Consider the following 72,089-nt stretch of genomic DNA (forward strand, 5'->3'; position numbering starts at 1 on the left):
AGGTAAACATAGAGTGAATTCAGGAGCAACAGAAGTCAGATTATGCAGCTGGCTGCAAACATTGCATGCAACAAAGAGAAGATAACATTAGGATGGTTCAGCCACTTTCTCATCTATTGGACATCCACACAGAAAATGGGTAACTGCTGTTCATGATTTTCCAGTGGCAGTGCAAAGAAACAAAAATTACCTTTGTGATGATAAAAGGTATAGTCTGTGACATCAACCACCAAATATCAATTTTATCTACATAACAGTCGCTCCCCTTAAAATGACCCAAACAATATACAATCTAACATCTGTGCTGTACAGAACACTTCACTGGAATATTTTAATCCAAATATCACACTGAGACACATGAGATATTAGGTCAAATGGCCAAAAGACTAGAAGTTGGAAACAGACAGTTTGAATTAACGGCTAGAGAGGGGGATGGAACCAGTAGCTGAGTAATAGAGTTTGGAGCTGGGACTGAAAACAGTCCCTTCAGTCTTTGCAAAGTTCAGTTGGAGGAAATTTCTGCTCATCCAGTACTAGGTGTCAGATTGGCAGTCTGAAATTTTATAACAGTGAAGAAGTGGCAAGAATTGTTTATGGAATTGAGCTAGCTGTCATCAACAGACACATGAAAACCAGCATGTGCAATGTCACTGACGGCAATATATAAATGTTAAATAAGAGAGCCTCTAGGATAGATCATTGAGGATGCCAGAGGTAGTGGCACAAGATCAGGAAGTGAACCCATTGCAAGTGATTTTTTTTTAGTTATGATTAAATTGATAAGAGTAGAACCAGGTTTCAGTAGTCGCACTGGGCTCAATGGCAGTAGGGAAGATTTGGAAGAAAGCTTGGTATGATCAACTATATCAAAGACTGTAGACGGATTATAAAGGGGAAGGGAGAAAAATTCAACTCTGACACAGTGACATCAGTGGTGTGAGATTTTTTCTTGAGAAAAACAAGGCATTCCATCAATGCTTAGTCCTGTTTTAATTTGTTGTGTTACTTGTACGTTCTAAGTCTGTGTATCAGTTTATAACGTGATAATTTTCAACCTTTCATTAAATATTTCCCAAAACAGGAGATGGTGAGTAGACATTGCTAAACAAAGTGTTTTTTTTTTAAATTTAGTATTGCATGGATTAGATTTGTTGCTAAGAAGGATAGCTTTTGATGTTGCATGTAGGTCAGATCAGGTAATGGTGACAAATTTCCTTCTTCAAAGGACTGTAATGAACCAAATTCTTTTTATGATAATCAATGATAATTCTATATTTATGAAACAAACTTTAATTTCTAGATTTTTTTATTAATTGGGTTTAAATTCTACTATAGTGTGTGATTTGAACTGTGCTACCTCAGAATTATCCTGGGCCTCTGGATTTAAGGTTCAGTGACACCATGGTTACACCAAAATCTCCCTCTTGAACTTGTCCAAAAGTAAACAAAATAAAAGTTTAGAGTTGTTGAATGCCACAATTTTGAAACTGTCATCCTGCTTTACAAATCATTTTAGTGTCTTCCCTCCCGATAACTGTAATCTCCTCCAGTGCAACAGTACTCCCCAACTCTTGATTCAGATTTTTTCTCCTGAGTGTCAGTAACACTGCACTCAGCTTCCAAGACTAAAAGCTCAAGAATTACCAATTTATATCTTTCTGCCTCTCTATTTCTCTCTCCTCATTAAACATGCGCTTTTCAATTTGGTGATATTTGTCTGATAATCAGTGAATTCAGGAGCAACAGAAGTTAGATTATGCAGCTGGTTGCAAACATTGCATGCAACAAAGAGAAGATAACGTTACTCCAAAATCTCCCCCATGAACTTGTCCAAAAGTAAACAAAATAAAAGTTTAGAGTTGTTGAATGCCACAATTTTGAAACTGTCATCCTGCTTTACAAATCATTTCAGTGTCTTCCCTCCCAATAACTGTAATCTCCTCCAGTGCAACAGCACTCCCCAACTCTTGATTCAGATTTTTTCTCCCGAGTGTCAGTATGATAATCAATGATAATTCTATATTTATGAAGCAAACTTTAAGTTCTTTGCTTTCAACCTAATTCTTCAGCCAAGCTTTCAGTCACGTCTTGACATCTTGTGTAGCTCTGCATCAAATCCTGTTTGACAATCAATCCCAAAAAATCCCTTGGGAATTGTAGATCATTGAAGTCATTGAATAAAATCATGGTATTATAACTTATTCACGCGGGGTTTATACAAAATGAGGGGCTTCACAAATAATCTTTCCTCGGATCCATTGAATTTTACAACACTGAAGGAATCCTTTGGGTTCCTCACACTAATTGCAATCTTTTAAAGACTATTCTTTCAGTTCCATCTATTTATGGATTTGTACATCTGAAACATAACAGCAGGATGTTCATTCCCATAGTGTTGTGTCTACATGAGAAATTAACGGGCGGTAAATAATAAGGAAGATAGTCTTAGATTACAGGAAGGTATAGACAGGCATGTCGGGTTGGCTAATAAGTGGAAAACAGAATTCAATCCAGATAAGGGTGAGGTGATGCACTTTGACAGGACAAACAAGGCAAGAGATTACAAAATAGGCAGTAGGACTCTGGGGTGAACCTAGATTCAGTGGGACCTTGGCACCTGTCCACTGGTCCCTTAATGTAGCAGGACAGGTAGAACAATTGGTTAAGAAGGCATATGGGATACTTTATTAGCCAAGGCATAGAAGTGAAGAGCAGGAAGGTGATCCTGGAACTATACAAAAAGTTGGCTAGGCTACAGATAAAGTATTGTATACAGTTCGGAAATGCACACTTTAGGAGGGTTATGATTGCACTGGAGATGGTGCAGAGGAGATTTACCAGGATGGTGCCTGGCTAGACAGATTTTCTTATGATCAAAAACTGGACTGAATTAGAGATAATAGGAACTGCAGATGCTGGAGAATCCAAGATAATAAAATGTGAGGCTGGATGAACACAGCAGGCCAAGCAGCATCTCAGGAGCACAAAAGCTGACGTTTCGGGCCTAGACCCGAATTAGGTTGTTTTTGTTGGAGCAGGGGAGACTGAGGGGGAACAAGTTTGAGATGTATAAAATTATGAAGGGGATAGACAGTGTAGATAGAAAGGAACATAACCCTAGCGCTGTGATGCATACTTACATCAAAACCTTAGAAGTAGACAACAATATAAGCTATTAGCTGTGCAGCCTACATGTCATTGTGCATGCAGATGCATGTGCCAATGACGTGGAAAAGGCAATACCCTGAGGTTAGGCAGCTTACCAAGCTATCTGTTGGGATATCAATGCAGGAGCTGGTCAAGCCTGCATTGTCTACTCTTGCAGAAAAATGGGCCACACAGAAGGATTATTTATAGGGTTCAGGTACCTTGATTACAGCTATAAAATTTATAGAAAATGCTTCCACTAGAAAGTGTCAGGAGCACTTTAGGAAGTGTTTTGACATGTTTGGCCAGGAGTACTACTGCAACCTTACAGACTTAGCAGAGGAGCAGGGAGCGAACTTGTGCCTAGAAAGGCCTAACAGACACAGTGACACAATGATAGCATCAATGTTAGCATCTTTGCCGTTAATATCCACTGTGTCCAGCTCTCCCTCTGACTATCCGCCATATGGCTTAATTACTAACTTCCTTCCTGTTGGTGCTGCTTCCATATCAAGGGGCATCAAATAACACTAATAAATAATATTAGTCAATAAAAACATAACTAAGGCCCCTAGAACTGACACAAACCATTAGAAGACAGCTAAAACATCCTTTAAAATAATTACAGATCGATCAACCTTTTAAAGGAATAATTAATTATGCATCACAGAATGAAGCTGCCAATCATTTCTCAGTGGGAGGGTAGGCTTTTTCTCTTTCATAAATATAATTGATATCTCAAAGTTACTGCTACTGCAATTCCTGCTTCTTGCCTCCCAAACACAGAGAGGACCTACCCAGTTCATTTCCTCCCATATTTCAGTTGTTAAGGGTGATGTGATCCAAATGTTAATTTTTAAATTATTACAAGAAGTCACATAAATAAACCTTGTACACAAAGGATACTTTGCTAAAACAAATGGCACTGGCACAGCAGCTAAAATGTTGCACCCACTAGGGGCAGGGAGTGTGGACACAGTCACACAGTCTGGAGAATTTTCAGAGAGGTCACAAAGTCTAGTTTATGATACAGCCATTGTCCTTTTTAATTCTGAGAGCAAATTTATTTGGCCTGTGTGAGCTGAAAAGACATTTTTGCTCTTGGGAAGAGTTCTTGAACAATATTTTTGTGAAATAAAACTCAGCCCCTCAAGCAAAATTAATTTATAGATTCATTAAAAAAAAACAGGAGGTGGCTATTCAGCACTTTGACTATGTGCCATCATTCAATATGATCGTGACTGATCATCCAACTCAGTAAAGTGCCTACTTTCTCCCTATACTCTTATATTTCTTTAGTCCTAAGAATGATATCTAAATCTTTCTCAAAAACATTTAATGTTTTGGCTGCAACTACTTTCTGCAAAGAATTCCACAGGTAATGCAGCCAACTACAAATGTTCCAGGAAGACACTCCAATGCCAACATCATGTGTGTGTGGGAATAACTTCAGAATTAGGACATCATTGGGACAATCCGTGACTTATCTCTTACTTAAACAAACTGAATTATTATTTGGCCAAAATATTTAAAGATAACTCACTGAAGAGTTTGTTTTTTGTTTCTCCTCAGACTTGTGCGGTAATACTTTTTTTTTAGAAAAACGTAGATGTATACAACCTCATATACATAAACAAAACTGTGTCAATAATCTCTGTTTGATCAAGTTTGTTTTTGGTAATAAACCAGTTATTTGTTGACTGAAGACATCTGGCTAACTTGTTCTTAATAGTTAACCTGACACAGTCTGAAATATGTATAATTGGCCACTTCACGAACTTGGTTAAAATTGAAATTTGTTGTGCTCAAAACAAATGCAATTATATCAACAATTTGACCAATTTGATTCATTTGCAGTGGTTCCACTATGCTTTCTTGTTTAAGTAATGCCAACAAATCATCAAGAATAATTACTAACACAATACAACAGTACCAATTAGGAATGAAGATGGCAAAGTGGAAAAGCAGCAGTTTTTGTAAACGCCCAATTTCAACATGATCATTAATTTCAGTGTGAGGTTTAATGTACCACCTGACAAAAAAAACTGGAGTCAACGATTCACAACCAAAATTGTAACAGAACAACATGATGCCTTTAAAGATATGATGATTCTGGTAGAGTCCAGTTACATTTGCAGAAGAGAGGAAAGTAGGGCAACCAAAGCCAGAGATCCTTAGATGATGTCAAAGTGAGAAATATGATTAAGCAGAAAATGGAGCAAATGACAAATATCAGGTCTTAATGCAAGTGCAAACCAGATGGAACACGGAATGCACAGAACTGAAAAATGAAGTAAGAGAAGCAAAGACAAATATGAGTAGACACTAGAAATTACCATAAAAAGAACCTAATAAACTTTTATAGGCATATGACTAGCATACAGATTGTAATGGGAGGAGTGGTATGATTAGGGAAGAAGGACGGATTTACACATGTATGGAGAAGACATGATGGAGATAATAAATAAGTACTTTATGTTTGTCCTCATTAAGGGGGAAAATGCTCCCAAAATCATAGCAAATGAGTAAGTAATTGAGTACTGGATGGACCAGAAATCAATACAAGGAAATATTAGGGAGGCAGAAATATTAGGAAGGTATGTAACCAAGATGTGATTACACGAATCAGAGAATCTAAGGGAATAGATTTGAAAATTGCAGAAGCACTGGCCACAATCTTCCAATTCTCTTTACATACAAGTAGTCTTGGCTGAAGGCTGGGGAACTGCAAATGCTGCACCTTTGTTCAAAAAGTGGGCAAAGATTAAGCTAAAACAACCAGTTTAACATCAGTGGTGGGAAAGCTTTCACAAGTAATAATCCAGGAGAAAATGAAGAGATATTTTCACAAGTGTAGATTAACTAAGGAAACCAAAACAATGTTAAAAGCAAATAGTTGTTAATTATTTTTATTGGATTTTTTGATGAGATAACAGGGAAAGCTGATGAGGATAATATGGATGATAGAGTATACATGAACTTAGTTGAATGACAGGACAAAGACTACTGATGAAGATTTGACGTTCAGACTGAAGGAGGTACACTGCACAGTTTCCCAATTGTCAGTACAAGTTCCATGAGGATAGTGATAAACTTCAACAACATGTTAGAAACAGTCAAGGGTATTGGCCAGACAAGCAGTAGATGGAAATTAACGTAGACAAATGTAAGGTAATACATTTTAGAAGAAAGAATCCAGATGCAGAAAAGATTTACAAGAATGATTCAAGAATGAGGGATGTGAGTTACCCAGACAGATTGTTAAGGTGAGGCTGTTACCTTTAATGACATTTGATTTATTGCTGTCATGTGTTCCTAAGTACAATGAAAACTTATGTTTTGCAAGCAGTACAGGTAGATCGTAGCAAACAAGAACATACAGATCAGAGGATGCTTAGAGAGAGGGGGGCAAACAAATTTACAACTGCCTTTGCCAGAAGGTTAACAAGTGATTTAATACAGCTGAGCAATCAAGACAGATTAGATAGACAGAAGCTGTCACATGGGTTTGAGAATATCTGGCAAAAGAATGGGACATGAGGAAAAATCTTATTTTTAAACGGAGTGAGTGGTTTGAATGAATGCCTGAACAGTCTTTGAGGGTGGTGCATGCATTTTACTGTTAGCTTTCAAAGGAAATTGGATAAGCACCCAAACACAAAATATTTTAAGTGTTATGGGAAAAGGGTTGATGTATGATACACACTAATTTACGGGATGCAGAGTCAGACCAAACAGCCTTACCATTGCCATCACTGCAGTTCTTGGCTTGGTTTGTCCTTAATGGATTTTTTCACTGTCCATTGCCAAGCTACTTTTTTTACAAGGTAACTACACTGCTTTATTTACTCTGTAAGATTTGTGCCTAGGTACTTGTACATAAGATGGTGCCATTTAAGGTAGCCACTGTAGAAACATTTCACTATACTCCAATACTAGAGTACATGTGAAAATAAAGAATATTATATTCTATTCTAAGTAATTTGTCTCTTTTCCTGAGGCTGTGACCCAAGCTTTGCTTCTGCTGCTGGCAGAGCAACCTCTTGGTGTCTGCTTGATCAAACCCCTCAAAACTTTTGCATATTTCAGAATTTGAAAGAACATAGGCCAATTTAATTAGACTGTCATTGTAAAGGAATCCTTAATTTCCAGTGATCAATCTAGTGAATTTCAGGGGTTAAACTACAAGAGGTTAGCCAAATTAGGTCTTTATTCTCTAGAATTAGAAGGTTAAGGGTAGCATAATCAAGGTCTTCAGGACATTAACGAGGTAAGTCAGGATTGATAAATATAAACTATTTCCACTAGTTGAAGATTCTAGAACTGGGTGCATAGTTTAAGAATTAGGGGCAGACCATTCAGAATAGATATTAGAAAGCACATCTACATACAAAATGTAGTGGAGGTTTAGAACTGTTTCCTCGAATGGTGGCCTATGCTCATTCACCTGTTACATTTAAATCTGAGGTAGATAAATTTTTATTAAGCAAAGGTATGTAGGGCTATGCACCCAAGGCAGGCATATGGAGTTTGCCTGATCAGCCGTGATCTTATTGAGTGGTAGAGCAGGCTTGAGAGGCTGAATGGCCTACTCCCATTCCTATGTTATAATTTGCCTATGTTCCTCATGAACCTTCCTTTTAAATTGGGCTATACATGCTACAAAGGTTCAAAGATTGGGATTTGTGGCTAAAATCATAGAATGATTAAACACAGAATGGGATCACTCAGCCCGACTCTTTAACAGCAATTCAGGTAGGTCCACACCTCCATATTTTCTCCTTGTCCTGCAATTTGTTTTCTCTTCAAATCGTTATCCATTAAGCTTTTGAAAGGCACAGTTGAATCCACCTCTGCCACACTCTCAGGCCACATATTCAACGTTCTAACTATTCATAGTGTAGAAACCTTTTTCTTCATTCTGCCTTTGGCTCTCTTGTTATTTATCTCAAATGTTTATCTTCTGAATCTCAATTCTTCCACTAATGAAAAGAAGCATGAGCATGTAGAAAACATTGGCAAGAATGATTCCTTCTCCGTCTGCACTATCTAAGCCTGTCAACATTTTGAGAACCTCAATCAAAGTCCCCTCAATCTATTCATCTCCAAGGGGAATAACACAATTTATCTTACATAAATGAGGTCCTTCATCGTTGCAATGATCTTTGTAATTCAGTTCTGCACTTGCTAAAGCTTATCGTATCTTCCTAAACGGTGGTGCCCAGAGCAAAAGACAAATTTCAATCAAAGTCAATGGGGTACAGTATAAAGATTCAGCTTAACTTTCTTACTTTTAAATTTTATCTGTTAAGTTGAGATCCCAAATGCTTTAACCACATTCACCTCCTCACAGTTTAAAATACTTCCAGGTTTTGTATTATTACAAATTTTATAATGGTGCCCTGCAAATCCAGGTCCAGATCATTAATATAGGGAAAGCAGTGTCTCCAATAGTTACACCTATGAAGCCCCATTATATACTCCCTCCAGTTCAAAGTGCAACCATTCACGACTACTCTTTGTTCCCAGTCAATTAATGAACTTTGTATCCACATTTCACCTCTCCCTTTTATTCCACCAGCTGTAACCTTGCCAGAAAGCTCATTACCTGACACCGAATCATATGCCTTTCAGAAGTCTATTTACACCACATCAATCATCTGTTACATCATTAAAAATTAAATTAAATTAATTGCCTTTACCTACTCCATGTTGGTTTTCCTTTATCTTTCCACATTTGTCCACATGACTGTTAATTATGCCCCAAATCATCAATTCTAAAAACTCTTCCATCACTGTAATACTGGGCTAGTCTTTACACACACTCATGAACAAGAGTGTAACATTGTAGTTCTCCAGTTCTGTGAAATGTACCCTGTACCTAAGGAAGATTGTAAAATTATGGCAATTGCATCAACATGTGCCTCACTTATCTCAGTATCCTGAGATCAGGGAGAGGATGGGGATGAACAGAGGGAAAAAGTGGGTACAGGGAGGCAGGTTTGTGAAGAGGGGAGTTGGTAAAGGGAGAGAGAGATGGAGGAAAGGTCTGCTGAAGGAGGAACGGAGGGAGGCTGGTGAAGGGAGGGGAAACACTTACAATAGTATTACCAACAACATTTTTCACTGCATCTGATTCAATCCTAGTGATCATGAAAAAGTAGTCTTCCTGAAATTGATCAGTAAGTGTTTTACAATTTACTTTAGCAACCCTAAACAAGGATTGGGTGAGGCGTGAGGTTCAGTAGGTGAAATTTCCAAAGCAACTTCAGCCAGTGCCAGAACTGACTCCACGCTGTTGGAGTCACTGTGCATCACAAACCAGTCGCCTAGCCATTAAGCTTCTTGATCTTCCCTATTTCTGAATTAGTGATGATAACACAGTCAGACTCATTAAGACCTCCCCACAGTAAAGAAGGGTTTTCCAAATGGTGGGTCACAACAAACAAGAATATAGGATGCTGAGGTCCAAAGCAGTAACAGTCACTGTGGAGCTCGGACTGATCCCTGACTATTTTGTGGCCCTTTTAAAATAATTATTTTTTTCTCTATTGGAATATGTGGCCGACTTGACTATTCATATTCACTAAGGCCAGATGCCTGTTATGTGAGAGCCTGTGTGCAGAGGTCCATGTTAATCTTCACTGCCTTTACATCTACTGCCCCACAGGAGAAATGGGAGGAATTTGGGAGAAGGTGTGAGATAGGAGGAGTGAAAATATGGGGATAAGGGGACGAGTTGGGAAGGAGTGTTGATGAAGTGAGAGGGAGATTTGTGAAGAAGGTTTGATGCAGGGGAGGAAGAAACAGGGAGTAAGATTGTTGAAGGAAAGGGGAAACACTTGAACAATAGTATTATAACAATCTCTCTTAGAGCATTGGCTTACCAAGAATAAACAACATATCATTTATGTTAAGAATGGTGTTCCAACACCTTTTTGAACTAGGACCTTATGATTTTTAATGAAAAACTATTCTGCCAAATACCGTGTAGCTAAAGCAAAATTTAAATGACAAAACCAAATTCTAAACTAAGTTTACTGATCCCATCTTCTTGCAAGTGGGCCTTTGAACAGTTGAAAGATTTACAATGTAATGAGGTCTAATCAGATATGTTATGGCACATTTCCAAGGCAAGTGACACTTGAACCTAGACCTCTGGCCCAGGTGTGCAATCACAACCACTGTGCCACAAAAATCTAACTAGCATGTTATCAACAGTCAGATGCCAACAGGACCTCTAATATCTTTAAATCTTCCAGAAAGATCTTGGGAGACACTGGCAAATATTTATTCCTCAAAGGGAAGACTCGCTTAGTCCTTGGAGACTAATTAGGATGGATTGAAGTTTCAAGACTTGATAGCTTTTGCAACATGGTTTCCTAGAATAAATGATTTTGGTAAATGGACCTCAATTTGTGAATGAGGAATTCAGAAAGTTTACTTCGGAGACCAGTGTCAACTGGAAGACAAGTTCTCCACTTCATCCTAAGTCAAATGGAGAAGCAGAAATTGTGGGCAAAACCACACAGCTGGTCATGTCCAATAATACAGAATGAGAACCAGCATTCCCCCGCGGCAGATCAGCACCTGTAAACAATAGATATTTTCATGGGAAGAAGATTAAAAACAGAAACACTGTCATTGAGGTAAAATCCAAGGCTGAACAAAACATCTCTGGACCATGAAAGTCAAGGAGATAGAAAATCACCACAGAAGAAAGCAAGTGGCATAATTCAAGACACAGGGCAAAAACACTGTCAATTTTATCACCCGATCTGAAAATAGAAAATGAAGCAAGTCATTCAGCCCCTCGAACCTGTTCTGCCATTTAATGAGATCATGATTGTCCATTTACATGCTTTTGACCCATATCCTTTAATACATTTGCTGACAAAAACAAATCTCAGATTTAAAATTGACAACTTTTAATTGATAAAGAACAGATAAATAGAGGCAACAATCCTTAGGGGTACAGATTCACCAAATCATTTACAGTCAGTACAGCTGAAGGAACATTCAGGAGAAACAGGAAGGCACAAATCTTACTCAAGACAAGAACTGAGACCAAGTACCACAAGATGTAGGACACAGACAACCAGAGAATATCAAATACCCTACAGAATATTAGAGCAATCCCTAAACTGGTGGAGAAGCACAAACCTTGTGTGGGAAACAAGCAAACCAGATTGGGACATCCAGTCTGAATTCCAAATTATCTCAAACTGATTGATTTAGACTTTGGGGGCAGGGAGCAAGAGATGGTGATAATGATACTCATGGCAATAGTGTGTCAAGGCCATACTTTTTCATTTTAGACCATAGATCAAAAATAGAAAATTGAGCCTCCTTTTAAAAATAAATGCAAGGGGTGGTAGATGTAAGACAACATAATGTTTTTGGAACAGTGAGTCAACATGAGTCGAGACAAGCTGGCACTACCTGTTATTTGTTCAGGGGAACTCAGCCCAGAAACAGTCTTTTGATTGACTTTTCAATTGGCAAACTGCACAGACATCTGAGGCTATGAACAGAGACCTCCAAAAGCTTGCAGAGGAAACATCTGAGTCTCCTACTTTCTGTCAAAAAAGCTGAAAAAGAGATACTGAAAGAAAAAATTTGAAATCAAAGCAAAAGGAATGACTCTGGATCCAATCAATTAACCAATGAATAAAAGATATAATTAAAATAGGAATCAGGAGAATTGTGAAAGCAATCCACTCTGCCTTTATAGTCAAGATTTGTGATAAAGAACTGTGCTTGGTCATGCGAGTTGATAGAAGTGACAAATAAATACAGGTGGAATGGTCATGTCAGAGCTAAGAAGGCAGAGATAATTAAAATATTGGCTAAGCATCTGCAAATAGTGGGAATGCAGAGTATAAAGTCACTTAAGTTAGCAAGGATTCAAATACAGTTTAAGCAGCTTGAGTTGGAGATGAAATTTAAAAAGCAAGAGATAGGAGTGAAAAGGCTTGAATTTGAGGGAAAAGTGAGAAGTATAGTATTTAAGGGCTGGAACTAGAGATTCAGGAGAGAGAATGGGATAAAGAAAGAGAAAAATAGGAGAAAGTCAGAGAATACTAGCTCAAAATGATACAGCAAAAGAAAGAAATTTCAGATGCAGAGGAAGCAATTCATGGTGATGCAGGAGCAGGAGAAGTAGTGAGGTGTCCTCAGTGCAACAGTAGAAAAAGCAGGGGCCAGAAAAATTCAATCGTGAACAGTAATCCTTGAGCCTTGGTGGTAGGTATATGCAGTGACAGAGTTAGGGTGAGTGGTGGTCCTATAAACATGAGGTAGCAGACAGAAGATGGTAGCACCTTGCACAGCGTATAAAATCATTTACCTTCGTCCTGCTGGGTGCCTGGTTTCACCTGATCTGTTCTGTAAGGGCCTGTAAGGGTCCGAAGGGCCTGTTCTGCGCTGTATTGTTCTATGTTCTATGGGGGAGGGGCTTAGATTAGTTCACTGGTCGGCGCAACATCGAGGGCCAAAGGGCCTGTTCTGCACTGTATTGTTCTATGTTCTATGTAATTTGGATACGGGCTGGTGTGATTTGGTGGTATGGCCTCCTGTGGCAGTCTGCAGGAAAAAGCACTGCCCTGTTCTACACAGCCATGCTCACCAGGACCCCTAAGGCCTTATCCATAAAGTGAGGAGAATAGTACATAGAACACTACAGCACAATACAGGCCCTTCGGCCTACTACGTTGTGCCGATCTATTATCCTACCAAGATCAATCTACACTGCATACTCTACATTTTACTATCCTCCATGTGCCTATCCAAGAGTTGCTTAAAAGTCTCTAAAGTAACTGACTCAACTACCACTGCCAGCAGTGCATTCCACATGCCCATCACTCTCTGTGTAAAGAACATACCTCTGACATCTCCCCTATACCTTCCTCCAATCACCTTAAAATTATGCCTCCTCGTCATAGTCATTTCTGCACTGGGAAAAACATCTCTGACTATCAACTCTATTGATGCCTCTCATCATCTTGTACACCTCTATCAAGTCACCTCTCATCCTTCTTCCTACAAGAAAAAAGCCCTAGCTCCCTCAACTTTTCCCCAGAAGACCTGCCACCAGTCCAGGCAGCATTCTGGTAAATCTCCACTGCACCCTCTCTAAAAGCTTCTACATTTCCTATAATGAGGTGACCAGAACTGAACACAATATTGTTAGACCAAAGTGTGGTCTAACCAGGGTTTTACAGAGCTGCAGCATAACCTCACGGCTCTTAAACTCAATTTCCCCTCCAATGAAAGCCAACACACCATACACCTCCTTTACAACCCTATCAGCTTGGGTAGCAACTTTGAGGGATCTATCAATGTGGACCCCAAGATCCCTCTGTTCCTCCACACTGCCAAGAATCTTGCCATTAACCCTGTATTGTTATGTTATGGGTTTTGGGGATAAGGCAGGAACAGGATACTGATTGTGGATGATCAGCCATGATCATAATCAATGGTGGTGCTGGCTCGAAGGGCCGAATGGCCTACTCCAGCACCTATTGTCTATTGTCTATTCTGCATTCAAATTCAACCTTCCAAAAATGAATCACTTCATATTTTTCTGGGTTGAATTCCATCTGCCACTTCTTTGCCCAGTTCTGCATCCTGTCAATGTCTCTACAACAGCCCTCCACACTGTTCACAACTCCACCAACATTCATCTCATCAGTAAATTTACTAACCCACCCTTCCACTTCCTTATCCAAGTCATTTATAAAGATCACAAAGAGCAGAAATCCCAGAACAGATCCCTGCGGACCACTGGTCCCTCAGCTCCAGGCCGAATACTTTCTATCTACTACCATCCTGTCTTCTATTGAACAGCCAGTTTGTATCCAGACAGCCAAATTTCCCTGAATCCCAAGCCTCCTTACTTTCTGAATGAGCCAACAATGTGAAACCTTATGAAATGCTTTGCTAAAATCCATATACACCACATCCACTGCTCTACCTTCATCGAGGATGTAACAAAACACATCAGAGAATAAGGCTTGTGAGGCATGACCTGCCCCTCACAAAACCACACTATTTCTAATCAAGCTATGCTTTTCCAAATAATCATAAATACTCTCTCTCAGTATCCTCTCCAATAATTTGTCCACCACAAAAGTAAGGCTGATCAGTCTGTAATTTCCAGGATTATCCCTATTCCCTTTCTTGAACAAGGGAATGATATTTGCCACCCTCCAATCTTCTGGTATTATTCCAGTGGATAATGAGGATGCAAAGATCATCCCGAAATGGACAGCAATCTCTTCGCTTGCTTCCTGTAGGAACCTTGGGTATATCCTGACTGGCCCAGGGGACTTATCTATCCTCATGCTTTTTGAAATGTCTAGCACATCCTCCTTCTTAACATCAACCTGTTTGAGCATATCTGCTTGTTTCATGTTGTCCTCACAAACGTCAAGGTCCCTCTCACTGGTGAATACTGAAACAAAGTATACATTAAGGACCTCCCCGACCTCCTCTGACTCCATGCACAGGAGTGAGCTTTCATTTCCTATGGACCATGTCCATACTGATAACAGGTGAGTACAACAATTTGAGGGCCAGTTCCTGACTTGCAGCTTTTGAAGTTGGAGTGCAGTTAGGCTTTAAGTATATGTCAATGGCACGAACACCAGAAGGTCCCAGCAGTAGCGAACACATCTGCCTCTCCTTCTGTGATTTCCTAAGAAAGACGTCCACGAGTCCAACTGCATAAACAATCAGGTGAAGAGTGGAAGATTGAATGAGAAAATTGCTCCATGCCATGGTGAGCCAGGCATCATGAATGTCAGTGACAAAACACTTCAACTGAAAATTCCACCCAATGTTGCATGCTTTTATCTGTATTTATCAAATGTCCATATTGGTGGCCATTACTGTAGTCTTCCACTCTGTGTGGCATAATTAAACTTACAGGCTCTAGTGGTCTCTTCTTCAATAGGAGCTGTCTGAGATCAGGCTCAGTCACAATAATTAAAATGTTGTAAGTGACCACAAAACCATCTAACTGGATCAATTTAAGATATCTGGTCAGCGTGGATGAGTTGGACCAAATGGTCTATTTCTGTGATGTACTAATCTATGACTAAGCACCCACCAAGACACACCATGAGATGGGCATACATCCAAACAGATCCCAAGCTTTGAGCCCTTCATTTCCTTACATTGACTCTTCCATTCTCATCACACACAGGGCCCTTTTCCAACTCATTCCTCCTTGCCCTGGTCTAACCCTCTATCCACCACTAAATTCATATTCGCTCAACCATGCCCCTAAGTGCATTCCATATTCTCCTCCTTACACTGACTCACCCTTTCCAATGCCAGCATCCGTGCAAGCTACCATTCTCCTGTTCCTGTCCCTTGTGCTATTTGGTATAACAAGGAAAATGCCTCAATCAGGTCAGCAGGGACACGATGCCGTAATGGTATTATCGCTGGACTGTTAAATTCAGAGATCCAGATAGCATTCTGGGGACCCGTATTTGAATCCCGACACAGCAGATGGTGGAATGTGAATTCAATAAATATTTGGAATTAAGAATCTAATGATGATCATGAATCCATGATGTCGACTGTGGAAGAAACCAATCTAGTTCACGAATGTCCTTTAGGAAGGAAACTGCTATGCTTACCTGGTCTGGCCTATATGTGACTCCAAATCCACAGCAACGTTGCTGACTCTGAACTGCCCTGTGGGCAATTAGGGATGGGCAATAAATGCTGCTTAGCCAGCAACACCCCTCATCCCATGAATGAATAAAGAAAAAAAGAACAAAGTTGTCTGTAAACAAACATACATCGTGAGATTTTCATTGGCCATTGATTATCTTGAAAACAAGACTTTATTGCAACAATTAATTTACAGTAACAAGCATTCATGGCATGCAAATATATTCCAAGTGCAACCTGCCACAGGCCAGCATGAGGCCCATTTAGCTGTTGGCTTTATTTCTGCATCTCAGTCTGACATGTGGAAATCGAAACTTCACACTCCAACCAATTCAGGAGTTCTACATCACATTTCCTGCACTTGCAGATCCATAAAATGCACCAATGATTCAGTGGTCTTTGGAGTTTTGTAGAGTAACAGGTGATCACTTTGAAACATTTCAGATTCTACAGGGATTTAGCATTGTCCATTCTGACAGGATTGGTAAAGTTTTGTTGAGGCAGTAGGGATGTAGATGTTTCTGGAGAACCAGCAAGATCCTTCAGTCATCTCTCTCTAAGTCCTGCTGCATCAGGGAATCTATAACTAGGATGCACAATTTAAAAATAAGGCATCTGGGTGTACGATGGAGATAAGGAGGAACTTCTCTCAACTGATTGTAAATCTTTGAAATTTGCAAATTCAGGGAGCAGTGGAAGCTGGGTCATCTAAAGATATTCGAGGCTTTGGTTCATTTGATTTTTGATCTACATGGGAGACAAAGGTTATTGGGGAAAGCAAGAAAGTGGAGTTAAGACCACAGTCTAATCAATCATGATTGTATTTAATGGTGAAACAGGTCTGGGAGTAAGTGGTCTACTCCTGCTACTCTAACCTCTACTCTTATGCCTAATGTCCCAATATTCAATTTCACAAACTTACCAATGTTTCCAGCCTTACACCCACCTCTCCTTATCACCCAATTACTGTGGTGCACAACCACTGATAATCTGTTTCCCCCCCTTCCTTCTAGAAAAAGATGATACAGTGATGAAGGATGCCGAGTGAAACCAGTAGGGGACAAAGATCTCTATACTCCCTATGCCCCACGGAAGAGATTATATTCTCCCTCACAGTAACATCTGCAACAGAGCCCACTGTCTCCAAAATCAATCGGAATATTGAGGATCTGCAATAACAAGGTATGGAGCTGGATGAACACATCAGGCCAAGCAGCATCTTAGCAGCAGGAAAGCTGATGTTTCGGGCCTAGACACTTCCGAAACATCAGCTTTCCTGATCCTAAGATGCTGCTTGGCCTGCTGTGTTCATCCAGCTCCACACCTTGTTATCCGGATTCGCCAGCATCTGCAGTTCCCATTATCTCTGAGAATATTGAGGATGATGGTTCTTGCTTATTCCCCTACTGAACTTGTAGCTTAGCAGATAATTCTATTATCTCACGTAAGCCACTGATGTTTTAACAATGGATCTCTTTTTTTTTGAAACTCTTCCTTCAAACCTATCCTCTCCTGATTTCAGCCACTAAAAACTACCATGTAACTACCACAGGACTCAAGAAAGAGTAAAAATAGCAATTGCCAGCTCAGTCACTGAGACTGCACTTACCTTGGAGGCCAGTTTGAGTCAGGATCATCACAAGTAGGCTTGAATGGGGTGCAAACAGGCCGGGATAAAGATGGTTCTTTTGCCAACATACTGTACAGCAAGATGCAGAAAAAATTTACACGTATGTTGTCTGGACTGGAGGGTTTGAGCTACAGAGAGGAGCTGAATAGGTTAGGGCTTTTTTCCCTGAAGCATTGGAGACTGAGGGACGACCTTATAAAAGTTTATAAAATCATGAGGGGCATGGAGGTCTTTTTCCTAGGGTAGGGGAGTCCAAAACTAGAGGACATAGGTTTGAGGTGAGAGGGAAAAGATTGAAAAAGGACCAGAGAGGTAACTTTTTCACAGGGAGGATTGTGCCGGAGGATGTGGTAGAGGAGCATACAATTACAACATTTCAAAGGTATATGAATAGGAAGGGTTTAGAGGGCCAAATGCTGGAAAATGGGATTAGGACAGTTTGGGATGTCTAGTCAGCATGGATGAGTTGGACCGAAGGGTCTGTTTCTGTGCTGTATGACTCTATGTTACTGCTGCAAAGGACTGACATAAGGTTCTCTATTCAGAGAGTGGTAAATGGTCATGTACCACAAGCTGGCAAGTACATTAGCTGGTCTGCCAGACAAGCTACAGACACTCTCAAGGCTCTGGCTTTGCAGTGATTATGGAGTGTTTGCCCATTCACCAGACTCTGGTCCATCTTTTGTCCTCCTGTCGACAGGGCATTGTTTTCACTGCCAGCTAATGAACCCTGCCAACAGGTTCAAATACAAGTCACAAAACTGACTCCAGGAAATCAGTAATTTATCTGAATAATCTGTGATTTTCCCTAGGGTGGATAATCCATGGCTAATGATGGGCTCATTGTCCAATGAAAGAGACAAGCATGTTCTCAAAGCTGAATGTTAATGGGAGGGACCCAGATTGAAGGCTGCAAAGAAGGTCAGTACGGGAGAATGCTTAAAATGGAGACATCCTCTTTCTAACTTCTTAAAATTTAAACTAAAAATTTATCATCGTCATGAGGTGGGGAAACTCAACAGAGGGCAACACATGGCTTTTGCAGAACCAGTGCTGGCTCTAGAAGCTGGCTGGAGTGCTAACACTGTTCTCCCTCCGGGGTCAAAATTCAGCTTTCAGAGACACAATCACTGCTACCTCTTGATCTGCTGCAATCTGTGGACACAAGTCAGCTGCTGCTCTGTCATCCCTGATAAAATACAGCAACTGATCAAGGTAACTCCAAAAATACACCACAGTAATATCGGACTCCAGTGGAAAGTTCTAAAAGTTTAACTTGTTTGTAATCAGCATTCATCCAATTACAACATGTTTATTTTGCTTAAATGGGGTAATTACACAGGTATTGACAAATATGACTAAATTTGGGATCTTTGCATCATATCAGCTATTGGGCGATGTGATGTCAGGTTGGTATTGAATCAAAGTATTTCAGCACATGTAGGGAATGCCCCTGCCTGCCCCCACATCCTTGTGGAATCACCACAGGGGACCAGGTGGTGTTAGTGATGGTGCAGTTACAGGGAATGGAGTGAGATCTGTTGCATCAGTTACCTCACTGGTTTCTTTCCTCCCAGGTACAGATCACTCCTCCCAACAATATTTCCTTCACCAGGAACCAATAATGCTCCACCTATGAACATTTCAGCTCCTGAGCTATCCCCAAGCATAGCTAAGATCATTGGAACATCACAGCTTCAGTGGAAACGCTGTGTGAAAACCACACTATTTTGTGAAAACCGATTCAATTTGAAGTTACACCTGCAAGTCCCAGTTTAAATGTTTAAATCACAACAATCATCAATTAACCCCCGATTTGTAGGTTCTCAAAGTCATGTCTAATTAGTACAGCAGTCATTTAGTACTTGTTTTCACCCTCTCCCCAAAATAACCTCTCTCCTATTAATACATCTAAACTTGAAAACACTGTGCAAAGGTCTATAAATTACTACTCTCCATATTGCATGAAAGAACTTCATTACATTAAACTCTTCACGACAGCTTGATTGTACAGTATTGAATCTACTGGAGCTGAAATTTGGAATCATGTCCAAAGCCAGAGTCTAAATTAACCCAGGACTTATTTCATTGCAAGTGTTTTCAATAACATATTTTCAGATTGTGTCAGATAAGAACAGCAGTGGCACCATGCTGAATTTGAGGACCAGTATCCATAAAGTTCAGGAAAGGTTTTATGACAATGTTTCATGTTGTAAGTTGCACAGTAAACTTAATATTGAAGTCATTAATCAAAATAATGCACATCATTTAAATAAAATGTTGGAGCAGATAAAGTGGGTTGCAAATTATAATGGACAGTTATAATGTGGTCTTGGCAGGTGGATTTATATAATTTTCCGGCACACACCATGTATCTCTGGAACTATTACAGCCAGACTTCACATGCCGAAAACCAACAAGGAGTTAATGATAATAAAATGTGAGGCTGGATGAACACAGCAGGCCAAGCAGCATCTCAGGAGCACAAAAGCTGACGTTTCGGGCCTAGACCCTTCATCAGAGAGGGGGATGGGGAGAGGGAACTGGAATAAATAGGGAGAGAAGGGGAGGCGGACCAAAGATGGAGAGTAAAGAAGATAGGTGGAGAGAGTATAGGTGGAGAGGTAGGGAGGGGATAGGTCAGTCCAGGGAAGACGGACAGGTCAAGGAGGTGGGATGAGGTTAGTAGGTAGATGGGGGTGCGGCTTGGGGTGGGAGGAAGGGATGGGTGAGAGGAAGAACCGGTTAGGGAGGCAGAGACAGGTTGGACTGGTTTTGGGATGCAGTGGGTGGGGGGGAAGAGCTGGGCTGGTTTTGTGGTGCAGTGGGGGGAGGGGATGAACTGGGCTGGTTTAGGGATGCAGTTGGGGAAGGGGAGATTTTGAAACTGGTGAAGTCCACATTGATACCATATGGCTGCAGGGTTCCCAGGCGGAATATGAGTTGCTGTTCCTGCAACCTTCGGGTGGCATCATTGTGGCACCACAGGAGGCCCATGATGGACATGTCATCTAGAGAATGGGAGGGGGAGTGGAAATGGTTTGCGACTGGGAGGTGCAGTTGTTTGTTGCGAACTGAGCGGAGGTGTTCTGCAAAGCGGTCTCCAAGCCTCCGCTTGGTTTCCCCAATGTAGAGGAAGCCGCACCAGGTACAATGGATGCAGTATACCACATTGGCAGATGTGCAGGTGAAGCTCTGCTTAATGTGGAATGTCATCTTGGGGCCTGAGATAGGGGTGAGGGAGGAGGTGTGGGGGCAAGTGTAGCATTTCCTGCGGTTGCAGGGGAAGGTGCCGGGTGTGGTGGGGTTGGAGGGCAGTGTGGAGCGAACAAGGGAGTCACGGAGAGAGTGGTCTCTCCGGAAAGCAGACAGGGGTGGGGATGGAAAAATGTCTTGGGTGGTGGGGTCGGATTGTAAATGGCGAAAGTGTCGGAGAATGATGCGTTGTATCCGGAGGTTGGTAGGGTGGTGTGTGAGAACGAGGGGGATCCTCTTAGGGCGGTTGTGGCGGGGGCGGGGTGTGAGGGATGTGTTGCGGGAAATACGGGAGACGCGGTCAAGGGCGTTCTCGATCACTGTGGGGGGAAAGTTGCGGTCCTTAAAGAACTTGGACATCTGGGATGTGCGGGAGTGGAATGTCTTATCGTGGGAGCAGATGCGGCGTCTCCTGTATTTCCCGCAACACATCCCTCACACCCCGCCCCCGCCACAACCGCCCTAAGAGGATCCCCCTCGTTCTCACACACCACCCTACCAACCTCCGGATACAACGCATCATCCTCCGACACTTTCGCCATTTACAATCCGACCCCATCACCCAAGACATTTTTCCATCCCCACCCCTGTCTGCTTTCCGGAGAGACCACTCTCTCCGTGACTCCCTTGTTCGCTCCACACTGCCCTCCAACCCCACCACACCCGGCACCTTCCCCTGCAACCGCAGGAAATGCTACACTTGCCCCCACACCTCCTCCCTCACCCCTATCCCAGGCCCCAAGATGACATTCCACATTAAGCAGAGCTTCACCTGCACATCTGCCAATGTGGTATACTGCATCCATTGTACCCGGTGCGGCTTCCTCTACATTGGGGAAACCAAGCGGAGGCTTGGAGACCGCTTTGCAGAACACCTCCGCTCAGTTCGCAACAAACAACTGCACCTCCCAGTCGCAAACCATTTCCACTCCCCCTCCCATTCTCTAGATGACATGTCCATCATGGGCCTCCTGCACTGCCACAATGATGCCACCCGAAGGTTGCAGGAACAGCAACTCATATTCCGCCTGGGAACCCTGCAGCCTAATGGTATCAATGTGGACTTCACCAGTTTCAAAATCTCCCCTTCCCCTACTGCATCCCTAAACCAGCCCAGTTCGTCCCCTACCCCCAATGCACCACACAACCGGCCCAGCTCTTCCCCCCCACCCACTGCATCCCAAAACCAGTCCAACCTGTCTCTGCCTCCCTAACCGGTTCTTCCTCTCACCCAACCCTTCCTCCCACCCCAAGCCGCACCCCCATCTACCTACTAACCTCATCCCACCTCCTTGGCCTGTCCGTCTTCCCTGGACTGACCTATCCCCTCCCTACCTCACCACCTATACTCTCTCCACCTATCTTCTTTACTCTCCATCTTCGGTCCGCCTCCCCCTCTCTCCCTATTTATTCCAGTTCCCTCTCCCCATCCCCCTCTCTGATGAAGGGTCTAGGACCGAAACGTCAGCTTTTGTGCTCCTGAGATGCTGCTTGGCCTGCTGTGTTCATCCAGCCTCACATTTTATTATCTTGGAATTCTCCAGCATCTGCAGTTCCCATTATCTCTGAAGGAGTTAATGATTGCTCATTGTGAACTGATTGCGTGGCATTGAGGCAATAGATGACAGATGTAAGTAGGGAGTGGAATGATGACTGCACGCCATCATTTCAAATAAACAGTAGCCTCAACCTCACTTCCACTATATGGCAGGCATTTATTTATTGACGAAATTGGGTCTAAAACTCTCCCTACATATCATGCACTATCTCCTTGAACCTTTATGCTCATCAGCAAAAATAGTTGTCCAAAGTCTCTTGTTGCACATCTTGAAAAGTGTAGTGTTACTCATCAAATTTCCTCGAATCTTGGAACAGGCCTTCCAAACTAAAAGTAAAGTAGTATGATTCTATGGACTTGTATTGTGATCAAGTGCCTGATTATTACTTACAAGTTTAAATTGTTTACGAAAATCAAAAAGAGTAATGGACAAGAGCTCTTGAGGCCATGGCAGGATACCTACTTCTAGGCCGGGTCTGGATTAAAGTCCCATTTACACGGGATGTCAGTCATCACACATATTAACAGATTAATTAAAGTAACTACCCGGTCTTTCAAGGACGGCAGATTATATGGAAAACACTAATTTTTTTTAGGAAGAGCAACTGGTCTAAAACTGATCCTTGGAGAATATCACTGCAAATCACCACCTAATCTTAAAATTCCCATCAACACTTGGCTTTCCATCACAGAATCAATTCCGAATCCATACTGCCACTATCCCATCAATTTCATAAATTTTCATCTTTTTGATACACCTCTCATATAACACTTGGTTGAACACCTTCTGAAGATCAGCATATGCATCTATTGCATTATACTGATCAATGTCCTCTGTTAATTCTGTTGACACTATCACTGTTTTCTCTTTAAATAAAAATAAGCAGAAGAACTACAAATGCTTGAAATCTGGAACAAAAAAGAAATTGCTGAAAAAGTACAAACGTCTGGCAGCATCTGTGCAGAGATATCAGAGTTAACGTTTGGGGCCAGTGACTCTTCCTCAGAACATGATGAACTACTGAGGCAGGATCACTAAGGCTGAAATGTTAACTCTGATATCTCTCCACAGATGCCGCCAGACCTGCTGAGCTTTTCCAACAATTTCTGTTTTTGCTACTGCTTTCTTCCCTTCTTTTAAATTTTGGTTTGGATATGTGAGCTGAAGTTCAGAATCAAACTTTGAAACCTGAACATGAGCTTCTTTTTAAAAAGAAGGAACAAACAAACTCATGTTTGCATATGGGAACTGGCCTGAAAAGATAACTGCATTTAATTATTTTTCTAAGAACACTACAAATGTTTCAGCATGTGCTATGCTTAAGGACCAGTAGCTGGTTGGATACTGCATTTGTCAATCAAGGGGAGGCTGGTATTAGCCCATGTCCAAATTATAAGTTTGATGTCCAATATCTGTTATTCTTAAATAACAAAGTGTGGAGCTGGATGAACACAGCAGGCCAAGCAGCATCTTAGGAGCACAAAAGCTGATGTTTCAGCCTGGAAGGGTCTAGGTCCGAAACGTCAGCTTTTGTGCTCCTAAGATGCTGCTTGGCCTGCTATGTTCATCCAGCTCCACACTTTGTTATCTCAGATTCTCCAGCATCTGCAGTTCCCATTATCTCTGTTATTCTTTAAGTCTGGTGAAGAAAAAATGGGAAATTTTGAGAGTTTCAAATGTTTTAATTTTACAGTGTTTTAAATCCAGTGTCAGCAAGTCTGGTTTGATCTGACTTGCTATCCCTGTGATGTAAGTTAATCAGTGTGATTTCCTTGATTAAATCACACTTCATTAACCAACTGATTCAATGGTTTCCAATGATTACCCACCATCAACGTTATGCTGAATGGCATGTTGTTTCCTCTCATTCCTGAACAGTAATATGAGATCAGCAGCCCTCCTGCCCTAAGATACTATTGTTCTATACAGCTAGTGACAGATAGAGCTAAGTGATCACACAAACAATGGATCAGATCTCAGCTTTGCACAGCTCTGCCACATCCAGTCATGAATCGTGATGGACAATTATACAACTCACTAGAGGAGGCGGCTCCAAAAATATCCTCAATGAAAGAGCCAAACACAACAATGCCAAAAAAAAGGCCAAAACATTCACTTCAATCTTTAGTCAGAAATGCAAAGTGGGTGATCCACCTTAGCTGCTTCCCCAGCATTAGGAATACCAGTCTTCAGCCAATTTGATTCACTCCACATTATATCAAGAAACAGTGGAGACACTGGGATACTGCAAAGGCTACAGGCCCTGACAACATTCCGGCAATAGAACTGATGACTTGTGCTCCAGAACCTGCTGATACCCTAGCCAAGCTGTTCGAATAGAATTACAACACTGGCATCTACCGACAATGTGAAAAATTGCCTGGGTGTGTCTTGTACATAGAAAGCAGGACAAATCAAACCTGGCCAATTACCACCCCATCAGTCTACTTTATGAAGCAGCACCTGCTCAGCAGTGACCTAGTCAGTGATGCCTGGTTTGGGTTCTACTACTCTGCTCCTAACCTCATTACAGCCTTGATTCAAACATGGACAAAAGAGGTGAATTCCAGAGAGTGACGTGAGAGTGACAGTTCTTGGTATCAAAATTGCCTTTGCACGAACATGGCATCGAGGGGCCTGAGCAAGACTGCAGTCAATGAATATCGGGGGCAAACCCTCCACTGGTTAGAGTCATGCCTGACAGATAGGAAGATGTCTGCAGTTTTCGGGTCAGTCGTCTCAGCTCTAGGACGTCTCTGCAGAAGTTACTCAGGCTAGTGTCCTAGGCCCAGCCCTCTTCAGCTGTTTCATCAATGACCTTCCCTCCATTATAAGGTCAAAATTAGGGATGTCTGCCGATGACTGCACAATGTTCAGCACCAAACTTGACTCTTCAGATATTGAAGCAGTCCATGTTCAAATGCAAATAAATCTGGACAATAGGCAAGCTTCGGCTGACAAGTGGCCAAGTAACACTTGTGCCGCACAAATGCAACACAATGACCATCTCCAATAGGAGATAATCAAACCACCACTCTTGACATCGAATAGTGTTACCTCACTACATTCCCCACTATCAACATCTTGCAGGTTATCATTGACAAGATCCTCAACTGGACTTGCTACATAAACACGGTGGCTACAAAAGCATGTCAGAGCTAGGAATACTGTAGCAAGTAACTTACTTCCTGATTCCCCAAAGTCGATCCACGATCTGCAAGGCACAAGTCAACAGTATAATGGAATACTCCCCACTTGCCGGATGAGTGCAGCTTCAACAACACTCAAGAAGCTTGACACAATCCAGGGAAAAGCAGCCTGATTGACTGGCACTACATCTACAAGCATCCACTCCCTCCATCACCGATGCTCAGTAGCCGTAGCATGTACTCTCAAAAAAACACACTGCAGAAATTCACCAAAAGTCCTCAGCACCTTCCAAACCCATGACCACTTCCATCTAGAAGGACAAGGACAGCAGATACATGGGAACACCACCATCTGCAAGTTCCCCTCCAAGCCATTCACCATGGAAATATATTGCCATTTCTTAACTGTCACTGGGTCAAAATCCTGGAATTCCCTCCATAATGGCATTGTGGTTCAACCCAGAGCAGGTGAAATTCAGTGGTTCGAGAAGGCAGCTCACCACCACCTTCTCAAGGGCAATAAGTGCTAGCCCAGCCAGTGGCACCCACATCCAACAACTGAATGAAAAGAATCCAATCAATGCCTCTGATATTCCTGCACCCTTTAGCAACCTGGAATGCATTATATTTGACTCGTCAATATTCAGTTTATTTTCATTTTATTCTCACTATCAAATACTACTATTATATCCATGTAGCTTCCCTCTTTACTTCCTTCAAGAAAATATCTGCCAAGTGTTAATTTAATACATTTGTCAAAACTTTCATAAATTTACCTCCTCCTTAGTTAACCAACTACACCTCTATATGTTCAGAAAATGATTCAAGATTTAAACCTCCTGCCTCCCATTTTATTTTTTTCAATTCCTTTCCGTGCTTTCAATGATCCTCCTTTTTATCAACTAAATGTACTTCCAAAAAGTCATAAGCCTCCTTTTATTGTTTTATTTTAAGTCTTATTTTCAATCTCATCCAGGATACGTTATCATTATTTGCATCTTTTCCCTTCATGCCTAGCTTGAAGGGAATACAGCAAATGAATTATCTCATAGCGATCTATGGCATAGAAAAGGGCCCTTCAGCCCAGCATGTCCATGCATCAAATACTACCACATAACTATTCTAATCTCATTTTCGACCTCTTGGCCCATAGCCTTGTATGCCTTGGCATCACATAGGCACATTCAATACATCTTAAATATTATGGGATTTTCTGCCTCTACTATCTTTACAGACAGTGACCCTCACATTCCCACCATCCTCTGAAAGATTTTCCTCATATTTCCTCTAAACCTTCTGCCTCTTCTTTTATCTCTCTCTTCCCTGAATATGTTCCATTGCTCTTGTCTCTCATGTAATTTACAATCACCTAGTAAACTACCTGTAGTCGGTTCCTTCTTAAGTCACTGAAGTTGGATCTTAACAAGTATTTTTGTCTTAAACACTTTCAGACCTCCTTTCATGATAACTCTCAGGAACACAAAAAATCAGAGCAGGAAAAAGCTCTTCAGCCCATTGAGCAGCACTTCAGTCTTCTGGGAGTATGGTGGCCTTACCTTTACTGATATATCCCTTAACTAAAATTTCCGGTGCCAGCTAACTTCTGGTACTTTCAACTGACCTCAATTAAATTTAAAATATTTGTCTTAGATATATGTTTTATGATAAAATGTTTTAACATCCTTTTCCTCTTGAATGAAATACATTTTTTTCCTTCAAACTGGAAATGATATTAAAACATATTGTCATCACTGATGTGGGCATCTTCACTCCAAGATCATTAATGAATCCAGTTTTATTGCACATCCTACTATGGTCAGTTGGGTGATTGGTTCTAGATTATGCTTTTCTAAAAAACTATCCTATAAGTAGTCCATGAACTCATTTTCCATCTGACCTTTCTGATTTGCCCAATACATACTTAGATTAAAATCACCCATGACTATTGCCATACTTTTCCCACAAGCCCCTGCTATTTTGTCTCATAATATAGTCCAACGTTGATGGGGGGAGGGGGAGCTATAAATCATAACTATAAGCAATTTTTTACTCTTCTTATTTCTTATCTCTACTAAAACTGATTTCACATCTTGATTTCCACAACAAAGGTCATCTCTCTGTATTGTACCAATGTCATTCTTAGCTAATGCAGCTAATTTTACACATTTTCTGAATTTCCTTTCCATTCTAAATGTCATGAGCCTGGCCATAAGATATGGGAGCATAATTAGGCCATTCAGCCAATCAAGTCTACTCCGCCATTCAATCAAGACTGATACTTGTCTCCCAATCACATTGTCCTGACTTTTCCCCATAACCTTTAATCTCCATTAATCTTTATCATCTTGCAGCAATACCTCTGCAATGGCTATGACAGTATACATTTTTTACTTTCTATTTATGCTCTCAATTCATCTATTAAGATTGGTGCCTATATGCAAATACTGTTACTTTTGCCTTCTTAAACTGTTTTTGTAACTTCTAGCCTTATCTGTTGAATTCTTAGGTTTGTATACTCTGTCCTTTCTTGCCAATGCTCAGACCATCATTTCCTTTACTGCTATCTTGCTCACTCGCCTTGACTTTTCCACTTAATTTATCACATCTTCCCCAATTTTACAACTCACCTTTAAAGTCCTCTCTTCTACCCTAGTTAGACAACTCATTAGCATGGTTCAAATGATTCCATTCCAAACCTGCCCCCACTTATTCCAGTACCGGTATCAGTGCTCAAAATCTATTTCTCCCACATCAAAGATAATGGGAACTGCAGATGCTGGAGAATCCGAGATAACAAAGTGTGGAGCTGGATGAACGCAGCAAGCCAAGCAGCATCTTACGAGCACAAAAGCTGACGTTTCGGGCCTACAGCATCAGACGAAGATGCTGCTCGGCCTGCTGTGTTCATCCAGCTCCACGCTTTGTAATCTCAGATTCTCCCACATCCATCTTTGAGCAATGCATTTAACTCTTTAACGTTATTTCCCCTTGGTCAATTTATTTATGAGTGGATTTTAACCAGATATTGTCTTTGAAGTTCTGCTTTTTAACTTGGCTGTTCATACAGCCTCAGCAACCTCTTCCCCAATTCTGCCAACACTGTTAGCACTTACATAGGCCACAACACACAGATCCTCCTGTACCAGTGGAAGTTCCTCTCCAAATCAGAAGATATGTCCCAAATCCTGACCACAGGCTGATAACAAAGTGTGAAGCGGGATGAACACAGCAGGCCCAGCAGTTCAGGGAAGATGGACAGGTCAAGGAGGTGGGATGAGGTTAGTAGGTAGGAAATGGAGGTGCAGCTTGAGGTGGGAGGAAGGGATGGGTGAGAGGAAGAACAAGTTAGGAAGGCAGAGACAGGCTGGGCTGGTTTTGGGATGCAGTGGGGGGAGGGGAAGAGCTGGGCTGGTTTTGTGGTGCAGTGGGGGGAGGGGACGAACTGGGCTGGTTTTGGGATGCGGTGGGGGGAAGGGGAGATTTTGAAGCTGGTGATGTCCACATTGATACCATTGGGCTGCGGGGTTCCCAAGCAGAATATGAGTTGCTGTTCCTGCAACCTTCGGGTGGCATCATTGTGGCACTGCAGGAGGCCCATGATGGACATGTCATCAAAAGAACGGGAGGGGGAGTTGAAATGGTTCGCGACTGGGAGGTGCAGTTGTTTATTGCGAACCGAGCGGAGATGTTCTGCAAAGCAGTCCCCAAGCCTCCGCTTGGTTTCCCCAATGTAGAGGAAGCCACACCGGGTGCAATGGATACAGTATAACACATTGGCAGATGTGCAGGTCAACGTCTGCTTAATATGGAAAGTCACCTTGGGGCCTAGGATGGGTGTGAGGGAGGAGGTGTGGGGGCAAGTGTAGCACTTCGTGCGGTTCCAGGGGAAGGTGCCAGGTGTGGTGGGGTTGGAGGGGAGTGTGGAGCGAACAAGGGAGTCACGGAGAGAGTGGTCTCTCCGGAAAGCAGACAAGGGTGGGGATGGTAAAAGTCATGGGTGGTGGGGTCGGATTGTAGATGGCAGAAGTGTCGGAGGATGATGCGTTGTATCCGGAGGTTGGTGGGATGGTGTGTGAGAGCGAGGGGGATCCTCTTTGGGCGGTTGTGGCGGGAGCGGGGGCGGGGTGTGAGGGATGTGTTGCAGGAAATGCGGGAGGCACGGTCAAGGGCGTTCTCGACCACTGTGGGGGGAAAGTTGCGGTCCTTGAAGAACTTGGACATCTGGGATGTGTGGAAGTGGAATGCCTCATCCTGGGAGCAGATAACACTGCCTTTTGAACTCTCACTGTTGGCTACAGCAAACTGTATTTAACGCCCTGACTGTGGTGTTGCCTATTATCAGTACATTTCTGGTGATATCCCCCATTTGAATGGCTTCGTTTACCACAGTACCATGCAATCCACACTACAGCCCCAGTTCCATCCATACAGTGTGCAAGAACCTCAAATCTGTTTAACAATTGCAACATAATAAAATGTGAGGCTGGATGAACACAGCAGGCCCAGCAGCTTCTCAGGAGCACAAAAGCTGACGTTTCGGGCCTAGACCCTTCATCAGAGAGGGGGATGGGGTGAGGGTTCTGGAATAAATAGGGAGAGAGGGGGAGGCGGACCGAAGATGGAGAGTAAAGAAGATAGGTGGAGAGGAGAGTATAGGTGGGGAGGTAGGGATGGGATAGGTCAGTCCAGGGAAGACAGATAGGTCAAGGAGGTGGGATGAGGTTAGTAGGTAGGAGATGGAGGTGCACACCTCCATCTCCTACCTACTAACCGCACCTCCATCTCCTACCTACTAACCGCACCTCCATCTCCTATCTACTAACCTCATCCCACCTCCTTGACCTGTCCGTCTTCCCTGGACTGACCTATCCCCTCCCTACCTCACCACCTATACTCTCCTCTCCACCTATCTTCTTTATTCTCCATCTTCGGTCCGCCTCCCCCTCTCTCCCTATTTATTCCAGAACCCTCACCCCATCCCTCTCTCTGATGAAGGGTCTAGGCCCGAAACGTCAGCTTTTGTGCTCCTGAGATGCTGCTTGGCCTGCTGTGTTCGTCCAGCCTCACATTTTATTATCTTGGAATCTCCAGCATCTGCAGTTCCCATTATCTCACATTTTATTATCTTGGATTCTCCAGCATCTGCAGTTCCCATTATCACTAACAATTGCAAAAGCCAGGGACGCACTTCTAACATCCCAAAATGGTCTCAATTGCAGTCACATGCCCTGTCCCTTGATCATGTACTTGAATGCAGAGACTCTTGACGAGATAATAGCACAATAAAGCTTGTAAAGAAGCAGAACAACCCTGCAGAACTCTCTGATTTCCACATTCAATTGCAGTGCAGTATTTGCAACCACAATGTTAACCACTTTTGGGTGCCCCCCCCTGCCCCCACATATTCCTCTCCCAATTTCTGAATTATTATTTTTCTTCTCAAGAGTCAAGCATTGAAAATCATTTTGAGAAAAATCAAACTATTAAATTCACCATAACTTTACAAAACACCATATGCCTCAATTATTCAGTTTTATAAACATGCTGCTAGTTACATCATTGGAAGAGATAACATGAGATTGATTACAAATAAATTCAACTTAAATCACCTGAAAAAAATTCAACAATAGTGCAAAAACAATGTGATCACTATTGAATATTCAAGCAGGTAAGTAGGTGCAAATGGTGAATGCAAAGTGTATGGAACAATGGAATTAGTCCTAGCTCACCAGCGTTAGGCTTAAACAATGTTAAGTCCAGAATCTTTTCAAATTGTCTAAGACTGACCCACCTGGAATTCATATCAATGATATCAGGCTAGTTGGGGAATGGCAGCAGGAGATTGTTGGTAAGGTGCCGTCAGAGACCTAGAGTTGCACATGTGTATTCTTTGAAAGTTGCATCACAGGTAGACAGGGTGATTAAGAAGGCATTTAGTATGGTTGCCTTCATTTTAGGTTAGATTACCTACAGTGTGGAAACAGGCCCTTTGGCCCAACAAGTCCACACCGTCCCTTGGAGTGAACCACCCAGACCCATCCCCCTGTAACCCATGCACCCCGAACACTACGGACAATTTAGTATGGCCAATACACCTAGCCTGCACATCTTTGGATTATGGGAGGAGACCAGAACACCCGGAGGAAACCCACGCAGACACGGGGAGAATGTGCAAACTCCACACAGTTACCCAAGGCTGGAATCGAATCCGGGTCCCTGGTGCTGTGAAGCTGCAGTGCTAACCACTGAGCCACCGTGCCGCTGTCAGACCATTGAGTATAGGAGTTAGGATATTGTGTTAAGGTTGTACAGGACGTTAGCGTGGCCACTTTTGGAGTACTGTGTACAGTTCTTGCTGCCCTGCCATAGGAAGGATTTGATTAAATTGGAGAGGGTACAGAAAAGATTTACCATGGTGTTGCTGGGACTGGAGGATTTGAGTTGTAAAGTTAGGCTGGATAGGCAGGGACTTTTTCACTGAAGTGTAGGAGGTTGAGGGATAACCTTATAGAGGTTTATAAAATAATGAGGGGCATACATTAGCTGAATGGCCAAGGTCTTTTCCATAGGGTAGGGAGTTCAAAGCTAAGGGGCATAGTTTTAAGGTGAGAGGAGATATATTTCAAAGGCATCTAAAGAGGCAACTTTTTCTCACTGAGGGCAGTTTGTACATGGGATGAATTGCCAAAGGAAGTGATAGATGCAGGTGCAGTTACAACATTTGGACATGGATAGGGACATGAACCGGAAAGGTTTGCATGGATATAGGCCAAACAGGGGCAAGTGGGACTAGTTTGGGAAACTTGGTCGGCATGGACGAGTTGGGCTAAAGAGTCTATTTTCATGCTGTATGACTCTATGAATATTCCCTGCCATTTTTAGACAACCACATTTTACAATAATCAGGCTTAGATGGAATTTTTAACATCACAGAATCATCTCATGGTGTTACAAACAATTGAATACTTTTAGACCTTTTGTAATTTAGAATAAATAACAAAAATAGACTGGCAGAGAAATTGCCTGTACTTCTCATCATTGTTCTTGCTTTGATCTAACTTCAAAAAGTACACGATAAGATTCTCTTGAAAGAATACCTAGGAGCAATTATTCACAACACAGGTTAGCAGTGTCAAGCATCAATGGACTTATCTTGTGGAGTGCCATGTTACCTATATATAAACAATAATTATCATATTCTAAAGTTGCTTACCGTAAACTTCAATTTAACTTGATTCAAATGATGCCATTCCAGCACCTTTTCAAATAGCTTGGGTTGTTCATAAGGATCATTCCTATTGGAGAAAGCTGATGATTAAAACTAACAAGCAAATGGATTTCATAATCAAATTAAACTTTGTATAAAGAAAAACTGTCATTTCAGCTTGATCCTCACACTTAATTTATTGTATGTATATCAGGGAAATGAACATAGATATGTGAAACAAGACTGATTTATGGCATCATAAATTCTTCAATAAATATCTCATTCTTAAACCTCTTACCCCTAAACTACTGAGATGACTTTAAACCCCTGGCTTTTTCGCTTTAAGGTCTTCAGATGCATTGCAGAAATTTTAACCCTAATAGGTGGGTCAAGAAGTTAAATTTTAATCCGAGAACTTTGACCCTGACTGATTGTATTCTGGTTTAAACAAGGCAAATAAGTAATCTGCTTTTAAAAGACAGGTCAACAATTATACCATGTCAATGTATCTCACATTTTATCATCCATTTAGATTTACCAGCTATAGATAAGAGTTCTCAAAGATTTGCCACTTCCTGAAGTTAAGTTGGAGGCTGAGAAGTGACCTTCGAGGTTTATAAAATCATGAGGGGCATTGATAAGGTGAATGGCCAAAATGTTTATCCCAGTGTAGGGGAGTCCAAAACTAGAGGATATAGGCTCAAGTTGAGAGAGGAAAGACTTATAAGGAGCCTGAGGGGCAACTTTTTCATACTGCACATGGTGCATATATGAAATGAACTGTCTCAGGGGGAAATACAGGAGGGTACAATTAATTTTCTAAAATTTAAAAAATATTTGGATAGGTACTCATGTAGAAAAGCTTTAGAGGAATATGGACCAAACACAGGCAAATGGGATGAATTCAGTTTAGAAGACTGAAGTGCATAGCTCCCTCAAAGTTGCCACCCAGGTGGATAAGGTTGTTAAGAAAGCATATGGTGTTTTGGCTTTCATTAACAGGGGGATCGAGTTTAAGAGCCGCGAGGTTATGCTGCAGCTCTACAAAACCCTGGTGAGACCACACTTGGAATATTATGTCCAGTTCTGGTCACCCTATTATAGGAAAGATGTGGAGGTTTTGAAGAGGGTGCAAAGGAGGTTTACCAGGATGCTGCCTGGACTGAAGGGCTTGTCTTACAAGGAGATGTTGACTGAGCTCGGACTTTTCTCTCTGGAGAGAAGGAGGAAGAGAGGTGACCTGATCGAGGTGTACAAGGTAATGAGAGGCATGGATAGAGTCGATAGCCAGAGACTTTTCCCCAGGGCAGGATTGACTGCCACGAGGTGTCATAGTTTTAAGCTGTTAGGAGGAAGGTATAGAGCAGACGTCAGAGGGAGGTTCTTCACCCAGAGAGTTGTGAGCGCATGGAATAGTCTACCAGTGGTAGTCGTGGAAGCGGAGTCACTAGTGACATTTAAGTGACTGCTGGACATGCACATGGACAGCAGTGAATTGAGGGAAATGTAGGTTAGGTTATTTCATTTTTGGATTAGGATTATTCCACGGCACAACATCGTGGGCCGAAGGGCCTGTACTGTGCTGTACTTTTCTATGTTCTATGTTCTATGTTCTAAAACCCGATTGGCATGGATGAGTTGGTCCAAAGAGCCTGTTTCCATGCTGTATAGTGCTTTTTGCAGCACCGCTCATGCGGCAAGGGTGCAGAAGTGCTTTCGCTATCCTTCTCAGCTAACCTACAATGATCTGCTTCATTGTGATTTGCAGACCTTTCAAGGCAAGTGCCAAATGTCATCTTGCAAGAGTTACCTCTCTCCCTTCTCTCTGATTCCTATTTGTGGCCTTAAGCATGAGGATTTCCCTTTGACAGTCTGGCAATTACAAAATCTATTAAGCTGCCAAACGGGAAGCAATAGAAAAATTCAAATAAGGTCCAATTGCTAAATTCAATATGTTCTTCAACTTTCCAATTTTTCCACATTTCCCATCTGCTGACAGTCACTGCTGCCAACCTCTTTATATCTGGCTGACCTAGAACCCATTCAACTGTGTTTGAAATCTTTAGGGGCTGGACTCAGCAGTGCTTCTACTATTAAAACTGAATATTTCTGGTATAAACACAGGATTCGTATGCCATGGCATAAATGTAAAATCCAGAAAGAGGCCTTAAAGAAGCAGGAGCTCCAGAGGATCTGATATGGCAGAAGCTGGGTCCTTAAGTAGTTAACACTTTGGAGATAACCCATTCCTTACACTTGCAGTCAGATTATTACATTGGAAAATTTTGCAAACATTTAGAAATCACAGATGGACAGCTGAAACAGGGTGAAATCCATTCAACTTAGAAGGGTCTAGGCCTGAAACGTCAGATTTTGCGCTCCTAAGATGCTGCTTGGTCTGCTGTGTTCATCCAGCTTCACACTTTGTTATCTCAACTTAGGAACAGAGTTGTGCGCCCCTCTTTTACATGTCATGCTGGCAGACTTCCGAAACTAAATTATTTTATAAGTCCCAAAGTTGCTTCGATTGCGGGGAAAGGGTGGAGTTTGTTCCTCATTAAGGAAGACCCATCGGAGACATCCCTGTAGAAGGCAGCAAGGACAGAGGAACTGGAAGAATGAAGCACATTTTGAAGAAATATAGTCAAGGTAATTGTGGGAGTTACTGGGTCTGTAGTGGACAGCTCTTCGCCAAAAATGAAAGCAGTGGGGTAAAAGAAGGGAGGAGTCAAGGATGGACTAGTTGAAGGTGATGGAAATTGGAAGAAAAACTGAGCGATTTTTTAAAATTCCAAACAAAAGTATAAAGCAGCACTGACATCCATCTGCTGAATTTCCTGAGTTTTTTTTTGTTGCATCAACAATCTTCCTTTCGAAAAACACTCTTAGTGGAACAATTTGCCAAAGGAAATAGTTGCAGCCCCATCACTTGGAATCTTCAAGATTCATCTTTAAATCATGCCCACTTTTAAGTTTAGCATTATCATAATGAGCATATCAGTAACATCATGTTTTCTTCAGCTAGTATCAAACACATTCATAAATATTGATGGAATACATTTGTTAATCTGGATGCTGTCAAAATTTAAACAGAAGAACCAGAGGCCTGCAGTAATCCCAATGGGGGTGGAGAGGAACTCACCACATAAATTTTCTGTTATTCTTCGCCAAATTTTCTATCAAAGCCCTCCTACCCCATTGTCGATATCAGGCCTCTCTTTTGCTCTGCAATTTTCTTATAACTTATACCTAAACAGGTCAAACAGCATTAGTGTTTAAAACTTCAACTCAATTCCTGTCTCTCAAGCAAGGTCGTCCAGAGACAGCCAAACAAATGTTGCAACAAAGTTATACACAAATCTAAAAATCTGAAATACTAAAACAAGATGCTGTGAGCAAACAACAAGGTGAACAGAAGCAAAGCTAATGGACGTATGTTTTTCTTCTTGGTGTTATGAGAATAAAGGGGAGAAAGTTGAGGTAATACAGAGAATGGTAAAATTTCTCAGCATCAAGAAAGATTTTCCTGTCAAGCCATAAATGACAAACTCAGAATCTCACCAAAAAGCAGCAACTGCCTTATTTCTATGAATTGGCATCTCAGTTACACCCAATTCATTGAATCATAATGTAAAAGCAAAGTACTGCAGATGCTGGATTCTGTACTGAAAACAAAAAAGGACTGAAAATCACAGTGGGTCGGGCAGTATCCATGGAGAGAGATCAAGCTAACATTTCATCCAAAACAACTCTTCATAAGAGATGAGCAAAGAGACATCTAGACTCGAAACATCAGCTTGCTCTCTTTCCATGGATGCTGCCTGAACTGCTCTGATTTCCAGCATTTCTTGTTTTCAGTCATTGAAATATAAGATTCTTAGGGGGCTTGACAGAGTGGTTACAAAGAAGTTGTCTTCCTTTGTGGTACAGTCTTGGCTCTCAGTGTAGGGAGTCGTCCATTGAGAAACAGGGATGAGAAGGATTTTTTTCCTCTGAAGAGGGTAGTCAATCTGTGAACTTATCTGCAGTATTGATTCATTGAGGTTGGGTCATTAATATATTCAAGGCTGAAACAGATAGATTCCTAATCAGTAAGTGAATCAAAGGTAATGGGGAATAAGCGTGATAATGGAATTGAAGAGTATCCGACCATAATCTCGTTGAATGGCCCAGCAGATTTACTGGGCCAAATAGCCTACTTCTGTTCTTTCTTTTTATAGTCTTTATATGCCGATTCCAATTATCCTCTCTTTTACTTAGGAGCTAGGAAATACAAATTCCCAACATATAAATCAGTGGGGTTCTGGTAGTTATTGCTCATCAAATCGTTGCCCTGGTAAACCGATTCTTCACAACAAATCCCTGCATGATTCTTAACCCCTCATCCACATAAGTTTACATCAGCAAACCAACATTGTCACCAGATCATCATGTCTGCACTCCATCAACTCAGGCACCAATTCAGCCCTTCAGCCCTTCAGCACTACGCTTTGGAGCTCAGGGACATCGATAGACTTAAACGCATCTGCCAAGTTGCAGTGGTGCAGGTACTTGACGTATCTTGTAGCTCCTGACTTGCCATCATAGCACTCAGAGATAGTAGGAACTGCAGATGCTGGAGAATCTGAGATAACAAGGTGGAGAGCTGGATGAACATAGCAGGCCGAGCAGGATCAGAGGAGCAGGAAGGCTGACATTTCGGGCCAAGACCCTTCCTCAGAAATAGGGGAGGGGAAGGGGGATCTAAAATAAATAGGGAGAGAGGGGGAGGTGGATAGAAGATGAACCAATCATAGCACTCAGTTGTCTTGCACTTACTTGGAGGCTGATATCCACCAACTACTTCAAATTGCTTTCTATTGCACGCTTGCTGACATTATCGTTCTGAAGAAGGATCCCAACCCTAAACATCAACTTTCCTACACCTTTGATGCTGCCTGGCCTGCTGTGTTCCTTCAACTCCACACTTTGACTCTAGCATCGGCAGTTCTTACTATCTCACACTGACTTTCTAGATGGCAACTTCTGGGAGGCTTGCATTGTTTTGCAATGCACAGAGACAGGGAGGCAGGTTGTGACAGAGGGAGCACTGAACATTCAATCCATGTCCCCCTCCCCAACTATCAACTTCAGCTTACTATTGATGAGAAACTGAGCTGGACTTACTACAAATATACATTGGTTACAACTGCAGCTCAGAGGCTCGAAATACTACCGGGAGTAACTCACTTCGTGACTCCCCAGAGTTTGTCCACTATCCACGAGGTAGAAGTCAGCAGTGTGATGGAATACTTCCTAATTACCTAGGGGAGTGCACCTCCCACAACTCTCAAGGAGCTTGACACCATACAGGATAAAGCTGCCCGCTCGGTTTCCACTACGTCCACAAAAAGCATCCATTTCCTCCACCACCAACACTCACTCACAGAAAGTATATTCTACAGAATTTTGCCAAGTACTTTAGATAGCATCATACAAACCCACAATCACTACTATTTTGAGGTACAAGGACAGCAGTTATATGGGAACAAAACCTCCTGCAAATACTTATCCAATCCACTCACCATCCTGGCTTGGAAATACATCGCCAATTCTTTAAAGTCATTAGATCAAAATCCTGGAATTTCCTCCCTAATGGCATTGTGAGCTTACCCACAGCACATGGACTCCAACAGTTCAAGAAGGCAGCTCACCACTACCTTCTCAAGGACAACTAGGAACAGGCAATAAATGTTGGCCCAGCAAGAGACACCAGTAAGCCACAGGTTAAAAAAAATCCTCCTGCAATGGGACAAAGTGAGGGATTGAATACAATGAAAGTGTACAAAAGAGCCATCAATGGTTTTGCAGGAACAGGAGAGAAGATAAAAGGTTGCCATGAGTAGGAAGCATAGACAGCAGGCAAGGTAAATAGCCCAAGAGAATGAGATGCATGAGAGTTGGTGAATGGACATGTGGCATTAAAACTGACAGTTGCAGTCCATAAGCCTTGGCGAGATGTGTGTCATCTAAAAAATCTAGCCCTGTGAGCTTGAGAAAGCAGAGAAAACTGTAGCATGTTCACTTGCAAAGCACAGAGATCATTATCATTCTTTCTACATTGCTGGGTATTCCTCTTCACCCAGGACACTGCAATGACACAGGCTACAATCTGTTCGAGGCTGGCTGTGTCTGGTGGCACAGTTCTTTTGGTGGTCAGCTAGAACCACCAAAAGACTGGGGTAGTGGGCCCACCCTCTCCACTCTCACAATACCTAAAACCTCTAGTTTCCTGTCCATGAAGCAGGGCATAAGCTTTCCTTTTCTCTGGGCCACATGTTCACTAATAATAGTCAAGCACCACAGCGTGCCTGTTCCTGGTTTTCAAAAGCTAAATGCTGTGCAGCTCGTGTTCAAATCTGGCACCGCTTGCACAATTCACCCAGAATTGGCACTCAGGAGATTATTTGCATAATTAAATGTAAATAAGCAGAAGTCTACACGAGAATAGTCTTTCCAGGTGTCATGAATCTCATCTGATAAAACATTTAATTCAAATAGTAAAATTTCAGCCCAGGTAAATGTGTAAGAAATTGAAGGAAAATTTATGGAAGAAGGTTGGTAGACAGATGAGTAAATAAATACGTTTAAGTCCTGCAAAGCCACCACTGAATATACAGTAAAAAATAACAAAGGCTTAAATTTGACAGTCTGCAGCAAACCAGACTGCTTGCTCTAGACTTTGAAGAATGCTATTCTCAGAGATATAGCAATCTTCATGATAAAAAACACTGAATTCTCTTTTCATCTAATTGATTGTGGCATAGTTTAATGGGGATATCAGGCATGATGCAGCATGATGCATCATATGCAAGCACTCATATTAAAGAATTTTCACACAAAGAAAACTAATCACATAGCTGTTGGCTGATAGACAGTCTTTATTACCAATAACTAATCAGTTGTCCACAGACCAATCAGCTAATTGTTTCCAGCTGAATTTCAGTTTGTACTCAACCCTTCAGTGCCAGCTGGGCCTCTTGCGGTATAGTGGCAGTATCCCTGTCCCTGAACCACCTGCTCCCAAAGTGTATAATAACATCTCTAAACAGGTTGATTTGAAAAACAGGTTCGGTTCCAGCTCTTCTAAAACTTCACTGTGACTACAATGGAAACCACCAGTTTTGTAAACAGTGTTTACAGTGAGTGATAATGGGAACTGCAGATGAGTGTCAGGTTATTTGTTTTCAAAAATGCAGTGATCCTTGGTTTTAAAGAAGTTATTTTCTCATTTCAGTCCACAATCAAAAGTGCAGAAAATATAAAAAGACAATATAATTTAATAATCAGATAGCTTTTAAGAATGCAATTGCACATTTTAATAATATTTTTAATGAGATTCTACCAATTAAAAAGGGAATGTTGTCATCAGATCAATTAATTTCTCCATTATCTCATCTGCAAGAAGGCCTTGGTGTACTTTACGGTGGATTATAAATGACAGACCACAATTTCTGGATTTCTGCATACATCTGAAAATGCACCTAAATCCTGAAATCGTGATCAGATTCATAGATCTAATGATGACGGCAGTTCATCATGAAATATCTACAAACCGGGGGCCAACATAAGCAGCTGAGGATGAGTGTTCTATAATGAACAAATGACAGTAGATTTTAAGAAAAAATCTTGTAAACATAGAAAGTAGGAACAGGATTATGCCATTCAGCCCTTCAAACCTGCTCTGCAATGCAATATGATCTGGGCTGATCTTCTGTCTCAGTGGAATATTCCTGCTTTCTCCCCACACTCATTGATAACTTTAAAATCTAAATATTTATCTATCTCTTTCTTGAATACATCAGGGATTGGCTTCTTAGCCTTCTATAACATGGAATTCCACAGGCTTACTAACCTTTGAGTGAAGATCTTTTTCTTGATCTGTCCTAAATAGCCCCATATATTAAGACTATAGCCTCTGGTTCCAGACAGCATGACCAGGGGAATACATCTTTTCTGCATCTAGTCTGGCCAGTCCTTTTAAAATTTTATACATTTCAATCAGACCCCTCTCATTCTTCTAAACTCAAATCAATACAGACACAGTCAAACCAAACTCTCCTCGAAGGTCAGTCTTGCCATCCCCAGTTTCAGCCTTGTGAACCTGCATCACTCTCCCTCTATGGCAAATATTCCCTTTCTCACAGAAGGAACCAAAACTGCTCACAATGCTCAGGATTGGTCTCACCAAAGTCCTGTATAACTGCAGACAAGCATCTGTACTTTAATCTCAAATTGTCTGTGATCAAGATCAATATACAATTGGCAAATTTCAAACTGCTGCATTATATAGCATGAATGGCTGGGTCCAAGTAGTACCCCACTAGTTGCTACCAACCACTCAACCCATTTTTTCCCACTGTTTCCTATCCATCTGTTAACCAATTTTTAATCCAGGCAAATATATTACTCCCTGTCCCACGCACTTCAATTTTACCTGTTATGATAGATCATATCAAAAGTCTTCTGAAAATCCAAATACACCACATTCACTTAACATTCGCAGAAAACCCATTAGATTTATTAAGTATGATTTGGTTCCCTCATAAACGCTTACTCACTTTGTTCAATGTTGTCCACATGTTCTGTGAATGAATCTTATAGAATAGGATCTAGCATTTTCCACTACTGATGTTATTAGTGGTCAGTAGCAGTGCAAATTCACTTCATTCTCACATATAACTATGTCTGTCACATGGTTATAGCTTCAGTAAATCTGCCAGATTAAGCAATCAGCAGACCATACTGGGTCCAGCAGCATAATGTTAAATATCAGTTACCTGCATTGCCTCTGAGCAGTGCCGAAGGAGGTCCATTTGCATGTTATCTAAGAGAACATCTTTAATTTCTTATAGAAACATATTATTTCAATGTCCTTACCTTCAAGGACCTCTACCTCAAAAACAGATGTTCACCAAAACAATTCTTAAAGCTGTTTCTTATGGTAAATACAATCTTATATCAGAATAGTTATCTACTTCACAACTGTAAGCTTTACTTAGTTATTTTTCTTATGCTGAGTGACAACAAATATTTTCATAAGTGAGCCTACAAATTACAGTCTTCAAAGTTTGTATGTATGATGGCTGTTAATGGAACATTCTAGGGGTTAAACGTGGTCCTGGACGTTTTATCTAGTTTACTGATCATGCAATAAGCCTTCTTACAATCTCAAAGAAAGAAAACAACCAAACCTTTAGTTAGATACAGCATAACCTATATACCTCAAAATGAGTTTTTTAAATTTAGCAGCGTTACAACACAGAGGTAGCAAGCTGAATCAACCCATCTTCACTATCACTGGATTTGCAACACAATAAACTTAAATCATTCAATGGTCCTAAAAATTGCTCAATTGTTCCTGACCAGACTGTATGAATAATAAATTTTGACACCAAATTTCTAATTAAACAGAAAATTAACAATTTATTACTAATATTATAACATTAGCAAAATACAGTTAAACAACAAGGCAATCTAAGTAATATCTATAATTAAGTACAATCATCTTTGATCATGAGCCACCTCTGCCGGTTAATCATTTCAACAATGAATACCAGCTCTTCATGAAATCTGATGGGTTATATTACAGGTATGTAGGACTGTACATCGTGCTTGAATTCTGAAAACATCAGTGAATGCAAGCAGCTTCCGCAGACCTCTGGAGATTTTTAATGTATTTCTTACAGACTGAGATTCTTTTCTCAGAACTTTCAACAAATCAATACCTGCAGAATAACCAGTGAGCAAAACCTCAAACAGCTTCCCAGTCCAGCAGCTTCTAAAACAATACTGCCTACTGTTCAAAACACTGACATAGCTGGGTAACTCTTTTCTTTTTCTTTCTTTATTCAATGTTTTCTCTGGTTGACTGGCTCGCACTGGTCCTCCCTCAACTGACTAATTCAACGTCCAAGCAATTACCAGTCCCTGAACATGACAACATCTCTGTGTCATTTCATCTGCAGTATTCTAACAACAGTAATAACCTGCCTTATCTTTCAAGGGCAGTTTTCAACAGGCAACATCAGTCTTTTGTTTGCTCCTTTCTAAAAAAGCAAGCCACTGCTGAAAGTTCAAAGCTCAATTCTCAACTGCAATTCTCAGTTCCGAAACAAATATAAGGAAAATAAAAGCAAAATAGTGACAGTCTCAACAGCAGATAGATAATAGCAATAGATAAATATAGCAGTTTGCATTTTTTTGAAGTCTCAACTCATTCCTTCAATACAAAAATAACTAAACAGGGGACATTTCATTAAACAAATCAACATTATTCAACTTGAAAATCAATCTTGTCTATGAAGTAGGGGCATTTGATATTCCACCTTCGCAAGGGTACACAAAGAACTGTTTGATTCAGAAGCATTGCTTGAGATGTGCTTTTGCCTAGAAATCAAACCACTATGATAATTATGTTATTCCAGTTCAATATAAAGCACTTACGCACAGTAGGATTAAAAGATATAAGGTTGTCTTCCCAGCCTGCCATCTCCAACAAATCTGCTGACCATCTAATAAATTTCCAAAACAGAAAATTTGCCCCAATACGACAGCAGGTAAGGACACGGATGAGTCCTTAATTTTATGCAACTGTTCGTTGTATGGCGTAAACCTGTGCCCAATATACTAGAGAAGCAACATGTCAACATGCAAGGAGAGTCAACTGAGATAAGTTAAAAAACAAACTCCTCTTTTTACAAGCACACTGAAAGCCAGCGTTCAGGTGCGGAGAGTTTCAAGTATATTTAGGTGGCAGCATTCAGGTCTGCCCTATGATACGGACAGGGCTTATAGCAAGATTTTTAAAAGGGTGATCAAGGCAATTTGAGGTAATTGAAGAGGAATTTAAAGGATGCATTTTATTGGCGAAGGAGAGAGAAGTCAACTTTATTTTAAGAGCAAACCCAGTTGTACTGTTGGGTAGGCTGCTGAACTACACACATTCAGTAAGACATCAAGGGCAGTGAAGGCTTGATGCTATTAGAACAACTCATGAAGATGTTCTAGGGATTGAGTAGGCAGCCAACAATAAACAAAGCCCTGGGGAGTTGAGAAAGTTGAAAGGTTACTGGTTCAGTGTTGGAGCAACTGTGGGACTTGTAATCCATGGACAAATATGAGTGCTTGGCCATACTGAAGTTAAAGCTAATTAAGATTTTCACCATGAATTTTACAATGCCTATTAGAAACAAAATAGATTTATTAGCTGGTATGACTTTGCTGGTGAGAGACAATTTATTTTTGAGTGACATGCCAACATTGAACAAGACTAAGCTAATACTTTAGCAGAAAAGTTGAAGTCAAAATTAAAAGCAATGGCTGAAATAGGCAAGGTATAGTTGAGTAGATGCACTAGCAGAGTATCAGGGATAGGTTGAATATTCTAAATGAGGTGAAACACTGTTTGAACTGACTAAAATCTAGGTGAAAGAGGTAAATATTTGACTTGAACTTGAAAAAGGGAAGAAAATGAGAAAGTATGAACTGGTAAATAAAAGCTTAGGCTACAGCCATCAAGAGAGTCTGGTAGATTGAATTAGGAGGGAAGTCCCATTTGGAAATTAGATTTATCAGAATATCTTCCTTTTATTCCTAATTTTTTCAAAATGAGATATTTTCTCTCTAATTTGAAAAAATTGCTGAAAATTTGAAATGGCAAATATTTCATTAACTCAATTGTTAAAATATGTCCTGACTAATAAAAATCCCCATTGCTTTATCATAGTCATTTTGAAGGACAAAGGTCAGATTTTAAAACAATTAAAACCCTAGTACTAAATGTCTATGAGTTTATATCTTGAGTTTAGGTTTGGTACAGCAAAGGAAAATTCCAGTCAGACATTGTTGAATTCACTAGATAAACAAAATTGCACAGAGTCTGTGATTTCATTAATTGAAGCTAGAAAACAGCGTGAAAATATGAGGGAAATGACTGTGCTAGTATAGGATATAGAGAATAAAAATGGCTTTAGGAAATTCATCACATGTTCACTTCCACAGAATAGTGCATAAAAAGCAAAATGCTGGATGTGAAATGAGAGTAATAGGAACATTTAAAGAATCTTCAGAAAACTGTTCCGCTAAAGAATATGGATGTTAGACCTGTGGCATGAGTGCATGTGACTGGAATTTCCTGGGATAGGGCAAGTTGCATCAGAAAATGAAGCATGGAAGAATGATTTTAAAGTGGGGATAAGTAATGATTCAAATGGTTTAAAAGGTTTATAACTGAACAGGAAGTCCATCATCCAAAAGCCTAAAAAGATTATCATCATTGGAAATACCGGTTCGTCTCAAAGCTTACTATTAATAAAGTATCTCGATCCTTCTTCAGAAAGTTCACTGAATCAATACACATTAATATATATGTTATTGTGATGTGTGTGCCTTTACAATTAACATAAAGTAAATTTAAGTTGTGCTCTCACAAAGGGAGCATGTACAGTTGGCTTTGTCCCTAAATGCATATTAGAATTTCAAAACATAGATATGGATTTTACATGAGGAAATTATGTAGTGGGCAGGATATTTAGTCCATGAATTGAAATAGATTGTCACAATTCCAAAGTTGTTTCTGTATTTGCAATACAATTCAGCAAAGGTTTAGTTCAAGCAAGTGATGTGTCCAAATCAATAATGGACAGTAGGGAGGCCATACGAGGACCTGCAGAATTGCCAAATAAGGTCTTTCGATGGAAGGAACTGAGACCACAAAGTGAATATGAAGAGTAAACACCATTTATTTCTAAACCAGGAGTATATGCTGGTGTTGAGACACAGGATACAATAGTAATGCAGGCAAGTTGGCAGTTCCCAATGTGGCTTACAAACTGCATGTGAGACAAAACAAGTGTTGGAAAGAAAAATCAAAGTCCAGGTGAGGAAGTGACAGAAATCACTCAGAAAGAATTAAACAAGGTATGTTTGGGATGGAATGAGGAGAAAGTGAAATATCTCAACATGTACTCAGATCAAATCTGGCAGGAATTCTACATATTTGTAGTGGAACACAATAAGTATCACAATAATATTCTCAAAAAAGTGAAAAGAGATGTTGATCTTGAAAAGATGGGCACTCAAAAAGCCAATTTTGGCCTTATTGTCTCAAAATGACAAGTTACCCCAGCTGAATATGGAAAATGTACTTAAGAATGAAATGATACGTAGGGCTGATAAAAACAGCTGCATTTGGGCTGTGGGCTTAACTGAATCATTCTTTGCAAAGTTTAAACAAGGGCATAAGAAAAAATGTTCGGCCACAAAGTTATTAATGCTGTGATGTTTAAATTCTGTTTGTTACCTGTATTTGCTTTTTTCTGAACTAAGCTCTTGTTTTAAAAATATGCGCCAAGTTGGTCAATGAAAGGATCTTCTGTATAATCCATAATAAGCTATTTGTTAGAAGTTTATGAGAAGGACTTGCTTTATTTTCAATGCCAATTCAAAGAAATCTTCACTATAGTGATATATGATACATGTCTATGACATGGCAAGAAAATACCCAAAGAACCTTTGAACAAGTCTATGATATCGGTCACTAGTTTACAAGTGCCACTGCTCACTAAAATTCAGAGAAATTGCAATATTAAGCATTACACCTCTTTGACGAGCAATTTTCACCAGGTTAACACCACTTGGATGTTACAAAGGAATTGATTTGCTTATTATGCAAAAGAATTTTTTAAAAGAAGACACAACTGTTAACAGCTGTGGCCTCCTCAAAATTTACGAGCTCCAAGTTAGCTGCCTGATAGATTTGATAGAACACAGGAGGTGGCTATTCAGTCTATCCTGCTTGTGACAGCTCTTTCAAAAAAGAAATCTAAATAATCTCATTCTCTTTGTCCTCTTTTTCTCCCAGTTGGAGAATCAGCAAAGTTCCTAACAACTATGAGCAATTTATGGCCAATTACAGACATTAAAGAATGAAAATGACCTCAACTGGATACTGCTGCTAGAGATCAATTTGCAACAACAGCCTCTGAGAAAAGAGGCAACATCAATTTGATTAGAACTTTGACAAATTGTTAAGTCATTACAGATAACTGATTTTACAAAAAGTGGTATACCGAGAAACAAATAAATCTGTTTCCTTTTAGATCTGGTATTCACCCCTTGAAGGGTGTGTGTAACAAAAACATGGTTAGCGACCAGCAAGCAGTAAAGTAAAACCAAAAGAGAAAAAAGTAACAGAGCAGCTGACCCATATCAAAATATAATACATTACTACACAGATTTATTCAATCCCCAAGTTGACTTATCCATAGAAGAATTAAAGTATTGCATGTCCAAATAATGTAACAAACAGCTTTTAAAAGAGACTCAACTGCAAAATAGCAATCCTCACCAAAGTCAACCCCTCAGGGCGAACTGTTCATGTTTGCACCTTGTCAATAAAAAAACTTTGGAAGTTTTTATTTTAAATTGTATGCCACTTAAACTTTCAACAAAAGATATGGGACAGATGGCAAAGTGGATTGGTAACTTGCCTCACTAAGCAGAGAGTGGGGAAAAAAAGACAGTGTTCCACGAGGATCAAAACTTGGATCACTGTTGTTCATAATGTTTAACAACCATTTCTAAAATTGCAGATAACACAAAATTGGGAGGAATGGGGCTAGTTAATAAAACAAATTACACAAATAAACATACAGAAAAGGCAACTAATTGGCATGTGCAACACAGATAATTGTGAGGTTGTACATTTAGCAGAAAGAACTCTTATTACTTAGGAATGCCCAAGTCTAGATGAGAACAAAAAACAAAGGAATCTCAGAATACAAATGCACCAATCACAAATAGGTATTCATTAATTGAAATGGCTACGATCTGTCCTGAACTGAAGCTATGCTCCTACATCCAAGGCTTTGTGTGCATTTATCAGTGTGGCTCAGAAGTTAAAAACAAAAGTAGGTCAACAGCAGTGGAGCCTCTGTTGGTGCCATGGTGCCATTGGTGACAGCAAAACATCTGATAAGGAACCTTTTTGCATCACACCAGTCATCATGAAATGAGCTGAAAATCATGAACATCTTGATAGGGCAGCCATATCGTCATAGTATCTTCAACAGGCCTCACAGTTTACCATCTCAAAAGCCTTGGTCAAGTTCACAAACACTTTTTTCAAAGCTATACAGAATCGTATACTCATTAAATTGACATATACTAGTTTTCAGGTAAGTAAGTAGCTTGTGAATATTGAAAGCTAAAAGAAACATTTGTGGCTTAAAAGTATCAATTTGAAGAGAGTCTGCAAACATGATCAAAGGACACAATTGGCAGGAAGTTATCACGTTTATCAATTTAATTTTGGGGTAAGCTGGGGACAACTTTCATCATGATGTTTCTAAAATCAAGATACGAAAATCATGGCAAGTCACTTCACTTAAGGTGTTACTTACAAATTAAACTTCTTGATCTTTTAAACTGGTTTGGGTAACTTTGGCTAAATTGCTCATGCAGTATAAACCAACAGAAATGCAATCAGTGATGTCAATTTTTTAAAAGAGCATGTGCCCCACAACAATGATAAACAATACACTACAATGCTCATGAGCAGGGACAAAGGTACCAATGGAATGCAATGCAAAATAAAGGGATAGTTTGAGAATCAACCATATCATCCATGACTTTAACTTGAGCCAATGTATGGGTTAGGGGTGGCAGCTATTGACTGAAACCAGAGTGCGATCACTTGCATAAATCATAATCAGAAGCAAAAATTTTAGATGCAAACCTGATCCTCCTAATTTCATTTCTGTGATTTTGCTTATGAGGACACACATTTCTCTCTACGTATACGTAAAACACATATCGAGGGGAACCGAAAATGAAAATTTTAATTTCTCCTTTTGTTTTCTAGCTTAGAACTGAAATTCTAAGTTATCACCAGAAAAAGTGTTCACTTCAAATACAAACTTGGAAGTTAGATTTCACGACATTTTGGCCTCCCTTTCCACTAAAAATAGGGCTAGAGTCTGCATTTCACAATATGCTATATTAATCTTAGTTTACCGCCAAGAACACAATGTTTCCAATTGTTTCTTTAAAATAATTATACATTCTCTCATGGGCACACACTGGTCCTGTGGTGAGCACTGCTATCTCACAGCACCAGTTAACTAGGTTTGATTCTATCCTTGGGTAACTGTCTGTACAGTTTGCATATTCTCCCCGTGTCTGCATGGATTTCCCCCAGGCGCTCCAGTTTCCTCCCATTGCCCAAAGATGTGCCGGTGGATTGGCCAGGCTAAATTGACCATGATGTCCAGGGATGTGTAGGCTAGTGGATTAGCCATGGGAATTGCAGGGTTATCGGAATAGGGTATGGAGCTGAGTCTGGGTGGGATGCCCTTCAGGGGGTCAATGTGAACTTGATGGGCCAAATGACCTGCTTCCACACTGTAGGGATTCTATGATTCCATGGCTGAATAAATCATTACTAAACCATAAGCTCTCAGCTTATATCAATATAACACAACTGGCAGAAAGTAATTGAGGCGATCCTAGATTATGTAACTTAAAATGAGACATTTGGGGGAAATAGTGTCATAAACACCATCTGAAATGGATAAGTGCTGATAGAAAAAACTAAATTTCACAATCAATAACATCGAGTTGAAATTTCAATTTTACCAGCAAAAATCCAATGTTAATGCTTTAGGGAATAACAAATGTTATTATCTTGGTAGACAGCACCATAGAGTAGCTGCCTGGTAAATGATGATATTCAACTCTGAATTTTGTTGCCAGGCCACAAGTTAATTACTGTAAAATAAATTAATGACAGCTCACAAGCATAAAATGATAATAAACATCTAATGGGCTGTAAAAACATCTATTTATCAGCATGGATTTCTCATTTTAATAATACTGTGACATGTACTTCATCTTGTAAATGTCTAGAACTTTGTTTTACAGATCTAGCGCCTAATTACATGGAGAATAGCAGCCACATTTTGGCTCAAACTATCAAATAAGCAAATTACGGGGTTACAAATACACAACTGGCATTTTTATTGGGTCTTAATACTGAACAACACCCAAGGCACAAACATGAGAGAAACAATGAACCAACAAAGGAATCATTAAGAGAGATGTGATCATCATTTTAGTCAAAGATGACAGTAAACATTGGTAACCACAGGCAAGCCCAATATTCATATGCCAGGTCTGATCCCTCTTTGGAACCAAAAATAAAAAGTGCGCAGACAATGAGCAGGTGAAAACAAAGCAAAGACAAGTGCGTCATGTTCTACCCACTCAGCATGAACTGGAGAAGTTCAAGAAGACATCTCACCACGACCTTGTCAAGGGCAACTTAGAAATGACAATTAATGCAGGCCCAGCCAGTGATCCTCCTATCCATGAATGAATAAAGAAACATATCACAGTAAATTAAGACATTAAGGAAAGAAAGGGGTCAGTTTTCTTGTAGGGTGGTCATAATGGGAGTACCAACATAACAAGGTCTAGAGAGTTCCAAGCAGCCAGCTCACCGCCACCCTTTTAAGGGAAATTTGAAATGGGCAACAAATACCCGTAAGCAGGGTCTACGTTCTGTTAATTTTTTTTTGTTAAATTAACAAGATGGAAAGGTTTAATGGTACAGATAGAGACAATCATTTCTGGGGTGAGATAGGAACTCTGAGCAAGGGGTACATTTGCAAAATTGTAACAAAACTGTCCACAGCTAATATCAGGACGCATTTCACATGGAAGTTGATAAAAATTCTGAAATAATATCCAAAAAATGTCTGTAGCAATGCAAGTTGAAAATTTTAAATTTTGTTGTGTAAGGCTGTTAGGATACGAAATGCAAGTAGGTTTATACATCCACCACAATCTAACATATAATAGACTCAAGAAAATGAATGGCCAACTTCTGTGTTAATGTTCTTAAATGAAGCTTGGAGGGCTGTAAAGGAGAGAAATAAAGCTGTGGAATGTCAATCAAGAAGGTAGTGAGCTGTGCCTCAGAGGTTTTTTTTAGAACATTTTTAAAATTTGTGTTGGCAGTATTTGTGAGTTAGTCTTGCCATCCACAGTCCTGTTAGTGTTGACAGGGAATAATTTTCAAAATGCGAAGCTGTTTTGAAACTCAAAAATGTAAACTGAAAATATTTATTTCAGAAAGTAATTTTGGAATGCAGTATTTGAACAAAAATGTTTGTGCATTTTACACATATATCCTGCCATTCACTCACTACTAACTCCTCAACAACAACTGGCCAAGGTCTATATGAGGTTCCAGATGCCCCATTGGTGTCACTGCGCAATTATCAATTTGTATTTCCAGAAACTTGTGGCTTAAATATAGGAAGGAGTTTTATCCTCAAAAATGGTGTTTATAAAATAATGAGTGGAATTGATAGAGTTAATGGTAGTTGTCTTTTCCTTGAGATGGGGATTTCAAGATTGGGGACATTTTTTAGGTGCGAGGAAAGAGATTTAAAAAGTACATGAAGGGCAATTTTTTTTTACATGGACAGTGGTTCCTGTGTGGAATGAACTTCCAGAAGAAGTGGTGGATGCGGGTACAATTACAATGTTTAAAAGACATTTGGATAAGTACATGAATAGGAAAGGCTTGGAGGGATATGGGACAGGAGAGGGAAGTTTAGTTTGGTTTGGGATTATGATCGTCATGGACTGGTTGGACCAAAGAGTCTGTTTCTGTGCTGTACAACTCTATGACTATGACTCTAAGTCAGCAGAGAGAGGGCTTAAAGTCTTAAAACAGAACCCTGATCAAACCTAGCTCCAAATCATCGATTGGCAATAGTGACAATAAAGTGAGCAGAGAATAAACATGCTGACAAACCTTCTCTAAGGAGACAGGCTGACATTTTAATTATAATGATAAACACCAGAAAACAAAATAAAACCACATCCCTGAGACAGCTGCTGCAGCCAGGAAGTAAGAGCCACCAGGATACCTGTATTGCAGGAAACAGCATGCCCACAACCAGATACTGCCACCCACCTCCACTGTTCCCATAATTCTCCAAGTTGGAACCTCCACCACCAAACACTTCACACCTTCCATTCCTCCTGACCTACCGCCAACGCCGCCCCTCCCCCAACCACCCACACCAACCTTGCAGACCAATTGGCTGAGCATAAAAGCAGTCCCAGATCCATCAGTATTGTCCCTAAGACCACTCAAGGGAATGGTCTAACTTGTCCTGCAGCCTCCATCAACCAGTTGACCTCCAACAGGAATCCAAGCCTCTCAAACATTACAGCACCTAGATGGGAGAATCCAAATTGTCAAGCTTCCATGCGAGGAAGGATGAACAGGCTCCCTTCTTCATTCACCCATCTCTCAGTTGGTTCCAAGAAGCGTAATTCATTTTAAAAATCTCTTTCTTTATAGATGTCTATCAGACCAAATTAATTTATATGTTAAAAGGGGCCAGTTTAACCACACTTTCTTGAGCTAATAGAAGAGTGACTAAATGCAAGGTGAATTAAAATGAAGCAAACATATACACAGGTTAGAAATTATGAATCTGAAAAGATAAAAGTTATAAAAGACATATGGATCAGTTTCCGAGTTTCACTAAGAGTAGACAATTAGACATTGTGGCTATTCCTTTGTGTGACATTGGTAGCAGTAATTTTGGAAGGTAAGCCAATGTCCTGTTTCCTTTCTTTACGTCCAGCAAAGAAAACAACTCCCTTTTTTTTACCTGCAGTGCAAGAATTACCTGTCCAGTTTGTTTTGGCTTACCTATCTCTATTTGAAAGTTGTTGTTTGAAGCTCACTCAGCACATTCAGGAGTGATATTCCAGGGTGCCTCTTCAGAAAGCAAATGAATTCAAATCTACAGTCACCTTTTGACTAAATGTCCTCCTTTTTTAAACAAAAGTTCAACATTTCTCCAAGTACATTCATCATCATACTAATATCCATTCATCTTCTATCCACGCTTCCCACTCCACTGTCATCTAATCCCTCACACCAACCCTCTCATTAACACCTGCCAAGTCTCTCTGAAAGAATCTCTCTATACTATGTTTGGACTATACATCCCCAGTTTGAAACAGACTTATTTCACCTCACCCAAAGCACTATCACACCATGTTATGTATTAAAATAAATTTAAGAGTTTGGGTCAGTGCCCAGTTAATGCAAATACAAAGTTATGATTGCTACTTTCCAAGCTTGATGCAGTTATACTGATATCCTAGCTGCTTGGTGAACTGTGAAATAATTCATTTTTGAAAAGGGTTGGGATGTATCAACAACAGGAATTAATAACATTTGTTCAGAAAAAAAAAAGCTCATGCTAAATGCTGGAAGATTTCCATTTTTGATGTGTGGCTTTCACTCAATGCCAAAATGGAAATTGCATCAACATTCAGTCACGTTATTAAACTTTGGCCTTTGAGCAAGTTTTGGGAATTTCAGATTGTAGTCTCAGTTAGTGCCTTTGATGCCTGTGCACATATGCAAGAGGTGTGGCCTCTGTACTTGCAGCACCTCCATTAATCAGTCGATTCTAAGTGGTTCTTGGAAAGTCTGATACATTCAACAGGTTTTGTACCCACAGGCATCAAGAAAATATTTGTAGAATAAGAATTCTATTTTCACAGATGTGCAAAATTTTTATCGAGGTTACAAATACAGTTAAGGCCATGGAGAAAAGACTGGATATATTCCACAAATTTGCAATGGGAAGTGTGGACAAAATGAGCAATTTTGTGAAACAATAATCTGCATCTGAAATGCATTCAATGCCATATTGATCACAGACAATATTCAGGGGCTCCCGACAGTTTATTTTGTTTTGAAAGTTCACAACTGATTATTACTTCAGAATCAGGGGTCTAGCCTGAAGAAAAAATTGGATTGCAGTTTTCAGTTCTGTCAAGGTCTGACATATTTTTTAAAAAAAGTTAGAAAGTCAGAGTTTCAAGTCCAGTGACGCTTCATGAGGTTCTGAAGTCTGATGAGTTCTGATGAATTTCACCAGCCATTTCTATTTTTGTTTCAGATCCCCAGCAACCACAGTTCTTAGTTTTATCCTTAAAAAAATGCTGACAAATGAATCAAAGCAACACCAGGCATTTAAATGGGACTGGTAGATCTGCCACTTTAAACCATACTTTGATTTCTTGAAGGCATCCTGTAGCACAGATATTCCGTTGCTGTTGTAGTGAATCAGAGTTCTTAATTTCCACATCTGAGGTATGGTTCTCATTCCTGAAGTAGATAGGTTTGTGAACACATAATCACTGAAACATTCCCCTCAGATCACTGTACCGGCTTCACTACAGACCAGTGTGCTCGGATTCTAGGATCGGTCAACAGGCGGGGAAGAGACAACCACTCAAATTAGTCACTGAAGGCCACTAACTAGTTTGCTCCCAGTTCATTCAGGGGTCAAAATTGAACTTTCTTTCCATGGATCAGGTTCAATACAGCTTCAGAGCCCAGGCATGGAGGAACACATGGCATAGCAGGGAGCACTCATCTTAATAAAGACAATGGCAAATGGCAACAATGTGAATAGAAGATAGTGAGATGGCCTCACAGTCCTGGTGACAGAAAGAATGCAGAGTTCTCAGCATCAGCATAAGTCTAAATGGGATGGACTCAATGTAGACCAATATAAACGAAGAGAATTCTGCTAAAATGCTGCAACTCTATCAGCATGAGAGAGAAAAAGGACAAGCTAGCATTTAAAATGCAGGCACACATTTTACAGCAACAATTTCTTACTTTCTAATTTTTTAGGTTAATGTTTAATCAATCTGAAGCTTTAGTTTTGAAGATTCTCTACATTAAAGGTGTTGTAGAAATGGAAATTGTTACTTTTAGAATTAATTGTTCTGCACTCAAGATGTTAATCTCTTTTCATTCCTTTTGGGAAAGTTTCTGGGCCTAACTCAAAACATGCTTCATGAGAGAAAGCGCTAAGATTAAAATGTCCCATTCAGTGTATTGTATCTTAACTAGTTAATCACTGTTGATAATGATCTTTCTCTAGTTTCACAAATCCACAAGCTTTACTGTTCTGCCATTGCAAACCAAAACACAGGAGTTTCAAAGTCAGATTTAACATGGAAGTACTATCAAAGTTTAACTAAATCACCAACATCAAATATCAGGTATAATTTAGTAAACTGATACACTTCTACGGTACTGCTACACAATATCAATGTAAGATTAACTGATCACTCCAAGAGATCAAAAAATCTGTGTAAGTAATAGAGTGGCAGTAAAATAAATAAACTCTCTCAACATATTCATTTATTTTTCTTCTTTTGTGGTTTGTGAGTTTCACTGGTTAGGTTAGTGTTTATGGCCCACTGAGAACGTGGTGATGAGCTGCTGCCTTGAATCACTGCGGCCCAAGTCAGGAGTGAGATGGAGTACTCTCTACATAACTGAATGACTGCAGATTCAAAAACACTCAAGACACCGCCTAAGACACTGCAGTCTGCTTGACAGATACTCCATGCACCACATTCAATATTCACTTCCTTTACCATTGATGCAGTGCAGCAGAAGCATGTACTACCTACAAGATGCCCTGCAACAAATCATCAAGATTCCTGACACAGCACCTTGAAAACCTCTGATCACTATGACCTAGAAGGACTAGGGTAGTTAATATATGGAAATATTACCACCTCTAAGTTCCTCTCCAAGCTACACACCATTCTGAGCTATACTGCCATTTTTTTCACTGTTGCTGGGTCAGAATCCTGGAATTTCTTTCCTAAAGAGAGGAACTTAGAGGCATTGGTGTTGTGTTCAGAATATTTAATGATACTTAAACTAAGGCAATGATGAGGTCAGGAGCTGAATGGGTCTGGCTGAACCCAAACCCAGAAGCAGCGAGCAGGTTAGACGTCTGTGTTGCAGGAGCATTTGTCATCAGTAGTACTGCACAATATTATCAGGGTCCATAGCCTTTGCCGTATCCAGTGCCTTCTGCTATTTACTGATATCAGACAGAATCAGTCAAATTGGCTAAAGGCTGGCATCTGTGATGCTGGCGTTCTCCGGCGATGAGGCCAAGATAGATCATTCATTCAGCCCCTCTGACTGAAGAGAACTGCAAATGTTTCAGCTTTGTCTTTTGCACTGATGTACTGGGCTCCGCCATCATTAAGGCTAGTCATATTTGTAGAGCCTCCTTCACCAGTAAGTTGTTTAACTGTCCACCGCCATTCATTATTGGATGTGGCATGACTACAGATTTCAAATCTGATCTGTTGGTTTTGGGATTGCTTAGCTCTACCAAATGCTACTTACACTCTTGGCATGCAGTTTTATACTGTGGCTTCACCAGGTTACCACTTTATTTTTAGACATGTCTAATCTGTGGCTTTGGCGCACCATCCTGCTCTTCCTTAGACAAGGGTTGATCTCCTGGTAGAATGGGAGCCTATTCGATGCCAGAGGTTACAGATTATGGTTGAGTGCAATTCTGCTGCTGCTAAACCCCAGGGCCTCAAGTTGTTGAATCTGGTGTAAACCTTAAGCACAGTAACATTCAGCACTAATTAAAATTTTACAATTTTTTTGTGATACTTTAAAAGCATTGTACTCTAAATTGGCCCCTCCCACAAATCTGTCCACACCTTGGAGTCCAATATTCACTACTCAGGGTTCCCATTAATTCTATTCATTTGGGATTTTCAAGGCGATTATATTAAGCTTGTTCCTTTGGGTGCAAGAACATTATCAGGTACATTTTGAAAAATTTTGTCTTTATAAAGAACTCACCAAAAAGTTCACTAGCCCATTTTTTTAAGATCATAATAGAGGGTTCTATACATTTTTTGTTAGTTGCTATTCTTAAGTACATCATAGAACACATTTAAAGCAATTTGTTTTTATTACAGAAAATGTCAATTCTATATGTTCCAGACTGAACTGTTTTAAGGAAGGTTCTGTATTTGATAATATGAAACTAAGTTTAAATGGAAAATAAAAAGAAATTTCACCACAATTTGCATCAAGATAGCTGATTGTGCCTAAATCAAAAGCCTTGGCCCTTCAGTTCAGCTCACTTTAAAAGGGTCCCACAATTTTTGTTTTGGTATGAGGGCAAAACTAACAAAACTAAATAAATCCACTTGCATATTATACTATGGATGTACACATTTTTTTAGATCAGAATTCAAGTGTTTAACTAGTGGACCTTTGCTTTGATGTGTCAGCCACAGCTCAGCTGGTAGTACCCCTGTCTCTGAGTCTCTTATCTCTAAGTCAGTAAGTTGTTGGTTTTATTCCCACTCAAAACCATGAACACAAAAATCAAGGTTGACATTCCAGTGCAGTACTGAGTGTGTGCTGGAATATCAAAGTTGCAGTCTTTTAACAGAGGCTAAACTGAGATTCCCTTATGCCTATGAGAATGCCAATAATAGTTCACTTGACAATATATCACAGAAGGAGAGTTATCGCTAATATGCATCGATAACTGTTACAGTGTAGAAGGATGCTATTCAGCCTATTAGTTTGCACCAGGACTGTAACTTGTTTCTATTGCCTGTGTCTTCCCCAGAACCATCACGCCATTTCTAGTGAAATAATCATTGAACACTCTCTTGAAAGCCTCGACCAAATTTGCCTCCACGTCAGTTACAGGCACTGCATTCCAGACTCTAACTATTCACTGTATGAATAAGACTTTTTCTCATTTTACACTTATTTATTTTGCAAAAAATCTTATAAACAGTGTCTTCAGCTTCTTGACCCTTCTACGAGAGAATAGTTTCACATTAGCTACTCTGTCCAGTCGCTTCATTGTTTGTAAACTTCTACCAAAGCTCCTCCTAGCCTTCTCCTCTCCAAAAAAATGCCTCAATTTCTCTCATCTATTGTCCTAACTAAAAGTTTCTCGTTCCTTGAACATTTCTTGTAAACCTTTTCTGCAGTCTCTCCAATGCATAAAAAACAGTGGCACCCAGTACATAGTAATCCAGCTGAAATCTCACTAGATAAGCATAATCACTTTTCTCTTGTTCTCTATATCCCTATTTAAAAAGGATACAGTTTATTTTACTAACTGGTCATACTACATGTCCTTCCATCTTTAGTGATTTATATTTGCATTTACACCCAGGTCTCTCTGCTGCCCACACTTTTGGATAGCATCCTTTAGATTAGATTCTCTACAGTGTGCAAACAGGCCCTTCGGCCCAACAAGTCCACACCGCCCCTTGGAGCTTCCCACCCAGATCCATCCTTCTATAATCTACATACCCCTGAACACTACGGGCAATTTAGAATGGCGGATCCGCCTTGCCAGCACATCTTTGGACTGTGAGAGGAAACCGGAGCACCCAGAGGAAACCCACGCAGACACGGGGAGAATGTGCAAACTCCACACAGACAGTTACCCGAGGCTGGAATCGAACCCCGGTCCCTGGTGCTGTGAGGCTGCAGGGCTAACCACAGAGCCACCGTGCCACCCATATCTCCATATCTTTTCTGCCAAAGCAAATCACCTCATGCTTCTCCATGTTGAACCTATCTGCCAATTCCACTGAATTGTCAAAGTCCTTATGTGCTTTAAAATTGTCTTCCTCACAGTCTACAGTGCTTCCAACTTTTGCATGATTCATATGTCCCATGCATGCCAAGCTTTTTAGATAATTAATGTATATCAGGAAAATCAAAGGTCCCAAAACCAATCACTTGGGAATTCTCATGCAAATCTTCTTTAGAACTCCACTACAAACCTTCTTCAGGCCTAAAAATATCCGATAACCATTGTTCTTTATTTCCCATCCCTCAGCCAATTTTGTATCCATGTTGCTATTGTCCATATATATTCCTTTGATCAGCATCACAAAATAGATTATCTAGTCATTACTGTATAGTCCTTCATGAGGACCTGCTACTGCATTTCCTACATGACAACAGTAGCTGTATTTTAAAAATGTTTCATTGGTTGTAGAGTGCTTCAGAACAACAGAACATTGTTTATTCCAAAAAGGCATTGTATAAGTGCAGGGTTTTCTTTGCTTTTTCAAGTTTGATGTCTTTTGAACTAGTTATAAATTTAAAAGTATGCTTAGAATAAAGGTACATATAGTAGTCGGCCTGAAACAGGAGAGATATAAAGTATTAGTTTTGTTTTTTGAAAAGTAATGAAAGCAATGACAGCTGTATTTAGCCTATCGTCAGATTAAGATTTTATAATACTGAGACAGCAACTAGATAAATACTTAAAACAAATAACCATACTATAAAACTGTTAGGCTTATCATCTAATTAAATTATCATCTGATTAAATTAACATGCGTTCAATAATATGTTAAATAATTAGGGAGCTAGTTTAGAAGTTAACAACACTACTGCAAGGTAGTCTGTTCAAGAAGTAAACCACTTGAACCAGATCAGTTAACGAATAGTTCATTAACAAGCTAATACAAACAAGAATCCCTGGGTTAATCCAAACATCAGATTAAAGGCAACTATAAAGTGGGAGACAATTCCCAAGTGGAATGATCTACTACAAGATGAAGAAAGAATGAAGTGTGGACTGATTTATCAAGCACAGAGGAACATGTGAAGGCTCATGACGCTATTGGCAGGTGGATAATATTAAAGGAAGGTTTTCATCCCGCACTTTAGGTACAGAACTGTGGATTTGGTAGAAGGATTAGGGGAGAGATGAAGAAACAAATTTTTACTTCGAAGGTGGAAGCAACCTGGAAAGCACTACCTGAAACACTGATAGTGGCAGAAGCTCTCACTATTAACTCTCATTAAAAAATACTCCAGTGTTGAAGAGTCAATGTCCAAAGGACTATGGACCTACCACCAAAAGTTGAATTAGGACGTGTTGTTCTTGTCAACTAGCATGGACTTGATTAGCTACCCAAACTGCACCGATGCTCTATCCATGTGACATATAGTTTTATGTATTACTAATATGTTATCTCTCACTTCAAACTCTGATGAAACCAAACATATCCATTATATAAAATCACTCCTGATTGATTAGAAAACTAATAACAAACCACAAATTGGTAAGATTAGAATCAGTACAAGCCTGTGTATCAAAAATTCACGAATGATAATGATTTATAAAACCGCTTTTGAGGCATTCATACATGAAGGTGTCATTACTGTCTTTGTTTTTGTATTAGTTATCTCCTGCTCAAGATTTATCTAAATAGCTAAGTTAATACTCACTTGTGAACTTCATAAAGCAGCTCCAGTAAAATGCTGTAGAAGTCAAATTTGTGATCAAAGACATTTACTTCCCTAAAGGAGAGAAAAATAGAAGCATCATTAAGATCATTTAAAAAGCAGAGCTTCAAAGAAGACAATAAATGTCACCTAGATTTAATAAGGGTTATAGGGACCCAGTGCTTAAAACTAGTCAACTTGTCATACAGAGGCCTAGAAGAAAATTTCTGAGACTGTGGATAGTATTTTGCCACAAAATATTAAGTTGGCAACCCCAGAACTGGAAGTGAATGAGCCAAACTTGCACTTTTAGATCAGCATCAGGAGGAAGCAATATCAAATTCACTGGACAATTAACTGATATTTTTAAGTTCCTGAGATAGTAGGAACTGCAGATGCAGGAGAATCTGAGATAACAAGGTGTAGAAGCTGGACGAACACGGCAGGCCAAGCAGCATCAGAGGAGCAGGAAGGCTGACGTTTTCAGCCTGGACCCTTGCGGCTTGGCCTGCTGTGTTCATCCAGCTGTACACCTTGTTATCCCTTTTAAGTTCCTCCTGTCTTTTTGCACTTCATTTTTGACTATTATTATTTCACCTATTTCATATTAATGAAGAAGTCCTTATAGTTCAAAATTGAGGTTAAGAAACTATTCCATGGCATCAGTGGACACAGTGTGAATGGGTGTGATGTCATTTAAACAAAATCTCTCAGGCATAGGTTCATTACTGAGGGCACTGCTCTGACTTGGACGGCTACAGTCATCATTTCTATTCTAGTAGGGACTACAAGATTTCAGACTAGTATTCGTCATCAGAGAGGGGGATGGGGAGAGGGAACTGGAATAAATAGGGAGAGAGGGGGAGGCGGACCGAAGATGGAGAGTAAAGAAGATAGGTGGAGAGAGTATAGGTGGGGAGTTAGGGAGGGGATAGGTCAGTCCAGGGAAGACGGACAGGTCAAGGAGGTGGGATGAGGTTAGTAGGTAGCTGGGGGTGCGGCTTGGGGTGGGAGGAAGGGATGGGTGAGAGGAAGAACCGGTTAGGGAGGCAGAGACAGGTTGGACTGGTTTTGGGATGCAGTGGGTGGGGGGGAAGAGCTGGGCTGGTTGTGTGGCGCAGTGGGGGGAGGGGACGAACTACGCTGGTTTAGGGATGCAGTAGGGGAAGGGGAGATTTTGAAACTGGTGAAGTCCACATTGATACCATATGGCTGCAGGGTTCCCAGGCGGAATATGAGGTGCTGTTCCTGCAACCTTCGGGTGGCATCATTGTGGCAGTGCAGGAGGCCCATGATGGACATGTCATCTAGAGAATGGGAGGGGGAGTGGAAATGGTTTGCGACTGGGAGGTGCAGTTGTTTGTTGCGAACTGAGCGGAGGTGTTCTGCAAAGCGGTCCCCAAGCCTCCGCTTGGTTTCCCCAATGTAGAGGAAGCCACACCGGGTACAGTGGATGCAGTATACCACATTGGCAGATGTGCAGGTGAACCTCTGCTTAATGTGGAATGTCATCTTGGGGCCTGGGATAGGGGTGAGGGAGGAGGTGTGGGGGCAAGTGTAGCATTTCCTGCGGTTGCAGGGGAAGGTGCCGGGTGTGGTGGGGTTGGAGGGCAGTGTGGAGCGAACAAGGGAGTCACGGAGAGAGTGGTCTCTCCGGAAAGCAGACAGGGGAGGGGATGGAAAAATGTCTTGGGTGGTGGGGTCGGATTGTAAATGGCGGAAGTGTCGGAGGATGATGCGTTGTATCCGGAGGTTGGTAGGGTGGTGTGTGAGAACGAGGGGGATCCTCTTAGGGCGGTTGTGGCGGGGGCGGGGTGTGAGGGATGTGTTGCGGGAAATACGGGAGACGCGGTCAAGGGCGTTCTTGATCACTCTGGGGGGAAAGTTGCGGTCCTTAAAGAACTTGGACCAACCCCGCACTGCCCGTTTCTATCTCCTTCCCAAAATCCACAAACCTGCCTGCCCAGGTCGACCCATCGTCTCAGCCTGCTCCTGCCCCACCGAACTCATCTCCACCTATCTGGACTCCATTTTCTCCCCTTTGGTCCAGGAACTCCCCACCTACGTCCGTGACACCACCCACGCCCTCCACCTCCTCCAGGACTTCCAATTCCCTGGACCCCAACACCTCATATTCACCATGGACGTCCAGTCCCTGTACACCTGCATTCCGCATGGAGATGGCCTCAAGGCCCTCCGCTTCTTCCTGTCCCGCAGGCCCGACCAGTCCCCCTCCACCGACACTCTAATCCGCCTAGCTGAACTCGTCTTCACACTCAACAATTTCTCTTTTGACTCCTCCCACTTCCTACAGACTAAGGGGGTGGCCATGGGCACCCGCATGGGCCCCAGCTATGCCTGCCTCTTTGTAAGTTACGTGGAACAGTCCCTCTTCCGCACCTACACAGGCCCCAAACCCCACCTCTTCCTCCGGTACATTGATGACTGTATCAGCGCCGCCTCTTGCTCCCCAGAGGAGCTCGAACAGTTCATCCACTTCACCAACACCTTCCACCCCAACCTCAAGTTCACCTGGGCCATCTCCAGCACATCCCTCACCTTCCTGGACCTCTCAGTCTCCATCTCAGGCAACCAGCTTGTAACTGATGTCCATTTCAAGCCCACCGACTCCCACAGCTACCTAGAATACACCTCCTACCACCCACCCTCCCGCAAAAATTCCATCCCCTATTCCCAATTCCTCCGCCTCCGCCGCATCTGCTCCCACAATAAGACATTCCACTCCCGCACATCCCAGATGTCCAAGTTCTTTAAGGACCGCAACTTTCCCCCCACAGTGATCGGGATCGCCCTTGACCGCGTCTCCCGTATTTCCCGCAACACATCCCTCACACCCCGCCCCCGCCACAACCGCCCTAAGAGGATCCCCCTCGTTCTCACACACCACCCTACCAACCTCCGGATACAACGCATCATCCTCCGACACTTCCGCCATTTACAATCCGACCCCACCACCCAAGACATTTTTCCATCCCCTCCCCTGTCTGCTTTCCGGAGAGACCACTCTCTCCGTGACTCCCTTGTTCGCTCCACACTGCCCTCCAACCCCAACCACACCCGGCACCTTCCCCTGCAACCGCAGGAAATGCTACACTTGTCCCCACACCTCCTCCCTCACCCCTATCCCAGGCCCCAAGATGACATTCCACATTAAGCAGTGCTTCACCTGCACATCTGCCAATGTGGTATACTGCATCCATTGTACCCGGTGCGGCTTCCTCTACATTGGGGAAACCAAGCGGAGGCTTGGGGACCGCTTTGTAGAACACCTCCGCTCAGTTCGCAACAAACAACTGCACCTCCCAGTCGCAAACCATTTCCACTCCCCCTCCCATTCTCTAGATGACATGTCCATCATGGGCCTCCTGCACTGCCACAATGATGCCACCCGAAGGTTGCAGGAACAGCAACTCATATTCCGCCTGGGAACCCTGCAGCCATATGGTATCAATGTGGACTTCACCAGTTTCAAAATCTCCCCTTCCCCTACTGCATCCCTAAACCAGCCCAGTTCGTCCCCTCCCCCCACTGCGCCACACAACCAGCCCAGCTCTTCCCCCCCACCCACTGCATCCCAAAACCAGTCCAACCTGTCTCCGCCTCCCTAACCGGTTCTTCCTCTCACCCATCCCTTCCTCCCACCCCAAGCCGCACCCCCAGCTACCTACTAACCTCATCCCACCTCCTTGACCTGTCCGTCTTCCCTGGACTGACCTATCCGCTCCCTAACTCCCCACCTATACTCTCTCCACCTATCTTCTTTACTCTCCATCTTCGGTCCGCCTCCCCCTCTCTCCCTATTTATTCCAGTTCCCTCTCCCCATCCCCCTCTCTGATGAAGGGTCTAGGCCCGAAACGTCAGCTTTTGTGCTCTTGAGATGCTGCTTGGACTGCTGTGTTCATCCAGCCTCACATTTTATTATCTTGGAATTCTCCAGCATCTGCAGTTCCCATTATCTCTGATACTATTTCAGACTAGTATTGTTTTTTTTTAAAGGTCCTGCATCAATGGGAATGCTTTGTTACCTGTCAGGTGGTAAACCTTTGAGAATGTTTTGCCTGGAGACATCAAGAGGTTCAATATCTGCTAGCAGAGGAAGCCATTGGAGTTCCTTTGTTCTCAACATTGCCAAAAAAACTTCAGTAATTCCTGGAGATGAATATTTTCCACATGTCGCAGTTCATGCAACATAGTAAGCAGCCATATAGTGCTGCTGGATAGACCAGGTTAAATGAAGCTGTGCTAACTGTGTTGAATCTCCTGCTCCCAATGGGATCCAGCAGCTTCCATGAAATTCATTCTTGTCTTGAAACTGGCTTCAGATTACAAAAGGCATTGCCTGTAGGCCAATGTGCAGTCAAGAATAATACCAAAGTATTTTGATATTGAGTCATGGATGAACTGTTGACCACTGAATTGGATGTGAAGTTCTTCCTTGGCCTTCTAGTTGCCCAGATGGAAGACACAACTAAAATAATTCATGATCGGCTATTAACCCTTACTCTAACCCTATCGGCTATGTTTTTCCATCTTCTACACAAAGGCAGATACAAAAGACTTGTTTAAAACCTTTGCAACTTCCTTGTTGCCCTTCATTAATTACAGACATTCATTCACTAATGATTGAATGTTCATTTTAGACGCTTTTTGCATGCTTATAAAACTCCAATTATCACTTCATGTTATTTATTGTTTATTTAAGCTCATATTCTAATTTTTTTCTACCTTTTTAAATTCATGCTTTGCAAGTTCTAAAACAATTCCCGTCTTCTGGCCAATGACTCATCATTAATTTAAAATGTGAAAAGCTCTTTCTTTCATTTTGATATCAGCTTTATTTCCTTAGATCAGCACAGATGGCATATACATCTCAGAGGCTCTCTTGTTCAATAAAATATCTTAGTTAAAAGTTATGAATTATGCCCTTAAAATCTTCTAATATCTTTGTCATGTTAACTTACATTGTATTTCCTCAACCAGCTCTGTCTTCATACTTATGTAATTTTCTTTATTAAGTTTAAGATATTAGGCTCAGGCGCAAATGTCTCACCCTCAAAATTAATGTGAAATTCCATCATACTACGATTACTCTTCCCTGGAGGATTCTTTATTATGAATTCATTAACCAAAACCACCTCATTACATGTTGCTGGGTGTAGGGTAGATTTTTGCCCTATATGATTCCAAATCGTATTGTTGCTGGTTGAGAGAGGAACAAGTTGCCTGTTCGCCTGTCAAGTCCTTCAAAACATAGATTAGCTATGAGCTGCAAGTGTGCTTTTTGAGGGAGAATGATTAGCTTCTGCATCTGGAGCTCCTCGCAGGGTTTCAAATCTGGAAAGTGTCTCCTCAGACCCTTTGCCAGTGACACAAGTATCTGAAGTAGCTACAATAATAAAGAAGGATCCTACCTGTGCAAAGTCTTAAGGTATGTCAGGGCTCTTGAAACCTCACATAGCCAAAGGGTTGCTGCTAATGCTATTGCAAGACATGAGGCAGCTCAAACAGTAACCTGCCAGTACTTCAGCTGATAGCACAAATATTTTGTAAGAGCACCCACAACAGAATGAAGAAAGCCATAGCAATATTTAATGCTCACATGCTAGATCATTTAAGATTTACCTTTCAGATCATTTCTAATCTGATAAAGAAATGTATAGTGTTCTGCCCCACATCCTTTCCATTACTTGCAGCCCTCCTGGATTTCAAGGTACTCTGATTCTCCCCAAGGGCTGAGTGGTAGGAATTGTCATACTATATGTGGGCTTTAATTTTCCACTGCAGAGCTCAGGTGTCATTGGGCATAGTGAGCTGGAATGGCAGTGAACTAGTCAGCAATAATGCAGGAGAAAGATAAGTCATGTGCCTATCTAACACTGCCTTAACTGTGGAATCTGGGGTCATTCATGATGTGACACGTATACGGTACCCTCCTCCACATCCTCTTTGTTTCAGGAAGTAGCATTTTACTAAAACCTCCTTGTTCAGTTGTTCTCTCCTCTGCAGTTAAGTTTTATGGCATTCAACAGAGCACCACAGGATGGAAGGCCCTCAAGAGACATGAAGAATACAGGGCAGTGTCAAATCACTCCAGATACATGAATAGCAAATTCACTCATCCCATTGCCTGCTTGCACTTCCCTAGTGATATCCCACACCCTGCTTTGTACATTTCTTCTGTCCCTGTGCTTGGGATCCTCACAGGAGTAAATAACAATTTCTTAATGAGTCACAATGTCCTAGTCTCAACTACCAGGGCCCACTGTTTTTTGTCATTTGTATAAACATAGGAGGTATAGTTAATAAGTTTACAGATGACACCAAAATTGAAGGTGTAGTGGACAGCAGAGAAGGTTACCTCAAAGAAGAATGGGATCTTTATCAGATGGGCTAATGGGCTGAGGAATGGCAGATGGAGTTTAATTTAGATAAATGTGAGAAAGGCAAATCAGGGTAGGATTTATACACTTAACGGTAACGAGTTTTGAGAAGATTTGTAGCTCAGGTTGAGGTTCTGGATGTAAGTTTGCTCGCTGAGCTGGAAGGTTCGTTTTTAGACGGTTCATCACCATTCTAGGTAACATCATCAGTGAGCCTCCGGTGAAGCGCTGGTGTAATGTCCCACTTTCTATTTATCTGTTTAGGATTCCTTGGGTAAGGTCCTGGGGAGTGTTGATGAACAGAAGAGACATTGGTGTGCAGGTTCATAGTTCCTCGAAAGTGGAGTTGCGGGTAGACAGGATAGTGAAGAAGGTACAAAAACAAAGTTGCTGTAAAAGCTCAGCAGGTCTGGCAGCATCCGTGAAAGAAAAAAGCAGAGTGAACATTTCAGGTCCAGTTCTCCTCAGTTCTGAGGAAGGGTCACCGGACCCAAAATGTTGACTGTTTTTTCCTTCAAAGATGCTGCCAGACCCGCTGAGCTTTTCCAACAACTTAACTTTTCTTCCTGATTTACAGCATCCACAGTTCTTAGGGTTTTTATTTATAGTGAAGAAGGTGTTTGGTATGCTTGCCTTTATTGGTCAGTGCATTGACAAAAGAAGTTGGGAAGTCATGTTGCGGCTATAACATTGGTTAGGCCACTTTTGGAATACTGCATGCAATTCTGGTCTTCCTGCTATTGTAAGGATGTTGTGAAACTTGACAGCGTTCAAAAAAGATTTACAAGGATGTTGCCAGGGTTGCAGAGTTTGAGCTATAGGGAGAGGCTGAATAGGCTGGGGCTATTTCCCCAGTTAAGTCAGAGGGTGAAGGGTGGCCTTGCAGGGGTTTATAAAATCATGAGGGGCATGAATAGAGTGAATAGACAGGGTGGAGGAAGTGGTGGAGGTTGGTACAATTACAACAATTAAATTCAAAAGGCATCTGGATAGATATATGAATAGGAAGATTTTAGAGGGATATGGTCCAAATGCTGGCAAATGGGACGAGGCTTATTTAGGATATCTGGTCAGCATAGATGATTTGGACCAAAAGGTCTTCACAGGATCCTTGCAGTGTGGAAATAGGCTCTTTGGCACAACAAATCACACTGATCCTCACAGCATTCCACCCAGAACCATCCCCCTAATCTACACATCCCTGAACACTGTGGGCAATTTGGCATGGCCAACCCACCTAGCATATGCATTGTTGGAATGGGAGTGGAAACCAGAGCACCTGGAGGAAACCCGTACAGACATAGGGGGAACATGAAATCTCCGTACAGACAGTCATTTGAGGGGTGGAATCAAACCCAGGTCCCTGGAGCTGTGAGGCAGCAGTGCCAACCACTAAGCCACCATGCCACCCATGTTTCCATGCTGTACAGCTCTCTGACTCTATGATTCCAAATAGATGAGAAGGAAATTATGTTGGCTAGCCCTCTTAAAGAGGATGTCAGTCACCACTTTGATGCATGATGCCCTGCATTCTTTAAGATCCCACATAAGTCTCCAATGGGTGGCTATAATGAACCAGAGACGCTTAAGTGTAATGGGATGATAACTTTCAGCACCATTGTAATAATATGGTCACTACTACTATTTGGATCAGCTCATCCACTATCACAGCACAGAAATCTGTGACAGACTCCCAAGAGAGGTTCATCGACATTGTCACTGAGACACCTGAAGATAGTTCATCCTCTGACTGAAGAACCTGCAGAAGGCTAATCTCAGTCTCATCTACATCATCCCAAGGTTGTCGCTTTTCTGCTGCAGCTCTCCCACAGTTTACTGCTCCTCCCTACCAGAGATTATTCTTTCTGAGTGCACAATGCCAATACTAGATTGGAGGTTTGAATAAACAAAGCCTCTTATACAGATTCCTCCACTACCCATCTCATACCAACTCCCTCCCCACTTATTTGGAACACACAACTATGAGTTTGCACACAATGCTCAGACAGCACATACCCAGAGTGTTGGCACCAAAGTTCCATGCTTGGTAACATCCAGTACTCACACTGCTTTACCACCCCTTCCAAAGACTGCTAGTTCACTCAATAGATGGTAAATTATACCAACCATGATCTCCCACTTGATGCCACTGCTCTGACAGCTATGGAATCTCATGAAAATTAAACTTTTTTTAATGTCCTCAAAGTCACTGTCATATAAGCAAATTACTTCAATTACCTGTTTCAAGAATTGAGCTGCACTGTCCTCCCACCATGCTGTGCCACCCTTTTAACATAAGATGTAAAAATGATTGGTCTTCCTTTTGGATGTTTTCCATAACACTATCGTACATCTCATATCTCAAACTAAATGTAGGAAGGACTTAAAACACTCCAGCCTATGAATTTAATTTCCACAGAAGTAGTTTAAGGATTCAAATTCAGTTAAAAAAAAACTGTTGATAACCGCATCCCAAAACCAGCCCAGTTCGTCCCCTCCCCCACTGCACCACACAACCAGCCCAGCTCGCCCCCTCCACCCACTGCATCCCAAAACCAGTCCAGCCTGTCTCTGCCTCCCTAACCTGTTCTTCCTCTCACCCATCCCTTCCTCCCACCCCATGCTGCACCTCCATCTCCTACCTACTAACCTCATCCCACCTCCTTGACCTGTCCGTCTTCCCTGGACTGACCTATCCCCTCCCCATCTATACTCTCCTCTCCACCTATCTTCTCCTCTATCCATCTTCGGTCCGCCTCCCCCTCTCTCCCTATTTATTCCAGAACCCTCACCCCATCCCCCTCTCTGATGAAGGGTCTAGGCCCGAAACGTCAGCTTTTGTGCTCCTGAGATGCTGCTTGGCCTGCTGTGTTCATCCAGCTTCACACTTTATTATCTTGGATTCTCCAGCATCTGCAGTTCCCATTATCTCTGTTGATAATTCTGAACATTTTGCGGCGACAATTACACTGGCAGTAACTTATATCAGCCAAAAAGAAATAACCACTATCCATTCTTACTAACATAAATTTCAAAGCTGCCAGATGTAGCATCTTAAATGCTCTGTTTGAACAGCTGTACTTCATAAATGAAAGAGCTTTGTAGAAGGAGGTATCCCAAAGCTACTCAGGACGTTTTTTTAGGGCAGAGAGCTGGGCATATTTCACCAGTTTTAGGAGTTTTCTACTGGTAAAGGAACTTCTTACAGCTACCTACTGAGCACAGAAATTTTAACATAAATAAGGATGAAAATTAATGGCAGGTATCTTTTCCCTAGGATGGGAGATTTCAAGACCAGGAAGCATGTTTTTAAGGTGAGAGGAGAAAGATTTAAAAAAGACATGAGCGGCAATTTTTTTTTACATGGAGGGTGGTTTGCATGTGGAATGTGCTTCTCAAAGCAATTAAAAATGGACAACAAAGTCCACCATGTATAATTTAAGATTGTTTTTTCAAGTAGACTTAAAATATTGTCTTTCTTGGAATATTGCAGTGGCAGAATTAACACAAACAGACCCGAAACATCAGCTTTCCTGCTCCTCTTGTGCTGCTGGGCCTTTTGTGTTTATCCAGCTCTACACCTTGTTATCTGCACTACAAACTTTGCTTTGATTCTTGAAGCAAGAGAGCCCTCATGTGGTGAAATACAATACTATTCTAAATATGTGACCAAAGGAATGAAATACAGTAAAGTGTGAAGCTGGATGAACACGGCAGGCCAAGCAGCATCTCAGGAGCACAAAAGCTGACGTTTCGGGCCTAGACCCTAGATGAAGGGTCTCCAGTGCTTGGAACCTTTCTATGCCACATATTAATTCACATTCCCAAGTTACTCATTATACCTCTTCGGGTCTGTCCCAGACTTGCTTATCTCCAAGGACTACTTGAATCCTGGTATTCATTGTGTTCCGTGGGCTAGCTCTATCAAATTCTGTTATTCCTCTTATATTTTCCACTGTACCAATTATATATATAAAAGTGTTTTGGCTGACTGCTACAAGATTCGTAGTATTAATTTCTCATTATAAAGTTAGTTTTACTTTTTAACTAGTTACTAAGTTGCGAACAATCTATTTTGTTCAGGACGTACCAGGCACCTTTCTAAGAGATTTCCTGAGACTAATTAACTTTCTCAACTAGGTTTAAATAATTTTTCGCTAATGCTTCTATTATACTTTGGTTACATGTGTATCTATAAATATGTTGAAATCTATCTCTAAGATTAACTGAAGAATCTTTAGCAAGAACCTATTTCTTAATATTGTGAGTCAACTTCAAAGAAACAGCTGATTACTACAAAATAATTTTAGCTGTTGTTTTCATAGCTGTTTGATGAGTTAGGCTACCTGCTTCATGGGCTGAGATTTACACCCTTGTTCTAACTGGTGCTCTTCACCTAATGAGACAGCATCCTTTCAGTAATGAGTCTGGAATCAATCACTTGTAGATCCTTAGGCATCCTCTTATTAAACAGTCTCAAATTTTTTTTTGGAATGGGCATCCTATTGACATTGAAATAGCATTGTTCAAAGCTAACATTACATTTTAGATTTAGATTAGATTTATTTGTCACGTGTACTAAGTATAGGAAGACATAAGTACAGAAAAAAGTGCACAATGTCACCATTCAGTGGTGCCATCTTGGTTAAAACGAAACAGAATTAAAAGATTTCACAGACCCAAAAGCTAAGCAAAAAAACATGTGCGGATATTGGAGTCCCAGATCCCACCTCCACAATGGTGCAGGCTCTGTTCCGTTTGCTAGGACACCCAGGAAGCTGCTGAGGCCACTGCTGACATGCAAAACGCTGTTCCCGCCGACGACTGCTGCTACCTCACCAAACTGCTCTCACTGCCACTACCTCACCAGCCTGCTTTCACCATCACGACCTCACCAGCCTGCTCTCACCGCCACTACCTCACCAGCCCGCTCTCACCATCACTACCTCACCAGCCTGCTCTCACCATCACCATTCGCCAGCCTGCTCCCACCATCACTATCTCACTAGCCTGCTCTCACTGTCACCACCTCACCAGCCTGCTCTCACCATCACGACCTCACCAGCCTGCTTTCACCATCACGACCTCACCAGCCTGCTCTCACCATCACTACTTCACCAGCCTGCTCTCACCATCACTACCACACCAGCCTGCTCTCACCATCACTACCTCACCAGCCTGTTTAATATCCTTGCTTCAGAGAGCTAATTAACAATTTTGTTGTAAAATGACCTTTAATATGACAAGATGATAGCATTGTACAGTATGTTTGAAAGCTTATTCTGAAGCAAGGATATTAAACTTGAAAAAGGGAAATTATGAAGGAATTACACACAAGTTGGCTAAGGTGGATTGAAAAAATAAATTAAAAGGCATGGCTGTATATAGGTAATGGGTACTGCTGAAATAACTATTACATGAGTTACTGCAATAGTACATTCCTTCAAGGCCTCTTTAACTTCCAAGTGGATCTCAAAGGTTCGTGTGCAACAGTGCCTTCGAAAGCCGGAAGTCAGTGCTACGAATGGGGTCAGCACATCAATCAGTAGGGAGGGCTTCAGAAAGGCCACATGCCCATTGAGGGAATGGTATTTCAAGGTGGAAAAACTGAAAAAGGATTAGTCAACCATCACTGACAAAGGAGGTTAAGGAGGGGGCTTGCAAAGAAAACAATCTCCTGGTCAAATTCAAGGAAGAGAAAGGATGCTAAACAGGGTCACATGTTCATGTTCATTGGTCCTGATAGCAGCAGTCAAGTCCACCATCTGCAACTAACCTTGAAAATGGACGTCATTGAAACCTCAGGCCCATACCCAGCTGTCACTGGCAATGCAGAGCCTGT

Source organism: Stegostoma tigrinum, chromosome 1, assembly GCF_030684315.1.
Source record: "Stegostoma tigrinum isolate sSteTig4 chromosome 1, sSteTig4.hap1, whole genome shotgun sequence".
Taxonomy (NCBI): domain Eukaryota; kingdom Metazoa; phylum Chordata; class Chondrichthyes; order Orectolobiformes; family Stegostomatidae; genus Stegostoma; species Stegostoma tigrinum.